The sequence below is a fragment of the Phyllostomus discolor genome, chromosome 12, assembly GCF_004126475.2.
Source record: "Phyllostomus discolor isolate MPI-MPIP mPhyDis1 chromosome 12, mPhyDis1.pri.v3, whole genome shotgun sequence".
Taxonomy (NCBI): domain Eukaryota; kingdom Metazoa; phylum Chordata; class Mammalia; order Chiroptera; family Phyllostomidae; genus Phyllostomus; species Phyllostomus discolor.
The window spans coordinates 26,227,436-26,294,115 of NC_040914.2; the positions used below are offsets into that span (position 1 = coordinate 26,227,436).

At 48.3% G+C, this 66,680-nt stretch overlaps 2 protein-coding genes, 1 long non-coding RNA gene and 2 pseudogenes across 4 annotated transcripts; all 5 read left to right on the forward strand.

Annotated features, from left to right (window-relative positions):
- The first annotated feature begins 8,214 nt into the window (after positions 1-8,214).
- Positions 8,215-13,040, forward strand: LOC114510727 (annotated as a pseudogene).
- Positions 13,041-23,031: 9,991 nt separating this feature from the next.
- On the forward strand, positions 23,032-26,720 carry LOC114510728 (annotated as a pseudogene).
- A 7,165-nt stretch (positions 26,721-33,885) lies between these two features.
- LOC114510729 (HLA class I histocompatibility antigen, alpha chain F-like) lies at positions 33,886-42,857 on the forward strand. 2 transcript variants are annotated; one of them, XM_036013347.1, is made up of 6 exons: positions 33,886-33,995; positions 34,239-34,523; positions 34,680-34,955; positions 35,484-35,759; positions 35,857-35,985; positions 42,638-42,857. In XM_036013347.1, the coding sequence occupies exons 1-6, from the start codon at positions 33,932-33,934 to the stop codon at positions 42,754-42,756; spliced, it is 1,149 nt and encodes a 382-aa protein (XP_035869240.1). In that variant the 5' UTR covers positions 33,886-33,931; the 3' UTR covers positions 42,757-42,857. The 2 variants fall into 2 exon arrangements, with proteins under 2 accessions (XP_035869240.1, XP_028385041.2); XM_028529240.2 differs by lacking the exon at positions 42,638-42,857 and having other exon boundaries at positions 33,888-33,995; positions 35,881-36,408.
- Positions 36,440-36,973, forward strand: LOC118497784. The gene is made up of 2 exons (XR_004900317.1): positions 36,440-36,604; positions 36,769-36,973. It is a non-coding gene; the product is annotated as an uncharacterized LOC118497784 (long non-coding RNA).
- A 13,078-nt stretch (positions 42,858-55,935) lies between the features above and the next one.
- On the forward strand, positions 55,936-58,667 carry LOC114510732 (ret finger protein-like 4A). The gene is made up of 2 exons (XM_028529241.2): positions 55,936-56,221; positions 57,964-58,667. The coding sequence occupies exons 1-2, from the start codon at positions 55,936-55,938 to the stop codon at positions 58,617-58,619; spliced, it is 942 nt and encodes a 313-aa protein (XP_028385042.1). The 3' UTR covers positions 58,620-58,667.
- The last annotated feature ends 8,013 nt before the right edge of the window (positions 58,668-66,680 follow it).

A 66,680-nucleotide genomic window follows, 5' to 3' on the forward strand; every position in this document is an offset into this window, starting at 1 on the left:
TAATGATTTCTTTAAGGAAGTGGCACCAAACCCAGAGTCACAGGTGAGTTGTTCCTCTAAGACCTGGCTTCCTGATGGTTTCCTGATGGACCAGAGTCCACCTGACAGGCTGACTCTCCATTGATTGGTCAGCACTAGGGTAGGGGGTGGTTGATCACTGCTTCTGTTCCTATGTCAGTCATAGGGCCGTTCTGTCTGATTTCATATGTTCATGCCCCTACTTTCCCACAGTCTAAATCTTCATGAGCATGTTTTTCAACACATCAGATATTCAACCACTTTCACCTCTGCAGACACCTGTCCAGAGCCCTAGCTCTGGCCACAGGTGTATTGGGTCTTTGCAGACTAGGAGCTGGGTGTCCTTCACTTCAGCTCGGGCAGCCCTGGCCTCTCTTGTTCTGGCTCCCCTGTCACCTGGATCCCACGTGTTCCCCTAGTTTGGTTTACTTCCTGATTTTCCCCACTTTTCCTGGTAGTATTTTCCAAAAGAGAACGTGCAAACTTAACTATGAAAACTCTAAACACATGAGGAAACTTTAGACTTTCTTAGCCCTTATTCACACATTGACTTGATATAGAAATCTGGTTTGGAAGTATTTTTCTCTCCAGAAACTGGCAAACATTGTTTCCATGTCTTCTCATCTCTAGTCTGCTGCCTCTTGAGGTTTTCAAGGTCTCTTCCATCCCCTTTCTGCAGTTCCATCATGATGTGTCCGGGTGTGGGTCTGTTTTTGCCTGCTGTAGTGAGAATATGGTTAAACCACTGAAAATGTAAATTGTTATCTGTACACTTCAAGAACTATTCTTGGAAAATTCTAAAATCGTTTACTACTCAGCATGTTTTATTTTTATTTTTCCCATACATTTTTTAAACTACCATTTTTGACATGTTGGAATCTCTTGACTGACAGATTAATAGGTCGTTTCTCCAGCTTGCCCACAACTTTTCATTTATACCACTCAGTAGGAGTACGCCTTCAATCTTCCAGTTCACCTATTGAATTATTAATTTCTATGATGATATTTTTGATTTCCAAGTGATCTTTCCTGTTCTGTGATTGTGTATAATGGTTCTGCTTCAGACGCCAGTATCTTTTACATCTTTCACTTAATACTAAGACCACAGGAATGGGACCCATAGGTCTCCAGGTTATCTCCTTCCATGATATCAGGACACTTTCCCTCAGAGCATTGGATCATGATTACACTTCTCTGTGTCATTTCTGCTAATGGCCCATCTCCCCCATGACAGTGTCAGAGTCATAGAGCCAGGGTCCTACTCTGGCTGTGAACTGTCTCTAGACTCTAACTAATCCTGACACAGTGGAGGCCTTTAAACACATGCTGGGTGATAAACTTGAGTGTGGTCTGGATGGCTAAGGTACACAGCCCCTTGATGTCCTCCAGAGCTCTGAGCCGAGCAGCCTCCTGTCACAGAACATTCTGGAAAATTGCAACAGTTCACTTGCATAGAGTGCAGAGTCACAGAGAGGCAGGATAGTAAGAAGTAAGGAAAATGCCTGGGCAAAAGGAATGAGGAAATGGAAGCAAGAAAATTAAGGCAGGTCAAACAGTGTGAAGAACTTACAGCCAAGTCGTGAATTGCAAGACCTCATCTCCCCTAACCAAGGACACTCCAGAACAAAAGGTTTGTACCTCTCCTCCCTCACCAGAGAATAGGTAGTTTAAATCACCGTGGTCGGGAGGGAAATATACAACAGAGACCCAAATGAGTCTGTTTGTGCCAGATGAACCCTAGGACAGAGGAAGTTAGGAGGACAAATAGAGAAAAGAAAACATTAGAGCCAGACAGACCTAAGATAGAAGTAAAACAGTGGAGCTGACCAAAGCATAATCCCAGATCCCCCTTAGTGCTCATGTTGATGCATCAGCATATTAAAAACACCCCTGGAAACCTGGTGAAGGTTCTGCTGAAACCCTCCCCTTAGATTCTCACAGACACAAGAGATAGAAACCCTCCAGACAGAGACCTGGGGCAGCTCCCTCTAGTGCACACCCACAGCCTGCTTTCAGACATGAATTGCTTTCTCTCCTTCTGAGCTCTAAGGGTCCACCTGAGATTTCAACCAGGGGAACAGTGGGCTGCAGCAGCTTATTTTGGGCTTTTTCCCCATCCTGCCACCAAGGCCCCCTTTTCCCCTGACTCTCCAGTGAGCTGACAGGAACCCCACCTTGGCTCACTTCTGTCTCTGGGAGTTTGACTTCCCAGTGAGCTGACTGCAGCCTGACCTTGACTCACTCCTTCCCTGTAACATTCCCAGGAACCAGAGCAGCCCCACCTAGGCTCTCTCCAGTTACTTCTATCCTAAGTCCTTCCTTAGTGCCACTGTCCCCAGCTTTAATGAACATACTTTCAATATCGCCTGACTCGGGCTGTGGAATCTTATCCTGAGAAATCAAGCACCCACACACCCCACACACCACTCAGCACAGAGAGGCCTGAGGCAGAAACGCTCAGGCCTGGGTCCTTCTGGGGACAACAGCTGCCAAGGGACCCAGTGAAAGCGAGTCATCGAGGCCCCCAGAGAAAACACCCTGTGTTCATTGCAGCTCTACCACCCTCATCGTCTCTGAATCTTCTGTCCCCCACAAGGATCCCAATCAAGTACCTCGTGGGTTGGCTCTGAAGGTTACACTTGACCCTCTCTGTAGATACCAGGGTGTCGGTGCCTGAGACACGTTAAGCGATGCTCTGTCCATCGTTACCATCATTCCAATGATTAGAGCATTTAGGTGCATCCAGTCCTTCTGCTTTTATAAAACCAGAATAGAAGAAACATCCATATATTCACACACATGTGATTATCTTCTTAGGATACATTCCTAAGAGAGGAATTTCTGTGTCAAAATGTAAGCACATTTAAATTCCTGAGACCTTTTACAAAAGCGTCCTTCAGGAGTTTGGTCCCATTTTTCAATCCCTTCAACGTCTACAGAATGTGTTCCCCACCCTTAGGCTGATATGCTCTTCATTTTCTTTCATCTTTGCCAAACTGATAGATTTTTAAATTTTAATTCCTATTTTTCATATTCTACATTCTCATTTTTGTTTACAAGTATTTATTACAAATATAATTAACACTGGCATTTCTTCCTTGGCAAACTGTTTCTTAATATTCTTTACACTTGACTGAGTTGTAAATATTTTTATATATTCAATTTAAGAAGGAAGGAAAAGCAGCCCCAACATGAGAAGGGGTCTGGCGCTTAGAGGGAGGCTTAGTGTTGCCGGGAGCCGGCCTGGTGCTCACTGCTAGGCCGAGTTACCCTCCGTTTGGACATTCATGCTCTCACGGAAGATCAGAATCAGACAGGAGCATCCCGAGACCACGGCGACATGAGACGTGAGACAAACCCACACCACACTGCGTGTTGTCTCAGCACAGACAGAAAGGAGACACGGTGCGGCTTGCACACTACCAAGCAGCTCGGGGGGGCCAGTGAACAGAAAAAAAGGCAACGTCTTTCCTATCACCCGTCACCCTCGCTCCAGTCTGCAGCTTCCCGAGGTATTTCCTGAGATGCCCAGTCACAGACTTGCCCCACGTCCTGACCACGCCAATCTAGAGGGGCCCCTGCACCCACAGACCCTCCCGAGATCGCCGTCCAGATCCAATGTCTTGGGCACGTCCTGTCTCACCCTGTCCCTCCCAGCTGCCCACACCCCCAGGGGTGCGCTCCCCCTCGCCGGACCCAGGTCCCCGGCGCTCCTCAGGGTCTTTAGCGGAAGGACACTGGCACCCATTACATTTCCTGCCAACACTTTTATGTGTCTTTGAGTTTGGTTATGGGCATGAGTTTGTATCTCTGGAGTGTGTGGTTGACACAGAAAAGTTTTATGTTTTCCTTCATGGTTTTTCATCTTTCGGTCTTGCTTAGAAAAACTTTCATTGCACAATTGTAAAAATTCCAGATATATTTTCATCTAGAGGAGAGAGGGCCAAGGGTGAAGGGAAACAGAATTGTTTGAATTCTGGAGGAAATATTGGGAGGAGGAATAACATGTAAGGAATTCTGAGGTGGAATTCCAGTGTTTACATCATCTGCCTTACAATTTTATGAGTATGGAGGGGGCCTGCATGTATTTGATATATGTTGTGTTCAATAAATATTTTCTCTTGAAGTAAAGCCTCATGTGCCTGCTTATGCTCTCCAGGTTCACAAAAATGACACCAAGGGTCCCAAAGTGATGTGCACAAGGACCAACTCCAGTGAGGAGCGTTTTTGATCATTCACAACCTTAGGGTGTTACATCACATTTTAGTTGATGTCTGCACACTATAGTTGTTAACTACATAAGAAGTAAACTTTCTTGGACAAGCTCTATCCTGAGGGTGTATCTAAGACCCTCACAGACAAAGGAAGACCCATCATTCCATATGAAGATACTGTTAATGTACATCAATCTATGAGTCACACAGTGTCTTCGAGGGGTAGGCATATACTGCAAACTAAAATATTCCACATAGGCATTGTCTCATGTGGCAGCTACAGATGATTATGGCTTTTAAATTAAAAGTAAATACAAGTAAAAGTTCAACTGCTCTGCACACAGGTTTCACTTCATGCACTCAACAGCCACCTGCAGCCAGTGGCTGCTGTGTTGGACATGCAGACACAGAACAATCCCTTCTTCCAGAACATTCTATCACACAGAACCGAGCTTCATGTTGTCTGGGCCTCTAGTCACAGCACTAGACCCATGAAAAATGAAAGGGACAACATCATCTCTCTGACAGATGACACCAGATATTTGTCTGGCACATGAGTATATATTAAGCTCATGTATAACAAACAAAACTAGGTCCCTGTGGGACTGGTGCCTTCAAGCACACTCTGTTCCAAGTTTCAAAGGAGAAACACCTTTCCTCCCACCTGTCTTCCCAGACTGATGACACTCTCTGAAATCTCATTTCCAGGGGTGAGCTTTCTTCTATAAGAACCCAGGGCAATGCTTTCAGCCAAGGTGTGGGGAGGCAGGGATCCCACCTCAGGGAGAGGGGTTCTAGGAAGTGTGGAGGGTGCAAAGGATTGGGCCAGTGGGGAGCCTCCCCCTGGTTTATCCAGAACAACCATTCTCAAAGTGTGGCCTGTGGAACCTTTGAAGTTTATAAGAGCCTTTCACTGGATCTATGAGGTCAAAACTATTTTCTTAGGTTAAGGACATCCTTTGCCTTTTCACTGGGCCCGCATTTGCATGGAGGTAAACTCAGCAAGAACGGAGGCTGGGACACCCAACTGCTACAGCAGGCATTCTTCACTACGACTCCCTCACAGACTAGAAAACAAAACCAGTGCCACTTTAACAGCATGTTTAAAGGATTGAAAATTAGTGTTGTTACTAAATCAGCATATATAAATCAACATTTAAAAAATATCTTTGCTTCCAGTCAAGATGTTTGTGTAGGTAAATTCAGTAATATCTCCGCACCACAACCTCATCAAAATTACAACTACACTACAAACACGCATCATTCAGAACTGCTTAAAATCTAGCTAAGCGGAAGTCCTACAACTACAAAGTGAAAGAAGCCTCACTGAGACTGGTAGGAGGGGTGGAGATGCTGAACAGACTGGTCCCACGACCATGTGATAAAAATTTAGAGAGATATGTCAGCTGTGGGGGTTCTGCCCTAGGAGAAGGTGTCCCAGCCTGATACTAAGACCCCCAGACCATGCTTCCAGCACCAGGAAGACAGGTCTCCACAACTTGGGTTATAGAAACTAGCAGGGACTGAGGCTAGTGATGCAAAGTGCTTCCAGAGTCCCAGGCATTCCTTTTAAAGGGTCAGTGCATGGACTTACTCAGACACACTCTTCTGAGCTCCAGCCCTGGGACAGCAACTCAAAAGGCATGAGGAACATATAGAGAGAAATTGAATTGTCTGGCATCAGGGCAGGAGCTGGGCAGGGGCAGTTTCTCTATGACAGAAGTGCTGGCAGAGGCCATTGTTCCTTTGATGAGTTCTCCCCCAACAGAGCTGCCAGGTGTGCACCATGTCTCTATCTCCTATCCCCCTGGCTCACACTGTCCACCCTGCCCTTGTGATTCTCTGAAGCCCAGCCTCACCCACCTTGCAGGCCCACTCAAGCTCTTTCCAGCGACTTTCCATGCAAACAACCTCTCTTGACTCAAGCTGTGGACTTTCCTAAAATATCTGAAACAAGCCTCATCTGGCTGAGGCACACTCCATTTCTACTGCTAAGTGGCCCCAGGCCCAGGACTAGGGGAAGTTGGCCTTGGTTCACAGCTTGGCCCCTCCCAGGTACCTCCAAGCCCAGCACAAGAAGTGGCCATGTGTAGATTGATTTGTAGCTCATGCCAGGTGGTTCTGCATAGGACACAGGTGGTGGCTGAAATTGGCCTGCACCTCCCAAGAGGCCCCACAGCCAGCACACCTGTGAATAGCTTCTGACCACAACAAAGCACCACCCCACCACCTCCACAGCAGCACACTCACGAGGCAGACTCAGCAGGCACCAGAGCCTCCATAGTGGCTACAGACAGAACTCAGAACTGATCAGCCTGGGGATAAATCCCTTCCATTGCCAACAGCAATCCTGAGTCAACTACAACAGCAGAGTGCACATGGCCCACAAGGGGGCACACAGGAGTGCTCAGGTTGGGACATCAGGGAAACCACACCACTGGGCCCTGCATGACACCCACTACACAGGGACACTCTACCAGGACAGGAGACAGCAGCTCTACCTAACACATGGAAACAATCACAGGAAGACTGCCAAAATGAGGAGACACAAAAGTGAAAGGGCAGAACAAGACTTCAGAAAAAGAAGTAAACAAAATGTAAACCAGCAATCTAATAGATGCAGAGTTCAAAACACATTATAAAAATGCTCAATGAGCTAAGGAGACAAGTCGAAGAACTTAGTGTGAATGTCAACAAAGGTATAAGAAACATAAAAGTGGAGAAATAAGGCATAAAGAAAACAGTCATAAATGAAGGACACAATAACTCAAATGAAGATACATTACAGGGAATCCACAGTGGAGTAGATGAAGCACAGGATCAGATCAGAGATCAGAAAGATAAAAAGCAGAGAACAACTGATCAGAACAGCAGGGGGTAAAAGGAGTCCTAAAAAATGAGGAAAGTATAAGGAACATCGGGGACAACTTCTAGTGTACCAACATTTGCATCTTGGGGATGCCAGAAAAAGAAAAGAGAGAGCAAGGAATTGAAACTTTATTTTAAAAAAATAATTATGGAAGATGTCCCTAACCTGGTGCAGGTAGTAGATATACGAGTCCAGAAAGTGCAGAGTCCAAACCTGATGAGGCCCACACACAAGACACGTCATGATTAAAATACCAAAGATTAAAAAAAAGAGAGCACTTTAAAAGCATCAAGATAAAAGCAGTTAGTTACCCATAAGAGATCTCCCATAAGACTGTCAGCTGATTTCTCCAGATGAACTTTTCAGGCCAAAGGAGATTGGCAAGTCTCATTTTTTACATTTCTTTTGGCAAGTAAGATTCAAAGTGATGAAAAGCAAGGATCCATGCCAAGATTACTCCACCCAGCAAAACTAGCATTTAGAATCAGAACTCAGACAAAGAGCTTTCCATACAAGAAAAAGCTAAAGAAGTTTATCACCACGTAACTGGTATTACAGGAAATGTTAAAGGGTAAGAAAAAAGAAATAATATGAAAACTAAAAGGGCAATAAATGCATATCTATCAAAAATTACTTGAAATGAAAATTAGTTAATTGCTCCAATCAAAACACATGTGGTAGCTGAATAGATGAGAGAACGAGACCCTCACACATGCTGCCTACAAGAGACTCAGTTCAGATCCAAAGACACACTGACTGGATGTAAAGAGATGAAAAAGATATTTCATCAAAATGGAAAAAATAAACAAAAAGAGCTGTGGTAAAAATACTTATCCTAGACAAAATAGACTTTAGAACAGAGGCTATATGACAAGAGAGAAAGAAGGACCCAGCCATTGCACTTCTGGGTACTTATCTGAAGAAACCCAAAACACTACATAAAAGAGATAAGACACATTCATATGTTCACTGCAACATTATTTACAAAAGCCAGATAGGGAAGCAGCCTAAGTGTCCATCCACAGATGGTGAGATAAACAAGTGGTGCACATGCACAGCAAAATCTGACTCAGCCACACACACAATGAATGAAATCTCTCCATTGGCAACAACATGGTGGAGGGTATGGTGCTGAGTGAAATACATCAGACAGAGAAAGACAAATACCAGGTGACTGCACTTACATGCAGAATCTAAAGAACAAAGTATTCAAGCAGAACAGAAACAAACTCATACATTCAGAAAACAGACTGACAGTTGCAAGATAGAGTGGGAGTTTGGGGGCTGGGTGAGAAAGGAGAAGGGATTAAGAAGCACACATTGGTGGTTACAGGGTAGTCATGGGGATGTAAAGTGCAGCACAGGGAATACAGTCAATAATATTATAATAACTACATACGGTGTCAGCTGGGTACTGGATTTATGAGGGGATCAATTTGTAAGCATATACATGTCTAATCACAGAGTTACACACCAGAAACTAATATAATAATGTACATTAACTGTAATTGAAAAATAAAAAGTATTTTTTAAAAAGATAAATATATCTTGAATTCATTTACAAATGAATTAATTTAACTCTCCTTAATGAAAATGGAGAATAAAAATGTAAAATAACTCCTATGATGACCGGGAAAGTGCACAAACACACTTCTGCTCCATTCATTCCCAAGTGTCATGAGCCCAGGAAAGTGACCTGTGAGGGCTGAGTCAGCCTCTTCTTCACAGAACAGCAAGTTCACTTAAGAGAATGAGAGACACAGAAGCTGTGGTGACTGAGGTGTGCTGAACTGGCAAACACTCTCTCAGATGAACATGAGCTTCTCCCTCAAGGAGAGTCAGCAGGCAGTTGACCCCTGACAGCACTTGTTGTCTGGATGGAATGGAAGCTCTCAGGGGAAAACCAGGATTCTGGCAAATGTGTGTCTCCCCACGGCAGCCAGACAGCTTCCCAGAGCTGACAACTATTTCCACAGGGATCTGCGGTAATGTTAACAAATGTGATTTTTGATGATGGGTCATTAAATGCATCAACACTGGGAGATCTCTATCACTTAGTGAAATAATTGGTTAATTGTAAATAATCCTGCATCAGTACAAGAGCCTCTCAAGCAATGTAACAGAACAGGAAACACTCAATGGTGTAGTTTCAGGTTGCACTTTGCAAAGAGCTTTTCAGAAACTACCACTTATGTGGCTTTAGTGGACCATCCAAGATGAATATCCACACTTACCTAACACAGTTTTAAGAATGTTCCTCCTACATATTGGTGTGAGGCTGTGTATATTTTCATATACTGCAACAACAAAACTTAAATGCAGAAACTTAATGCAGAAGCAAATATGAAAATCCAGTGGACTTCTAATGATACAGACAAGAACTGAGACTTGCAAAAATGTAAAATGTGAGCAAATCTACTCTTCTCACTGCCTTGTTAATTTGGGAAAATATTATTTTTAATAAAAACTTTATTTCTCTTAACATGTCATAGATTATTAACATTAGTCTAACTGATTTTTTAAAAATTTCTGTTGTACTCCTTGTATGGTAAATATTGATAGCTATAACCCACACAAACAAAATTATTTGGGATTCTCCCTATTATTTGTGAGACTGGATAGATGTTCTGATACAAAATGTCTGAGAGTCGCTGAATAAAACAGCCCGTGGGCACGGACTCAGGGAGACCATGTGACAGAGTTCTCCCTGCAGGAGGAGGGCTGGGGGCAGAGTCACGTGTCCCCAGACCTGGCTCCCAGGTCCCAGCCTCGGGCCCTATTTGGAGAGAGGACTCTTTGTGAGGGGAAAGTCCCCTTCTCCCTGGGGATTTCCCTCTTCCCTCTCTCACGTCCTTCTGCCTGGATACTCACGACGCTGCCCGGGTTCTCACTCGCGTTGGGTGTAGAATTCCACTGAAGCCAATCAGCGTCACCGTGGTTCCGGGTATCAACCCACATTAGGAACGAGAACCCATTGTCCCCCAAATGCTCAGGGTCTAGATCATGGGGCTCCGAGCGCTGCTCCTGCTGCTCTCGGGGGCCCTGGCGCTGACCGAGACCTGGGCCTGGGCCGGTGAGTGTAGGGTCGGGAGGGAGGGGACCCGGCGGGGTCGCAGGACCCCGGGACAGCGCGTCTCCAGCACCCCCAGCCCTGAACCCAGACCCCGGAGTCCCTCCTGGCCCCGACTCTCCTGTGGACCACCGCCCCCTTATCCGTCCCCGGGGGCCCCTGCCCTTTCCGGCACCACCACAGACACCAGAACACGCATCCTCGCCGCCCCCAGGTACGCACACCCTGAAAATTTTAGGCACCGCGATGCAAGGACCCGGCCCTGCGAAGTACCGGTACATCAGCGCTGGCTACGTGGACGACACAGAGGTCGCACACTTCGACAGCCAGATCCCGAACGCGAGGGTGGAGCCGCGGGTGCCGTGGCTGGAGCAGCCCGTGGATGCTGGACGGTACCAGACTACTGGAACGAGGGGACACGTTTTTGCCAGAGCGAGGCACAGATTAACGAAGGGAACCTGAACAAGCTGCGCGCCCACTACAACCGGAGCAAGGACGGTGAGCCACGCCAGCCCGGGGCCCGGTCACGACCCCACCCCCACCCCCCACTGACAGGCTGCTGTCCCTCTGAGTCTCTGGGTCCAGTGAGTGAGCTCCAGGCTGCAGAATCCCGCCTGCCCCCATCCTGGGTGGAGGTCTCCAGGGATTTGATCCCGTTTGATTTTCACTTTCGGTTTAATCATGCGGGTCAGCTCCTGAAAACTGGAGGCGGGACTGGGCTAAGTGGGCAGGGCTGACCCTGGGGCGGGGTCAGTGTCCCACACTTGGCAGGAAATGAGCGGCTGCTTCGTGGGATCTGATGGACGCTTCCTCCGCGGGTACAGTCGGTTCGCCTACGACTGGCACCGACTACTTCGAGCCTGAACGAGGACCTGCGCTCCTGGACCGTGGTCAACACGGCGGCCCCGAAAACCTGGCGCAAGTTGGTGGATCTCCCTGATGCGGAAGAGAAGAGGTTATTTCTGGAGAGACTTTGCGTGCACTGGCTTACCCAGCTCCTGGAGAAGGGGAAGGAGTCGCTGCTCAAGAGCAGGTAGCAGGGCGCGGGCCTCCCCTAGGAGGGGATCTGTGGGCTGGGGCGGCTTCCTACAAGGAGAGGAGGAAATGGGGCAGTGTCAGAATCCCCCTCCTGCACGGGAGAGTAAAGAGTCCCCCAGGATTTCTTATTCTGTGACTCACCCATGGGCACAGTTTTCTCTAAAGCAATGTTCCCCAAACTTTTGGCACCTGAAACAGGCTTCGTGGAAGACAAGTTTTCCACGGACCAGAGGGAGGGGTACTACTGGTAGACAGGAGACAGAGCTCAGTTGCTGGCTTCCTCCTGTGCCGCCCAGTTCCTAACAGGCCACCCACTAGTACCGGTTTGTAGCTCGCTGGCTAGGGATCCACGCTCTAAAGAACCATAAGGGGCCCAGCCCCTCCCTGAAACAGCCCACAGCGGTTCCCTCACACCCTGCAGCACCTGGTGCACAAGGACACTCTCCTTGTTCTCTGGCTGAGACCTTCTCTGCAGGCCTGACTCCTGCTTTTCTGAGTCATCAGCCTCCACCCGAGTCTGTGTCTCCTCTTACAGACACTCCTACCCTACGTTCTCACCTTTTTTCTGGAACTTTCCAAGACATAGGAAATTATCTCTGCTGACTCTGCCCCTGCTGGTGTCTGAGCAGTGCTCTCCCTTCCCCCACCCCACTCTCCTGCCCACTCTCAGGGTGGTCACATGAGCACTGCTGGAGTGCCCCATGACCATGCACAGTTCCTGAATTTTCTCACTGTCCCCTCAGACCCTCCAAAGACACACGTGACCCACCACCCCACCTCTGACCTTGAGGTCACCCTGAGGTGCTGGGCCCTGGGCTTCTACCCTGCTGACATCACCCTGACCTGGCGCGTGAAGGGGAGGATCTGACCCAGGACGTGGAGCTGGTGGAGACCAGGCCTGCAGGGGACGGGACCTTCCAGAAGTGGGCAGCCATGGTCGTGACCCCTGGAGAGGAGCAGAGATACACGTGCCATGTGCAGCACCAGGGGCTGCCTGAGCCCCTGATCCTGAGATGGGGTGAGGAGGGGACAGAGCCTCTCCTCAGGGTGTCCCTGAGCAGGGTCAGGACTCAGGCCTGAGGTTGACTTCTCACCTTCCCCTCACAGAGCCCCCTCCTCAGACCACCATCGTCATCGTGGGCATCGCTGCTGCCCTGGGTCTCCTTGGAGCTGTGGTGGCTGGAGCTGTGCTGTGGAGGAGGAAGTGCTCAGGCGGGCAAGGGGTGGGGTTGAGTTCCCTGTCCCCCAGCAGTTCAAGCCCACTGGAAGTGTGCTCTGCCTCATTAATGGGCATGGTGTCCCCACACGGGTGCTTGTCCATCTGAGTCCTATTTCCTAACACTGACTCTTTAGTGAGCCCTGTGGGAAAGTGAGGGACACATTTATCACCTGATGGTTCTAGCAATGGGGACTGATTCCCAGCTGTCACAGGTCAGAAGGGGAGGTCCCTGCTAAGGACAGACATCCAGACTGGTGGTTGATCTACTCCCCACACATGTACATTCCCTGTATTTCCTGATCCTACCCTGGGTGTTCAGTCACACTTCTGGAACCTTCCCTGTGCTTCAGGAGTGTGGAGCTCCTTCAGAGTCATGGGTCCCAGCCTTCCACCTGACTTCTCACAGAACGTTTTCCTCCCACAGGCAGAGGCAGGAAGAGCTACACTCAGGCTGCCTGTAAGTCTGGGTGTTGGGGAGGTGACATCTGGGACCCTTGGGAGAGTATGGGCTGCAGTCAGTGGGGGGCTCTCCCACCTCATAACTCTGCTGTTGTGTCTTCCCCAGGCAGGGACAGTGCCCAGGGCTCTGATGTGTCTCTCACAGCTACCTAAGGGTGAGACCCTGAGGGCAGGAAGTGAGGGGCATTGGGACTGAGAGTTGGGACTCTCAGACGGGGACATGCTGAGGATGGGGTGGGCTGTGGGGGAATGTGACACTTCTGAGTCTGACCTGAACTTCCTCATAACAACTTTCTTTCCCAGTGTGACAGCTGCTTTCTACGGAACCTGCTGCTGAAACAGTCACTGCTGCCTCACTTTGAGATTATGAATCCCTGACTGCTGTTTCTTCAACTGGTATCTGAACTTGTTTATATCACATTAAAATTAACTATATATTTATATACAGACTCTAAACAGAAGAGACTGGGATTAAGAGCTCCAAGGTGTATTGTTTCTGATAGGTGTTATCCTATCTCCATCTTACGCCATTTTTTAAGCTGCTCTAAGTCACTTTACCTTCACAAACTTACCATGGGGTGTGCAGACAACCCAGGAGGGGCAGACTGTCTGCCACAGGACAAGGGGACCACACTGGCTCCCCAGTGATGTTCCCTGTGACCACTGTGTTCCAAGTGCAAGTAAGGGTGTCTTCCCACACATCCGAATGTGACCCTTTGGAGCCTCTGCCTCTGGCTGGTTGAGTCCCTTGATTCTAACTGAGTGCTGCTTTGGTGCCTAGGAACCACCCCAAGCTTTCTGGACTGCCTCTTGTAGACCTCAGGGGTATCTGTGTGGAGTCAGAGAGCTGACCAATCTGAAAATGAGAACAGCTGCTTAAAGCAGGAGCTGTTCCAGCATCCACTGTCCTTAATCCACTGCAGACACTGCCCTCCTTCTATGGATGCTGAGTCCTGGAAGGTCATGGCCAAGAAGCCAAATTCCTTAGTGGCTTCCTCTGAGAGTTCTTCCCCAACAGAGAGCCCTCAGGCCACAGGATCAGTCTGGCTGCTGAACTGAGAATAGAATCGGAAGACAAGGGACCAGTGAGGCAGGAGGGAAAGGTGTGGGGAAGCTCCCATGGTTCCAGGCTGCAGGTGCTGGGTGTTCTGACGGGGCTGTCAGTGGTGGAAAGAGTGGGAAGGGACTGGACACTGAATGCATTTGGAAGATGATTTCACAGCATTTCCTAGTGATTAAAACTAGGGTGTGGGAAAGGAGTCAAGGTGGACACGCCCACATGTGTACTGTGCCAGCAGAAAGATGGGGTTCTATCAGCAGAGAGAGGGAAGACTCTGGCAGGAGCATGTGTGGGGGAGGGGTGTGCATTTCAACCATTCAGCTGAAGAGAAGCTCAAAGTGAGATTTCTCTTAGAAACACCAGTGAGGTGTCAGGTTGGACAGATGAGTGTGGGGACCTTGAGGAGAAATGTCTGGGCTCGAGACATAGATGTGGAGGTGATGCTATGAGAATGACATTAAAGCCGTGAGCATGGATGAGGCCACCAAGGGAGCCAGGACTGTGGAAGAGGAAAGAACAAGGACCGGACACTGCACCCACCTGTCCTGACAGTGGGGACATTCATCCTGGCAACCCACCCAGGTTGGTGAAGGACAGGTCTCCCCATCACACAGTCACCATTTGTTGATTGTCATCCATTAGTAATTTACGGGGAGATATTCTGAGATTGTCCTGATTATGGTTGCAGGGCTCAGCCTGTTACTTCTAGGCTGCAAGCCTGCACAGCATATTACTGTATAAAACAGCAGGAAATTAAGTTAACACAGGAGAAAATGATGCCCTCAAGAGACCCAGTAAATACATGTACGAGGCTGCTGCAGCCATAACAAAGCTACTGTTCTACTGCAGCCTTAGAAAAATTGTCACCAAAGGCTATGTTAATTGGTTTAAGAGTGTGTGTGTGTGTGTGTGTGTGTGAGAGAGAGAGAGAGAGAGAGAGTCATTGATCAGTTACCTCCCATATACACTCTGACCAGGGATCAAACCCACAACATTTTGGTACTCAGGATCACCCTCTAACCACCTGAACCACCTGGACGAGGCAGGCATAAATCCTTTGGTGGGGTGTCTGATTAGAATTTTGATTAATTTTTGTTGAGTTGTTTTTTTTTATTGTTGAGTTGAGTCTTCTTATATATACTCTGAAAGAATTGGATTGCAAACATTTTCTCCCAGTCTGTGGCCTGAGCTCTTTTTACAGACATAACAGCAACACTAATGCACAGGTAGATTTTCCTGGGAGAAGGAATCAGAAGTGACTCCCTGTGAAGGATTCCTGGGAGAGGACTTAGGTGACTGAGGGGGAGGAGGACAATGTGACTCATTTATTTTGTGTATTCCTGAGTGTCTTTTGAAACCTCTTGTATGTGCATAAGTAATGTTTTTCAAAAAAAAACAAGTTACATAAAATCCCTACACTTATAAAACTCCTGACAGACCATCCTCACATCACAATTTAAGAGTCACACTCTGATCCTCTTCTCTAGGACCAACCACTTGCCTTAGAAATTCCATTCCTGACAAACTTGGCTGGACTCTACGGACAAATCCTCCCACTGAAATGAGCTCAAAATTCCATATATAGTACAAAAACCAACTTATTAAAAGCAACAGAGAGTTGAGGAGATACTAATGACCACACCCCAGAAGAAAGGAAAGACCCAGCTTGGCCTCCACAGAGGGCAGCGCCCTGAGTGAGGAGCGGGGGAAGGTGTGCAAGTTCATTGCCCAGAGCCCAGACATGGAGCCCAGCACTGTCTGCCCTGAGCTGAGCTCTTGATTTTCTTTCTCATCTGCCTTCCCTTCTATACTTGTAACAAAGCTTTTAAATTAATTATGTGTATATAGATAATATGCTATTTATATGATTAATGTATATTCATTATAATACATTAAAAAGCTATAAACTACAAATATTACAAAACTGAATAGGTCCATCCACCTGTGCACATTAAAACCCAATCAAATGCAAACAGGAGTCTGCAACAAGGAAAGTGTAGGTTTACCATGGCTGGTGTGGGTCAGTTGGTTGGAGGATCGTCCCGTAACTGAAAGGTTGCAAGTAGATTCCTGGTCAGGGCACAACCTCGATTGAGCATAAGATTCCCAGTCCTGGTGCCAATGGAAGGAAATCAATTGATATTTGTCTCTCACATCAATGATGTTCTCTCTTCTTTTCTCTCTCTCTGTAAGCAATGAAAAGATAATGTCCTTGGGTGAGTGTATAAAAGAAAAAGAAATAAAAAGCAAATAAAGGTTTATTTAAGGAAGTGGCACCAAACCCAAGTCCATAGGTGAGTTGTTGCTCTGAGACCTGGCTCCCTGATGGCATTCTAGGGGACGGGCTGCATAGGGGACTGAGGGACTTAGGGTCAAGGTCTCCACTGATTGGTCAGCACTAGGGTAGGGGGTGGTTGGTCATTGCATCTGCTCCTAATTCAGCCATGGGGCCGTTCTGTCAGGTTTCACCAGAGTCTCAATCTTCATGAGTGCGTATTTGAACACATCAGATCTCCAACCACTTTCCTCTCTGCAGACACCTGTCCACAGCCCTCAGTCCTGCAGCAGGTGGGCAGGGTCCCTGCAGACCTGGAACTGGGCAGACACCCTGGATGTCCTTCCCTTCACTTTGAGCAGCCCAGGCCTGTCTTGTTCTAGCTCCCCTGTCACCTGGACCCCACATGTTCCTCCCTTTTGGTTTACTTCCTCATTTTCACCAATATATCTGGTAGAATTTTCCAAAGAGAATGAGAAAAGGTAACTATTAAAGCCCTAAACACATGAGGAAACTGTAGGCTATCCTAGCCCTTATTCACATCTTCACTGGATATAGAACTCTGTGTTGGAAATAATTTTTATTCAGTAACTGGAAGGCATGGCAACAACATCTTCTAGTCTCCAGGCCCATAGTTGCTGCCTCTTAAGTTTTCATTGTACCTCTCCTCCCTAAGCAAAGAATACATAGCTAAAATCAACTTTATTCAGGGGGGAATAAACAAGAGAGACCCAATTACTGCCACTTTACCAGATGAACCCATGACAGATGAAGTCAGGGTATCAAATAAGAAACAACAACAACATTAGAACCAGACAGACCTAAGAAAAAAGAAACAATGGAGCTGACCAGAGGATAATCCCCAAACCCCCATGTGCCCGTTTTGATGCATCAGCTTATTAAAAACACCCTGAAAGCTGATGAATATTCTGCTGAAACCCTCCCCGAAATTTCTCGCCCTGAGAAGAGAGTTAAAAACCCTCCAGACCCAGATCTGGGGCAGCTCACTCTAGAGCGCACCCACACCCCCATGTCAGATAGGAACTTCTTTCTGTCCTTGAGATTATCAGCCAGGGGAGCGGGTGGGCAACAGCAGCTTATATTGAATTAAGAAAAAAGGAAAAGCAGCCCCAACATCGGAACCTATGTGGCACTTAGGGTGAGGCCCCATGTTGCCAGGAGCCGGCCTGGTGCTCACTGCTGGGCCAGGTTACTCTCCAGTTGGACACACGTGGTCTCACGGAACATCAGCATCAGACAAGGACATCCCGAGACCATGGCAAACTGAGAGAAAACAACACCAGACTGCATTTTGTCTAAACACAGACAAACACAATGACAGAGGCACTCACAAAAATACCAGCCACCTGCACACAGTGGCTGCCATTTTGGACGTGCAGACACAGAACAATCCCTTGTTCCAGAATGTTCTATTAGACAGAACTGCTCTTCATATTATTTGGGCCTCAAGTCACAGCACTAGACCCGTGAAAAATGAAGGGGCCGATATCATCTCTCTGACAGATGACATCACATTTGTCTGGGACATGAGTACATATCAAGCTGCTGTATAACAAACCAAACTAGGTTACCTGTGGGCCTGGTGCCTTCAAGCACAAACTGTATTCAGCTCAAACAGGAAACACCTGTCTCCCCATCTCCTTTCCCAGACTGAAGACACTCTCTGAAATCTCATTTCCAAGGGGTGACCTTTCTCTTAGTACAACTCATGGGCAATGCTTTCAGCAGAGTGTGGGGAGGCAGGGATCCCACCTCAGGGAGAGGGGTTCTAGGAAGTGAGGAGGGACACAAGGCCGGGGCCAGTGGGGAGACTCCCCCTGGTTTACCCAGAACAACCATTCTCACAGTGTGTTCTGTGGAACCCTTGAGTTTTCTAAGACCCTTCCATGGGATCTATGAGGTCCAATTGATTTTCATAGGATTAAGGACATCCTGGCTTTGTCACTGTGCCCACATGTGCATGGAGGTAAACTTAGCAGGAATGGAGGCCGGGACACCCAGCTGCTAAGCAGGCATTCTTCACCACCACTCCTCACAGACTAGAAAACAAAACCAGCGTCACTTTGGAATGACACAGTCAAGGGATTGAAAAGTATTATCGTTACTAAATCATCATCCTTAAGTAAACATTTACAAAATATCTCAGCTTCCCGTCAAGATGGCTGTGCAGGTAAATGTGGTATTTTCATCACCCCAGGACCACATCAAAATCACAACTACACTACAGACAGCCACCATTCAGAACCACCTGAAATCTAGCTGAACACAAGCCCTACAACCAGGGAATGAAAGAAGCCACATTGAGACTGATAGGAGGGGACAGATGCAGAGCAGGCTGGTCCCACACTTGCATGTGGTTGGTAAAAATCAAAAGGGGTATCTCAGCTGTGGAGGTGCCCCTGAGGAGTGAGGCATCCCAGCCCTAAATGAAGTTCCTCAGCCCAGAGTTTCTGTGCCAGGAGGTCAGGTCTCCACAACTTCTGGCTGGAAGAACTAGCAGTGATGGTGCCTGAGTGACACACAGTTCCCTCTATCTGAGTCCCAGGCAGTTCCTCTTAAAGGCCTGCACACCCACGGACTTGCTCTGAGCTCTGGTGCTGGTACAGCAGCTCAAAAGGAACCAGGAACACATGGAGAGCAACTGGATTCTCTGGCATTGGGGTGAGAGCTGAGGGCAGCTATCTCCCAGACACAAGTACTGGCAGAGGCCATTGTCCTTTTCTGAGCCCTCCCCCACTCAGAGCTGGCAGGTGGGCACCATATCCGAGTCTCCAACAACCTGGCTCACACTGCTTGCCACACCCTGATGATTCCCCAAACCCCACCCCACCCAACTAACGGGCCCCCCATCACTCTTTCTAGTGATATTTCCATGCAAACTGTGTGTCTTGGCTCATGCTACAGATTTTCCTAAAGTGTCTCAAACAAGCAGTATCTGGCCTAGGCATGCCCTGTATCTCCAGCTAAGTGGCCCCAGGCCTGGTGCTAGTGGCAGCTGGCCTTGGTTTGCAGCTTGGCCTCTCCCAGGCCCCTCCAAGCCCAGCACAAGGAGCAGCCATCTACAGATTTCTTGGTAGCTGATGCTGGGCAGCCCCAGGCCGGGCATAGGTGGTAGCTGACTGTGGCCTGCAGCTCCCAAGAGGACCCTGAGCCAGCACCACTGATGGAGTGCTTCAGACCATGAAAAAGCATCACTCAACCGCCTCCACAGAAACACACTCAAGGGACAGGCTCAGCAGGCACCAGAGCCTCCACGGTGATTGCAGCCAGTCCCCCCAGCTGATCAGCCTGGGGATAAATCCTTTCCATTGCCAACAGCAGTACTGACTCAACTATAACAGCAGGGTACACACCGCCCACAAGGGGGTGCACCAAGAGTGCCCTGGTTGGGTCAGCAGGGAGGCTGCAGCACTGGGTCCTCTGGGACACCTACTGCATGGGGACACTCTACAAAGACCAGGAGATGCTGCAGCTCTGTCTAACACACAGAAAGAAACACAGGAAAGCTGCCTAAATAGGAAGCAAAGCATCACGTCCCAAATGAAAGAACAGAACAAAACTCTAGGAGAACTAAACACAATGGGGACAAGCATTCTGCCAGATGCAGAGTTCAAAGCACTGCTTATAAGGGTGCTCAGTGAACTCAGGGGAAGAGTAGATGGCATCAGTGTGGAGCTCAGCAAACAGATAGGGCACATAAAAATGGAGATAGAAAACATTACAAAACTTTATAAGTGAAAAGTTCAATTACTGACATGAACAACTCATTGTAGGGAATCAACAATAGAGTTAATGAAACACAGGATGAAATAAGAGTTTGAGAAGATAAGAAGCAAAAACACCCAATGAGAACAGCAAAATGAAAAAGAATACCAAAAAATTGGGGATAGTAATAAGGAGCCTCTGGAATAACTTCAAGCATACCCATATTTGCATTATGCTGGTGCCCAAAAAAGAGGAGAGAAAGCAAAGAATCAAAACCCTATGTTTTAAACAATGATTTGGAAAATTTCTCTAACCTGATAAAGGAAGTAGCCATAGAAGTCCAGAAACTGCAGAGTCCCAAACAAGATGAACCCAAAAAGGCCCACACCAAGAAACATCATTAATATGCTAAAAGTTAAAGACAAGGAGATCATTTTAATAGCACCAAGATAAAATCAGTTAGTTACCTACAAGGGAGCTGTGGTAAGACTGCCAACTGATATCGCAACAGAAATTTTTCAGGTCAAAACAGATTAGCAAAGCTTTCATTTTTCATTGAAGGACAGATAAAGAGCTTCACAGAGAAGAAAAAGCTACAGCAGTTTAACCGCCCAACCAGTATTACAAGAAATGCTCAAGGGTCCTCTTTAAAATGAAGAAGAAAACTAAGCACAAACATGAATAATGAAATAGCTATAAGTACATATCCATCAAAAATTACTTTAAATGAAAGTAAATTAATTGCTGTAATATAAAGACACATGGTGGTTGAATGAATAACAGAACAACCCTCAGATATGCTGTCTACAAGAGACTCAATTCTCATCAAAAGACAGAGACAGAAAGTAAAATGATGCGAAAAGATATTTTATGGACAAGGAAACAAACAAACAGCTGGGGATAGCAGTCCTTCCACCAGACAACACAGACTTCAACAAAGGCAATGTAACAAGAGGGAAAGAAAGACCTGTCATTTCCATTTCTTGGTATTTATCTGAAGAAACCCAAAACACTAACCAAAAAGACATACATCCACATGTTCATTGCAGTGTTATTTACAAAAGCCAACATATGGAAGTTACCTAAGTGTCCATCAAGAGATGATATGATTTTAAAAAGTGGTACATATGCACAACAAAGTCTGACTCAGCCACACACACACACACACACACACACACAAAGAATGACATCTCTCCATGGGCAACAACATGAAGGAGGGTACGGTGCAGAGTGAAAGAAGTCAGACAGAGAAGGACAAACACCAGGTGACTGAGCCTGCACAGGGAATCTAACACATAGGGTAATCAAGCGGAACAGAAACAGACTCATAGACACAGAGAACAGACTGATGGTTGCGGGATGGGAGGGGCTTAGTGGGTTGGGTGGAAAGGTGAAGGGATTAAAAGGACACATTGTTACAGAACAGTCATGGGGATGTAAAGTGCAGCACAGGGAATACAGTCATTAATATTGTAATAACTACATATGGTGTCAGGTGGGTACCGGATTTATCAGAGTGATTGGTTTGTAATTTATATAAATGTCTATTCACAGAGTCGTACACCTGAAACTAATATAATATTATACATCAACTGTCATTGAAAATTTTAAAAAAATTAAAATAATTATATCTTGAATTCAGTATATAAATGGATTAATTCTTAACTGTCCTTAATGAAAATGGAGAATTAAAAAAATACCATATCTCCTATAATGACCAGGAAAGTACACAAACACTCTGCTACATCCCCAAGTGTCATGAACCCAGGAGAGTGACCTGTGAGGGCTGAGCCAGCCTCTTCTTCATGGAACAGCAAGGTCACTTAAGAGAATGAGAGACACAAAAGCTGTGATCACTGAGGTGTGGTGAATGGGCGAACACTCTCTCAAATGAATGTGAGCTTCTCCCTCAAAGAGAGTCAACGGGCAGTTGACACCTGACAGCACTTGTTGTCTGGATGGAATGGAAGCTCTCAGGGGAAAACCAGGATTCTGGCAAATGTGTGTCTTCCCACAGCAGCCAGACAGCTTCCCAGAGCTGACAGCCGTTTCCACAGGGGTCTGTGGTAATGTTAACAAATGTGATTTTTCATGGTGTGTCATTAAATGCATCAACACTGGGAGATCTCTATCACTTAGTGAAACAAGGCATTACTTTCAAATAACCCTGCATCAGTACAAGAGCCACTCAAGTAATGTAACAGAATAGGAGATACTCAATGGATTTGTTTCAGGTCCATTTTGCAAAGAGCTTTTGAGGAACTACCACTTGTGAGGCTTTAGGGTATGATGAAAGCTGGATATCCACACTTATCTGAAAAGGTTTTAAAAATGTTCCTCCTCCGTATTTGTGTGAGGCTGAGTATATTATATACTGCAACAAAAAAAGAGATTTAATGCAGAAACAAATACGAAAATCCAGCAGACTTCCAAGGATACAGACAAGAAGTGAGCCTTGCAAACTATAAAATATAAGCAGATCCACTCTTCTCACTACATTGTTTTGTTTTGTTTTGTTTTGTTTTGTTTGTTGTGAAATGGCTACTTTTCACAAGAATATTATTTCTGTTAACATAGTTTATTAATACTATTCTAAATGAATTAAAAACTTTGTCAAACTGTTTTATTCCTTGTATGGTAAATATTGATAGCTATAGCCCATACAAACAAAATCATTTTGGGGATTCTCCCTAATTTGTAAGACTCTATAGATATTCTGACACCAAAATGTTTTGACAGTCGCTGAATAAAACAGCATGTGGGCCAGGACTCTGGGAGACAGCGGGAGAGTCCTCCGTGCACCGGGAGGGCACAGCGCAAAGTCCCGGGTCCTCAAACCTGGCTCCCAGGGTCTCATCCCAAGGACTGAGCCTGGATGCTCAATGCTCTGGGGTCTTCTCCCCAGGGATTTTCCTTCTTCCTCTCGCGGCTACTTCTGCCTGGATACTCATAATGCTGAAGCAGTTCTCACTCCAATTGGGTGGTGGGCTCTAGAGAGGCCAATCAGCATCAACGTGGTTCCGGATATACTGACCACTCCGAGAAGTAGAACTCATTCTCTCCAAACTATCGGGGTCTGGGTCATGGGACCCCGAGCTCACCTTCTGCTGCTCTCGGGGACCCTGGCGCTGACCGAAACCTGGGCCGGTGAGTGCGGGGTCGGGAGGGAACCGCCTCTGCGGGGCAGAAGGGAGGGGACCCGGAGGGGCGCAGGACTCGGGGACAGCACGTCTCCAGCACCCGCAGCCCAGACCCCAGACCCCCGAGTCCCTCCTCCGCCCTGACTGTACCCTCCCCCCTCCTGTCAACCACCTTCCCCTTTTCCGTCCCCACGGCCCCTGCCCACACCGGCATGACCGTGTACACCAGGACACGCGTCCTCCATGCCCTCAGGTCCCCACACCATGAGTATTCTCAGCACCGCGGTGTACGGACCGGGCCGCGGGAAGTCCCGGTTCCTCAGAGTCAGCTAGGTGGACGACACGGAGATCCTGCGGTTCGACAGCGACGCCCGGAACCCGAAGCTGGAGCCGCGGGTGCTGTGGATGTAGCAGCCGTGGATGGAGAAGGAGAGGCCGGACTGTTGGAACCAGGAGACAGGGGTTTGCCAGCGGGAGACATAGACTAACGAAGGGAACCTGAACAAGCTGCGCTCCCACTACAACCAGAGCGAGGACAGTGAGCCACGCGCGCCCGGGGCCCGGTCACGACCCCCCCCCCCACCCCACCCCCACTGACCGGCTGCTGTCGCCCTGAGTCTCCGGGTCCGAGCGTCACCTCCAGGCTGCAGAACCCGCCTGCCCCCATCCTGGCTGGAGCTCCCGGGGATTTGATCCCGTTTGATTTTGACAGTCGGTTTAATCAGGCGGGTCAGCTCCGGAAAACTGGAGGCGGGACTGGGCTAAGTGGGCAGGGCTGACCCCGGAGGGGCGGGGGGGGCGGGGTCGCACACTTTCCAGGAAAAGAGGGGCTGCGTCCTGGGACCCAATGGACGCTTCCTCCGAGAGTTCAGTAGGTTCGCCCACGACGGCACCGACTACTCGCACTGAACGAGGACCTGCGCTCCTGGACCGCAACCGACACGGCGGCCCGGATCACCTGGCGCAAGTTGGTGGAGCTCCCCGTAGCAAAGCAACGGCGAGAACTCCTAGGGAAACTGTACGTGCACTGGCTCCACCTGTTCCTAGAAAGGGGAAGGAGACGCTGCTCCGAGCAGGTAGCTGGGTGCGGGCCTCCCCAGGAGGGCATCTGTGGGCTGGTGCGGCTTCCTACAAGGAGAGGAGGAAAATGGGGCAGTGTCAGAATCCCCCTCCTGCTCGGGAGAGGGAAGAGGCCCCCGGGTTTCCTTATTCTGTGACTCACCCGCAGGCTTAGTTTTCTCTAAAGCAACGGTCCCCAAACTTTTGGCACCAGACACCGGTTTCGTGGAAGACAAGTTTTCCACGGACCAGAGGGAGGGGACTGCTGGTAGACTGGAGACAGCGCTTAGGTGCTCGCTTCCTCCTGTGCCGCCCAGTTCCTAAGAGGCCACCCACTAGTACTGGTTTGTAGCTCCCTTGGTTGGGGATCTCTGCTCTAAAGAACCATAAGGGGCCCAGCCCATCCCTAAAACACCCCACAGCGGTTCCCTCACACCCTGCAGCACCTGGTGCACCAGGACGCTCTCCCTGGTTCTGGGGCTGAGACCTTCTCTGCAGGCCTGACTCTGGCTTTTCTGAGTCATCAACTAGCACCTGAGTCTGTGTCTCCCCTTAGAGACCTAGGTCCTCCTACCCTATGTTCTCACCTTTTTCCTGGAACTTTCCAAGACATAGGAGATTATCCCCAATGCCTCTGTCCTTGCTAGTGTCTGAATGGTGCACTCCTTTCCCCCACCCCCTCTTACCTGTCCACTCTCAGGGTGGTCACATGAGCACTGCTGGAGTGTCCCATGACCATGCAAAGTTCCTGAATTTTCTCACCCTCCCCTCAGATCCTCCAAAGACACACATGACCCACCACCCCATCTCTGACCATGAGGTCACCCTGAGGTGCTGGGCCCTGGGCTTCTACCATGCAGACATCTCCCTGACCTGGCAGTGTGATGGGGAAGACCTGACCCAGGACATGGAGATTGTGAACACCAGACCTGTGGGGGACGGGACCTTCCAGAAGTGGGCACCTGTGGCTGTGCCCCCTGGAGAGGAGCAGAGATACACGTGCCATGTGCAGCATCAGGGGCTGCCTGAGCCCCTGACCCTGAGATGGGAGGAGGAGAGGGTGTGGGCACAGAGCCTCTCCTCAGGGTGTTCCTGAGCAGGGTCAGGACTCACATCTGAGGGTAACCTCTCACCTTCCCCTCACAGACACCCCTCCTCAGACCTCCATCACCATCGTGGGCATCCCTGCTGCCCTGGGTGCTGTTGCTGCAGCTGTGGCTGCTGGAGCTGTGCTGTGGAGGAGGAAGGACTCAGGTGGGCAAGGGGTGGGGCTGAGTTTCCTGTCCCCTGGGGGTCAAGACCAGATGGAAGTGTGCTCTGCCTCCTTTATGGGCATTGTATCCCCATATGGGTGCTTGTCCATCTGGGGCCTATTCCCTAACACTGACTCTTTAGTGAGGTCTGTGGGAAAAGGAAGGACAAATTTATCACCTGATGATTCTAGTGATGGGGAGATTCCCAGATGTCACACATCAGTGGGGAAGGTCCCTTCTGAGGACAGACATCCAGATGGGCAGTTGATCTACTCCCCACACATGTACTTTCCCTGTACTTCCTGATCCTATCCTAGTGTTCAGTCACAGTTCTGGAACCTTCCCTGGGCTTCAGGAATGTGGGGCTCCTTTAGGATCATAGGACCCAGCCTCCCCCCTGACTTCTCACAGAACATTTTCTTCCCACAGGCAGAGGCAAGGAGAGCTATGATCAGGCTGCTTGTAAGTCTGGGTGTCAGAGAAGTGACATCTGGGACCCTTGGGAGAGTGTGGGCTGGAGTCTGTGAGGGGGGCTCCCCCACCCTGTAACTCTGCTGTTGTGTCTTCCCCAAGCAGCGACAGTGCCCAGGGCTCTGATGTGTCTCTCACAGCTCCTAAAGGTAAGACCCTGAGGCCAGGAAGTGGGGGTCTTGGGACCGAGGGGCACAATTGGGTTTTGGGGACTCTCAGAGTCAGACATTCTGAGGATGGGGTGGGCTGTGGTGAAATGTGACACTTCTGAGACTGACCTGAACTTCTTCATGACAACTTTCTTCCCAGCGTGACAGAGCTGCTTTCTACAGGACTTGGTGCCAAATAGTCAGTCCAGCTTCCCTTTGGGATTATGAATCCCTGACTGCTGATTGTACATTAGTGTGTGTGTGTACATATATATATATGTATATGTAAACATAATAGATGGACATTAAACACTCCAAGGTATATTGTTTCTGGTAGGCGTTATTCTGTCTATACCTTCACCCTGTTTGTTAACCTGTTCTAAGTCACTTTACATTCATAAACTTACCATGAGGTGTGAAGATAACCCAGGAGGGACAGACTGTGTGACACAGGAAAGGGGACCTCACATCTCCCCACTGATGTTCCCTGTGACCTCCTGTGCTCCATGGGCAATTAAGGGTTTCTTCTCCCACATCCGAATGTGACCTTTTGTGCCTCTAGCCATAGCTGGTTGAGTACCCTGATTCTAAATGAGTGCCATTTTGTAGACTAGGAGTCTCCCCCAAGCTTTCAGGGCCTCCTATTGTAGACTTGAGGGGTATCTGTGTAGGGTGCAGAGAGCTGACCAAACAGAGGGTGAGAACAGCAGGAAGTGTTCCAGCATCCATTGCAGACACTGCTCTCATTCTGCAAATGCTGAGTCCTGGAAGGTCATGGCCAAGGAGCCCACGTCCTTAGTGGCTTCCTCTGAGAGTTCTTCCCCAACAGAGAGCCCTCAGGCCACAGGGTCAGTCTGGCTGCTGGACCGAGAACAGAATCAGGAGACAAGAGACCAGCGAGGCAGGAGGGAAAGTTGTGAGGAGGTTCCCAGGGTTCCAGGCTGCAGTTGCTGGGTGTTCTGATGAGGCTGTGAGCGGTGGACACAGTGAGAAGGGACTGGACCCTGAAGGCATTTGGAAGATGGAGTTCACAGCATTTCCTAGTGATTAAAACTGGGGTGTGGGAAAGGAGTCAAGGTGGACACCCCATGTTTGTACTGTGCCAGCAGAAAGATAGGGTTATATCAGCAGAGATGGGGAGGACTCCGACAGAAAATTGGGGGGGGGGGGAGAGTGGGCATTTCAAGCTTTCAGCTGAAGAGAAGGTCAAGGTGAGATAGCCAATAGACACACCAGTGAGGTATCAGGTTGGACAGATGAGTGTGGGTACCTTGAGGAGAAATGTATGGGCTGCAGACATAGGTGTGGAGGTGATGATGACATTAAAGCCATGAATGTGGATGAGGCCACCAAGGGAGCCAGGGCTATGGAAGAGAAAGAGTAAAGAACAAGGACTGGACACTGCACCTCCCTGTCCCAACAGTGGGGACGTTCATCCTGGTAACCCACCCAGGTTGGTGACAGTCAGGTCTTCCCATCATACAGTCACCATTTGGTGTGTGTTATTCAATAGTAATTTATAGGGAGATGTTCTGAGATTGTCCTGCAGTGCTCTTCACCACTTCTACACTCACCCTCCTTAGCCCCTCTCATACCTTCCACCCAAGTCAGCGAAAATATGATGTTTGTCCTGTACCAGCCCTGAGTATTTTTCACTCAGATGTACAGCACCAGGAATACAGTCAATAATACTGTTGTGAATATTTATGGTATCAGATGGGCCCTAGATTTATCACGCAGATTATTCAATAAGCTATGTAAATGTTTAACCTTTCTGCTTTCCAACTGAAACTAGTATAATATTGTATGTCAACAGTAATTGAAAAGTAAAAAAATATTCAAAGTTAAAAAAATTATAACTTGGACTTCATGCCCAATATTCTGAGAGAGGTTTTCGGGAGAAATGTGAGTATTTTGTGACAAGCCCATGAGCCACCCTGGTTTCGAGTAGACTTGGATGCACACAATCCTGTGATGCGGTGAGACCCGGGTTGGGGAGAGACCTTGAATCCACATTTCAATGTTCTTCCTACCCTCGGGAAGGAAAGGCAGCTCATAATTTGTCATACGAGGGTGGAAGGTATGTGCTGTTTTCTCTACCATGGAGTAAAATCAAGCAGAGGATTTAGAAAGTGGCTCTCAGTTCAACATAATGAAAATCTCCAAATGCTTGCCCTCTGTGATTAACCCTCTGACTGATTTTTTGGAAGAAATAATGGAATCCAAAAATGTCTACATTAAACATAAAAGGATTTCTATGTGGGATATTGGGAGCTCATTTTATTTCAGAAAAAGCCACAGACAGACCTGGGCAGCCAGAGCTGTGGGACTAGAACCCACAGAAAGACCAGTCTGAGTCACATGGATGATGGTGTGAGGGACTTGGAGACAAGCTCTGACAAGAGAAGGAGCTGAAGGAAAGGGCCCAGCAGGAAACACCATGATGGGAGCTGCAGGCACAGATGTCCCTGCACCCCAATGACATGTGATCTAAGCTTAAGCTCCACCCAGGGGACAGGGGATACTTTCTGTGTCTCCTGCCCACTGCTCCTGAGGGCATCTCAGTCATTGCCATCTCTATCCCTGGTCACCAGACCTGCCTGAGGGTGCCATCCTATGGTCATGTCCTGTGTCACATGCACTGTCCTCAAGGTCTTGCTCAGCATCTCCATGGTGCTTCACCTGCACAGACACCACCAGAGGCTATAGCACATTCACACTCCACAGCAGCCACCAATGCCTTCCAGAGACCAGAGCCACCCACACCATCCTGATGCTGGTGGTCACCTCTGTCACATCCTACATACTGGAACCCATTTTCACTTTTTACATCCCTGTGTGAGTGGGTCCCCATCTCTGGTGGGTGCAGACCTCCCTTAGTTGGCTTCCTGTTCTCCTGCTCTTCGCCCCTCACTGCGACTGCTCAGGGATCCTACAGCTCCTGGGGTCATGAACTGTTGAAAGGGACTGTTGACAATCTAATCTGTGGGTGTCTGTTTATAATATTCTTTTTTTTATCATTTTGCAGTACTTCATTTCACTATTTTTTCTGTCTTATTTTTGTTTTAATTGTTGTTCAAGAAATAATATTCTTAATTACACTATTTAATGATCCTTCATTGAATGCCAATGTTGCGCATAAAATCCATGGTGAAGTTTATTTGTAATTTAAAATATAACTGACACACAACCTAGTGTAAGTGTAAGGTGCCCAGTGTGTTTATGTGATGCACTTACATTCACTCATGTGCCACCTAATGGTGGTGATCCACCCTGAGAAGCATGTGGTTGTGTGATGTTATGGTTGTGCTTGTGCGAACAGCACAGAGGCTCTCACACCTGGATGGTCTCCCTACTGCCCACCTGGACTGCAGGGCTCAGCCTATTGCTCCTGGGCTGCAAGACTGCACAGCACTTTACTGCACAAAACAACACAAGATTAAATCAACATGGGAAAATGACACCCTCAGGAGACTCAGTAAACACATGCATGAGACTGTGGCAGCCATAAAAAGCACACTGTTTACTGCAAAACGTTTTTTAAATCTTCAACCAAGGAGCTGTTTATTGATGAGAGACAGAGACAGAGAGAGAGAGAGAGAGAGAAACATAGATCAGTTGCCTTTACTTCCTTTGCGGCCAACTCCTGTTTGCATGTGAGTCGGCTTTAACATACACAGATGAACGAATCCCTTTAGTAACAATTTCTCATTTATAAGGTTAACATTTTAAATTTTTACAGTGAATATACATTTATCACATGAATTGTATATTATCTATGCCCACATAATTAATTTAAAAAGCATTGTTGATATGCACAAAAGGGAAGGCAGATGGGGAGGAAAGTCAAGAGCTCAACCCAGGGCTGACAGTGCTGGGCTCTATGTCTGGGTTCTGGGCAATGAACCTACACACCTTCCCCCACTGCTCACTCAGAGCACCGCCCTCTGTGGAGGACAGCTGGGTCTTTCCCTTCTTTTGAGGCATGGTCATTAGTATCTCATCAACTCTTTGTTGCTTTTAGGAAGTTGGTCTTACACGTGGCATTTTTAGCTAGTTTCAGGAGGAGGATTTGCCCATGCCATCTAGTTCCCTTGTTCAGGAATGGGATTTCTAAGGCAAATAGTTGGTCCTAGTGGACACGGTCAGAATCTGATCTGAAATTGCAATCTGAGGATGATCTCTCAGGAAATTTATAAGTGCAGGAATTTGATGTAATTTGTTCTTTAAAACATTATTCATGTGCATACAAGAGTTTTCAAAAGACACTCAGGAATATAAAAATTAAATAAGTCACATGTCCCCCTGCTCCCTCAGTCACTGAACTTTTCTACCTACAAATAATCACAGTGAATCACTTCTGATTTCTCCTCCCAGGAAAATACATCCATGAACTGATTTTGCTGTTATGCCTGTGAAAATAGCTCAGGCCACAGACTGGGAGAAAATGTTTACAAACCACTTGTTTTAGACTACACATAAGAATTCTCAAACTCAACAATAAGGTAACAATAACTCAATGAAAACTGATGAAAATTCTTAACAGACACTTCACCAAAAAATTACATCAGCCCTGGGTGGGTGGCTCGTTTGGTTGGAGTGTTGTCCCGTGTGGCAAAGGGTTGTGGCTTCACTGCCTGCTCAGGGCACATTCCTGGGTGTAGTGCCCGACCCCCATCCAGGTGCTCATGGGAAGCAACCTATCGATGTTTCTCTCTCACATCTATGTCTCTCCCTTTTCCTCTGAAGGCAATAGAAAAAAAGTCCATGCCGGTGGGGAAAAAAAATGTCCTTCAGTGAGAATAAAAAAGAGGACAAAAAAGAAAATAAGGAAGTAAAGTTTTATTCAAGGAAGTGGCACCAAACCCAGAGTCACAGGAGAGTTGTTGCTCTTAAGACCTGGCTCCCTAATGGCTTCTAGGGGACTGAGGGACTTAGGGCCGAGGTCTCCACTGATTGGTCAGAACTCCAGGGAGGGGTGGGTATCATTGCATCTGGTCCTATGTCACCAATGTGGCCATTCTGTCTGGTTTTACAAGTTCATTCTACTACTCTCCCCAGAGTCTAAATCTTCATGAGCACGTATTTGAACACATCGGTTATTCAACCACCTCCATCTCTGCAGACACCTGTCACAGCCCTCAGTGTTCCCACAGGTGCACTGGCTCCCACACACCTGGAGCCAGGAGACACCCTGGATGTCTTCACCACACCCGAGACAGCCCTGGCCTGTCCTGCTCTGGCTCCCTCATCACCTGGATGCCACGTGTTCTTTTTTTTGTTTTTTCTGGCTTTGCTTCCTCATTTTTTCCAGTTCACCTGATAGTATTTTCCAAAAGAGAACATGGAAACTTAACCATTAAAACTCTAAACACATGAGGAAACTTAAGTCACTTTAACCCTTATTCACATCTTCACTTGATACAGAACTCTGCGTTGGAAATATATTTTTCTTCAGAAACTGGAAGGAATTGCTTCAATGACTCCTAGTCTCCAAGCACACATTTGCTGCCTCTTGAAGTTTTCAAAATCTCTCCCACCCTGTTTCTGAAATTCTGTTGTGATGATCCCAACAGGTTTGCTCTGAAGATTACACTTGACCCTCTATGTAGATCTCATGGTAACACTGCCTGAGACACCTTGAGCATTCCTCTGTCCATAGTTACCATCATTCTAGCGATTAGAGCATTTAGATACATGCAATCCTTTCACTTTTATAAAACTGTAATACAAGAAACATTCTTCTATCTGTATATAGATGAGGAAAATGTTTGATTATCTTCTTAGGATAAATTCCCAAAAGAGGAATTTCTGTGTCAAATGCAAACACATTTAAATTGCTGAGACCTTTTGCAAAAGCATCTTTCAGGAATTTTGTCCCAGTTTCCAACCCCTTCAACCTTCACAACAGAATGTGTTCCCCACCCTCGGGCTGAAACACTCATCATTTGCTTTCATCTTTGCCAAAATGATAGATTTTTATTTTAGCTCCTACTTTTCTTAACACACATTCTCATGTTTATTTATATGTATTTATTACAAATATAGTTGTTTGACATTTGCATTTCTCCTTTTCCAAACTGTTTTCTCATATTCTTTATTTTTGAGTGGGTTGTAGATATATTTAAATGTTGAATTTAAGAAGAAAGGAAAAGCAGCCCCGATCATTAGAATTTGTCTGGCACTTAGAGGGAGGCCCAGTGTTGCCCAAAGCCAGCCTGGTGCTCACTGCTAGGCTGGGTTACTCTCTGGTTGGACATACATGGTCTCATGGAACATCAGCATCAGACAAGGACATCCCGAGACCACAGCAACAGGAGACAAAACAACACCACACTGCGTGTGGTCTCAGCACAGACAGAAAGGAGACAACGGTGCAGCTCACACATTGCCAAGCAGCTCCCGGGCTGGTGAACAGAAGGGAAGGCAGCGTCTTTCCTATCACCCCTCACCCTCGCTCCCATCTTCCTCATCCAGTCATCTTCTGTCTGAGACAGAAATACACATGAAGCTGCTGTACAACAAACAAAACTAGGTTTCTGTGGGTCTTGTGACTTCGAGCACAGGCTATAATCAGTTCCAAACAGGAAACACCTGTCCGCCCACCTGCCTTCCCAGACTGAGGACACTTTCTGAAATCTCATTTTCAGGGGGTGAGCTTTCTCCTAGAAGAACCCAGGGGCAATGTTTTCAGCAGAGTGTAGTGATGCAGGGATGCCACCTCCAGGAGAGGAGTTCTAGGAAGTGAGGAGGACAGTGGTGAGACTCCCCATGGTTTACCCAGAACAACCATTCTCAAAGTGTGCTCTGTGGAACCCTTGTAGTTTCTCAGACCCTTTCATGGGATCTATAAGGTCAAAACTATTTTCATAGGTTAAGGACATCCTTGCTTTGTCACTGTGCCCACATGTGCACGGAGGTAAACTTAGCAAGAACAGAGACTGGGACACCCAGCTGCATTAGCAGGCATTCCTCACCACCCCCCCTCACAGACTAGACAACAAAACCAGTGTCACTTTAGAATGACATGGTTGAAGGATTGAAAAATATTACCTTTACTAAATCATCTTCCTTGAATCAACAGTTTTAAAACTCTTGGTTTCCAGTCAAGATGGCTATGAAGATAAATGGAGTGCTTTCATGATCGTACAGCTACATCAGAATCACAACTACACTGCAAACAACCATCATTCAGAACCATGATCTTCGTCCAGGCGACAAGCCCGAGTTAGAGCAGTGAGTTCAGCATGCTGGGCAGATTTTACCTCCAGTTGATGAGAGCTCTCCATTATGTCCACCATGGAAGTTACTGGATGTCGTGCTTGCTAATGTGCCTGGTCATCTCTCAGATAACATCCCTCTGTAACCAAGTTAAAGCAGCAGCATCAATAGGAGTTTCCTGTAAATCATTCCTAGGAAGCAGTAGGTGGTCAGTCAGCACAACACAACTGTCTCCATGGTGTAAAGGGGGTAACAGGTGCAGGGTTAAGGTGATCACACCGAGTTAAAGTCACATCAGGTGCAGAGAGCAGGACACTTCCTGAGAAGCCAAAGGACAGGCGGAGATGTGGTGAGTGGGCTGAGAGGTCAGTGAAGAGTCAGCGTAATGAAGAGCACAAATATTTAAGAGAACACAACTGTCATTTGTGTCTGGTTATGCAGGTTAGAGGTAGCAGACCTGGGTCTCCCCCCACCCCCACATCCGCCCCCACTGGGAGGTGGAAAGAGTTCAGGAGAAGGGCTCAGGGCACAGTTCTGGGTTCCCCAGCCCCGGGGACTTCATGAGACTGACTCAGTTACCACCCCTGTGGGCAGCTGAATAATAGAGCAACCAATTCTCCTCACTGCGGTTTCAGTGTCAACTTCTCAAGATAACGGTTCTCTGTCTCCCAGACCCGAGTGATACGGGTCATGAGACCCAGACCCCTGCTCCTGCTGCTCCTGGGGGTCCTGGCGCTGACCGAGACCTGGGCTGGTGAGTGCGGGGTCGGGATCGGGAGGGAATGGCCAGGGTGCGGGGCAGGAGCGTGGGGACTCGGAGGAGACACAGCACCCCGCACCTAGACCCCAGAGCTCGGACTTCTGCCCCAGCCCTTTCCCCTTCCCCTGCCCCTCCTTTCAACCGCAGCCCCCCTTTCGTTCCACCCCCGACCCCCTGGGGCCCTTGCCCCTACCGGCCCCACTGAGAACCCAGGACAAACGCCCTACCCGCCCCCAGACCCCCACAGCCTAAGATACTTCCACACCGCCTTGTACGGACCCGGCCGCGGACAGCACCGGTACATGGTCGTCATCTACGTGGACGACTCGGAGATCCTGCGGTTCGACAGCGACGCCGCGAGTCCCAGGCTCCAGCCTCGGGTGCCGTGGATGGAGCAGCTGTGGATGGAGCAGGAGGACCCAGATTTTTGGAAGGACCAGAGGGTGAAAATCAAGCACAACCAACAGACCTCCCGGGAGAACCTGAACAAGCTGCGCACCCACTACAACCAGGGCGACGACGGTGAGCAGGCGCGCCCCGGTCCTGGTACCAGCCCCATCGCCCTGGACAGGCCGGGGTCTCCCCGGGTCTCCGCATCTGTGCAACACCCCCAGGCTGCGCCGTGGAAATGGTGGGGCTCAGTGGTGCAGTGATGACCACCGGGGCGGGCGGGGTCAGGGTCTCACACCCTCCAGGAAATGACCGGCTGCGTGGTGAGGTCGGATGGACGCTTCCTCCGCGGGGACAGCCAGTTTGCCTACGACGGCGCCGCCTACGTCTACCTGAACGGGGACCTGCGCTCCTGGACCACCGCCGCCAAAGTGGACCAGATCACCGGGCGCAACTTGTTGCAGGTCCCTGATGCGGATGAAACCAGGGCCTTCCTGAAGCACACGTGTGTGCGCCGCCTCCAGCTGCTCCTGGAGAAGGGGAAGGAGACGCTGCAAAGAGCAGGTACCAGGGCGAGGCCTCCCTGAGCGGGGAATCTGTGGGCTGGGGCGGCTTCCTACAAGGAGAGGAGGAAAATGGGGCAGTGTCAGAATGTCCTTCCTGCTCCAGAGAGGACCAGCGCCCCAGATTTTGTTCTTCTGTGACTCACCCGCGGGCCCAGCTTTCTCTAAAGGACCATAAGGAACCCAGCCTCTCCCTAAAACACCCCACAGCGGTTCCCTCACACCCTGCAGCACCTGGTGCACCAGGAGGCTCTCCCTGGTTGTCTGGTTGAGACCCTCTCTGGAGGCCTGATTCCTGCTCTTTTGAGTCATTTAGCCTCCACCTGAGTCTGTGTCTCCCCTTAGAGACCTGGACACTCCTACCCTAGGTTCTCTCCCATCCCAGGTGCCTCTGTCCAGGCTGGTGTCTTGGTGATGCTCTCAATTCCCCCACCCCCTTGTCCTGTCCACTCTCAGAGTGGTCACATGAACACTGCTGGAGTGTCCCATGACCATACAAAGTCCCTGAATTTTCTCACCATCCCCTCAGACCCTCCAAAGACACACGTGACCCACCACCTCATCTCTGACCATGAGGTCACCCTGAAGTGCTGGGCCCTGGACTTCTACCCTGTGGACATCACCCTGACCTGGCAGCATGTAGGGGAGGACTTGACCCAGGACATGGAGCTGGTGGAAACCAGGCCTGCAGGGGACGGAACCTTCCAGAAGTGGGCAGCTGTGGTTGTGCCTCCTGGAGAGGAGCAGAGATACACATGCCATGTGCAGCACCAGGGGCTGCCCAAGCCCCTGACCCTGAGATGGGGTGAGGAGGGGGCATGGGCACAGAGCCTCTCCTCAGGGTGTTCCTGAGCAGGGTCAGGACTCAGGCCTGAGGTTTACCCCTCACCTTTTCCTTGTAGACGCCCCTCCAGAGACCACCACAGACCCCGGTCCTCAGACCACCATCACCATCGTGGGTATTGCTGCTGCCCTGGGTCTCCTTGGAGCTGTGGTCACTGGAGCTGTGCTGTGGAGGAGGAAGTGCTCAGGTGGGCAAGGGGTGGGGCTGTGTTTCCTGTCTCCCTGGGGCTCAAGCCCAGGTGGAAGTGTGCTCTGCCTCCTTAATGGGCATCATGTCCCCACACTGGTGCTTGTCCATCTGGGGCCTATTTCCTAACACTGACTCTTTAGTGAGGCCCGTGGGAAAGTGAAGGACAAATTTATCACCTGATGGTTCTAGTGATGGGGACTGATCCTAGCTGTCACAGATCAGAGGGGAAGGTCCCTGCTGAGGACAGATGTCCAGACAGTGGTTGGTCCAGTTCCAGCACACATACTGTCCCTGTATTTCCTGATCCTACCCTAGTGTTCAGTCACAGTTCTGGAACCTTCCCTGTGCTTCAGGAGTGTGGGGCTCCTTTAGGGTCATGGGACCCAGCCCTCCCCATGACTTCTCACAGAACATTTTCTTCCCCCAGGCAGAGGCAGGGAGACCTAACTCAGGCTGCCTGTAAGTCTGGGTGTTGGGGAAGTGACGTCTGGGACCCTTGGGAGAGTGTGGGCTGAAGTCTGTGAGGAGGGCTCCCCTCAACCGTAACTTTGCTGTTGTGTCTTCCCCAGGCAGGGACAGTGCCCAGGGCTCTGATGTGTCTCTCACAGCTCCTAAAGGTAAGACCCTGAGGGCAGGAAGTGGGGGGGCATTGGGTCCGAGGGGCAAGATTGGGTTTGGGGGGGTTCTCAGAGTGGGACATTCGAAGCATGCTGTGGACTGTAGGGGGATGTGACACTTCTGAGACTGACCTGAATTTGCTCATGGCAACTTTCTCTCCCAGTGTGACAGAGCTGCTTTCTACAGGACTTTTGCTAAAACAGTCACTACAGCCTTCCCTGGGGACTTCAAGGGTCCCTGACTGCTGCTTCTGTACCCAGCAACTGAATGTTATTTAACCATCTCAGTGTGCCTGCATTAATTTAATATTACTCATAAATATATATAAGTAAATCAGAAGTGATTTAGATTAAAAGCTCCAAGGTGTATTGTTTCTAGTAGGTTTTATTCTGTCTACTCCTTCACCCTGTTTCTTAACCTGTTCTAAGTCATTTTATGTTCATACACTTACCATGAGGTGTGGAGACAACACAGGAGGGACAGACTGTGTGCCACGGGACAGGGGGACCTCACGACTCCCCAGTGATGTGCCCTGTGACCAACCTGTGATCACCCTGTGAACCTGGTTCTCAGTTCAACATCATGAAAATCTCCAAGTGCTCCCTCTCTGCAATTACTCCCCTGGTTGATTTCTGGAGCAAATAAGAGAACCCAAACATTTCTACTTTAAACTTAGAAGGATTTCTATGTGGGATACTGGGGGCTCACTTTATTTCAGGAGAAACCACAAAACAGACCTGAGGCCATGAGCAGTGAGAGCTGTGGGACCAGAACCCACAGGGAGACCAGCCCCGGGTCACAGGGATGACAGTGTGAGGGACTTGGGGACGGGGTTCTGAGAAGAGAAGTTGCTGAAGGAAAGGGCCCAGCAGGAAACACCGAGACTGGAGCTCCTGGTGCAGATGTCTCTGCACCCCTGTGACAACGTGACCCTAAGTCAGCTCCACCCAGGGAACAGGGGACATTTTCTCTGCCTCCTGCCTGCTGCTCCTGAAGGCATCTCAGTGATGCCCATCTCTGTCCCCAGTCTCTAGAGTGGCTGAGGGCGCCATCCTGTGGTCATGTCCTGATGTCACACCCATTGTCTTCAGGATCTGGCCCAGGGTCTCCCTGGCACTTCCCCTGCACAGACACCCCCAGAGGCTGCAGCACATTCACACCCTGCAGCAGCCACGAATGCCCTCCAGAGACTGATGCTGGAGGTCACCTGTGCCCCCTCCTACATGCTGAATTCCATTTTTACACTGATGTCACTGCCCTTTTACACTCTCATCTGTGGTTGTTGCAGCCAAGGTTTTGGTTTCCTGTTTCTTCAGTGTCAGCCCCTCCCTGAGGGTTCTCAGGGACCTAGAACTCCTGCTGTGCTCTTGTGGTGTGGAAACCACAGCTGAGAAGATAAATCGGAAGTCCGCTTCAATAATAACTTTAATTGTTTTATTAAGTAATTATTTACTCAGTACCATTTCTTAGATAAAATCCACAACGATCTTGGAAGCTCAGTTTGAAACTGGTGCTTCATGGGAAGATCTTCAGGTCAATCCAGAGTATGATGAGCTTGAAAAAGATCCATAAAATTATAGAAGAAATATGTTTCCCCACTGGCCAGGGCAGCTGTTTAAGGGAATCTCCTTTCTTTAAAGACACTGAAGTGTTTCCAGAAATTTCATTTTGACGTGAATGTGGGCAATACCTGTCCAAAAAACAATGCAGATTTTATCCCCTCGATGAAGACAATCAATCCTAGGGAATGGAGATGTGCTTTCTATGTGGGAGAAACTGCGTGCTATCTCTCCCATATGCTGACATGGTACACATAAAATAAGGGTTGTTCCATGGAGATGCTACTTTCCACAGGCGAAGATTTCTTTGAAAATCCTCACTTTTGGATATCTTTACTGATAAGAGAGGGGCGGGGGGGAGGAGCATTCAACAGTTGCCTCTCACCTGTATCTGGATGCAGGATCACACCCACAACCAAGGTAGGTGCCCTGACTGAGTCTCTGACCCACAACCTTTACTGTAATGAGGACGCTCCAGTGAACTGAGCCACAGGACCAGGGCTGAAGGGGGGTTTTTTTGTTTTTTCTTTTTCTTTTTGTTTTTTTTACAGTTGATTCTCTATGAAGTTTTTGATTGAATGGATGAAGTGCTATTAACCCTCCAAGCACCCCCTTTTATTTCTTTTAGATGGCCAGTGTGGTCGGATCCACCAGGAATATTGTTGCCATTGGGCAGCATGGCCAGGGAGCAGCTGGAGTGCACTGAATGCACCCACAACTGTTGAGTTTCCCACCCACAGTTAAATGGGCCATGGTAACCCCAAATGAGCTAGAGGCTGGCTATGCCATAGGGCCTCTCACAATCGTCCAGGATGCAATCAGGGTGAGGTACTTACAGACATCTCTGCCCGGTGGTGTTCAGGATGGTCCCTGTGCCAACAGTAATAACAACAGTTTTTGAAATCGGGACCCATTGATACTTCTCCTGTTGCACAGACATGCAGCCACAAGACAGTGGCTGCTGAGTCTCTTTTCTCCCTCCATAGTTGTCTGTTAAAACTGTAAATGATCATGTTCTGCTGATTAAATACAACATTCTTGGGTCTGGATAATGTATCTGTTCAATGTCGCCTGCCTAGCTTCAGTGTCGGTAAAATGACTTCCTTTCCCTTCCATGGTGGCAGCTTTAGAATGCCCCAGAATTTTGATAGTGGCCTATTGTTTGGGGTCCTGTGTGGCATCTAATAAATCTGGAACCAGTTTTGCATTTCTCTGTGGGCTGCCCTGAGGAAGTGAGGAGGCCACCCCACTTCCCCATCATCCCACAGTCACAGATACAGCAGGTGCACACGACTCTCAGGGTAAACATTGGCTACTGGATCTTCGTCCAGGTGACAAGCCGGAGTTAGAGCAGTGAGTCCAGCGTGCTGGGCAGATTTCATTTCCAGTCAGTGAGAGCTCTCGATTATGTCCACCAGGGAAGTTACTGCATGTCCCTCTCAGTAATGTCCCTGCTCATCTCTCAGATAAGATCCCTCTGTAACCAAATTAAAGCAGCGCCATCAATAAGAGTTTCCTGTAAATCACTCCTAGGAACCAGCAGGTGGTCCGTCAGCACAACACAACTGTCTTCATGGTGTAAAGGGGGTAACAGGTGCAGGGTTAAGGTGATCACACCGGGTTAAAGTAACATCGGGTGCAGAGAGCGGGACACCTCCTGAGAAGCAGAACAACTGTCAGGGACGTGTTGAGTGTGATGAGAGGACAGGAGTCAGCGGAATGAGGATCATAAATAGTTAAATGTGCGACCTGGACCCCTTCGTTTTGAATTAGCAAAGAGAAAGCAGAGCTGGCCCTCCCACAGGGAAGAGGCGGGAAGGTCTCTGTAGGAGGACAGGTTAAGAAACAGGTTAAGACCCCAGTAAGAAACTCCGGACTCTCCTCCGAATACTATTGGGCGAAACAACTCTGGAGCAGCCAATCACCATCACAGTGGTTTCGTGTATGTAAAACCGCACCAAGAACCGAACTCCTTCTCCATTGACTCTCCATTTCTGGTGTTGGCGCTGATAATTGTCCTGCTGCTCTTCAGATCCCTGGACCTGACCCAGACCTGGGCCAGTGAGTGCGGGGTCGGGAGGGAACGGCCTCTGCGGGGCGGGAGCGAGGGGATCCGGCGATAACCCAGCACCCTCCGCCTAGACCCCAAACCCCGACTCCCTCCTCGGCCCCGCCCCCTCCTCTCAATCACCGCCCCCTTTTCCTTGTTTCCTCCCACCTCGCCCACGGCACCCTGCCCCTACTGGACTGCAAGGTGAACCTGGGACCCGTGTCCTCCCCGCTCCCAGATCCCCACAGCCTGAGCAAATTCCCGCACCGCCGTGTACGAACCGAGCCGCGGGAAAAAGCGGTACATCGTCGTCGGCTACGTGGACACAACGGAGATCTTGCGCTTCGACAGCGACGCCGCGAACCCGAAGTTGGAGCCGCGGGTACCAGGGCTGGCGCAAGCGTGGGTGGAGCAGGAGGACCCAGATTTTTGGAAGGACCAGAGGGTGGAAATCAAGCAAGATCAGCGGATGAACACAGCGAACTTGAACAGCCTGCGGGCCCACTACAACCAGAGCGAGGGCGGTGAGCGGGCGCGCTGGGTCCTGGTACAAGCCCCATCCCCACGGACGGGCCACAGTCGCCCCGGGTCTTCGCATCTGTGCAACACCCCCAGGCTGCGCCGTGGAAATAGTGGGGCTCAGTGGTGCGGTGATGACCACAGGGGCGGGCGGGGTCAGGGTGTCACACACTGCAGGAAATGACCAGCAGCGACCTGAGGTCCAGCTCGCGCTTCCTCCGCCGGTTCAGTCAGTTCGCCTACGACGGCGCTTCCTCCGCCGGTTCAGTCAGTTCGCCTACGACGGTGCCGACTACGTCTTCCTGAACGAAGAGGACCTGCGCTCCTGGACAACGGCCGCCAAAGTGGACCCACTCGCTGTGAGCAACTTGGTGCAGGTCCCCGAGGCGGACATCAGGAGGTTGTTCCTGAAAGTCACATGTGTGCGCCGCCTCCAGCTGCTCCTGCAGAAGGGGAAGGAGACACTGCAAAGAGCAGGTGCCAGGGCGCGGGTCTTGCAGAGGAGGGGATCTGTGGGCTGGGGCGTCTCCCTATAAGGAGAGGAGGGGAATGAGGCAGTGACAGAATGTCCCTCAGTCTCCGAAGATGGAAGAGGCCAGGTTTCCTTATTCTGTGGCTGCCCCGAGGGCCCAGCTTTCTCTAAAGGACAATAAGGGACCCAGCCTCTCCCTGAAACACCCCACAGCGGTTCCTTCACACCCTGCAGCACCTGGTGCACCAGGACACTCTCCCTGGTTCTCTGGCTGAGTGGGTTTGTGGAGACCTGTGTCTCCCTTAAATACCTGGACACTCCTATACTAGGTTATGGATCTGAGTCTACACCATTCAAGGAAGTAGGAGATTATCCTAGATGCCTCTGCCAGGCGGGTGTCTGGGTGGTGCTCCCTCTTCCGCCGCCCCCGCTGTCCTGTCCACTCTCAGGGTGGTCACATGAGCACTGCTGGAGTGTCCCATGACAATGCAAAGTTCCTGATTTTTCTCACCCTCCCCTCAGACCCTCCAAACACACATGTGACCCACCACCCCATCTCTCACCATGAGTTCACCCTGAGGTGCTGGGCCCTGGGTTTCTACCCTGCGGACATCACCCTGACCTGGCAGCGTGATGGGGAGGACCTGACCCAGGACATGGAGGTTGTGGAGACCAGGCCTGCAGGGGATGGGACCTTCCAGAAGTGGGCACCTGTGGCTGTGCCCCCTGGAGAGGAACAGAGATACACATACCATGTGCAGCACCAGGGGCTGCCTGAGCCCCTGACCCTGAGATGGGGTGAGGAGGGGGTGTGGGCACAGACAGTCTCCTCAGGGCTTGCTGAACAGGTCAGTACTCAGGACTGAGGTTGGCCTCTCAACTTTCCCTCCCAGTGCCCGCTCCTCAGACCACCATCATCATCGTCAGCATCGCTGCTGCCCTGGGTCTCCTTGGAGCTGTGGCTACTGGAGCTGTGCTGTGGAGCAGGAAGTGCTCAGGTGGGCAAGGAGTGGGGGCTGAGTTTCCTGTCCCCCTGGGGGTCAAGCCAAAGTGGAAGTGTGCTCTGCCCCCTTAATGGGCATCGTGTCCCCACACAGATGCTTGTCCATCTGGGGCCTGTTTGCTAACACTGACTCTTTAGTAAGGCCCGTGGGAAAGTAAAGGGCACATTCATTACCTGATAATTCTAGTGATGGGGACTGATTCCCAGCTCCCACAGTCAGAGGGGAAGGTCCCTGCTGAAGACAGGGCAGCATACACTGGGCAGTTGGTCTAGTTCCTGCACACATACTTTCTCTGTATTTCCTGGTCCTACCCTGGGTGTTCAGTCACAGTTCTGGAAATTCCCTGTGCTTCAGGAGTGTGGAGTTCTATTAGGGTCACAGGACCCAGCTTTCCCCATGACCTATCACAGAACATTTTCTTCCCACAGGCAGAGGCAGGGAGAGCTACACTAAGGCTGCCTGTAAGTCTGGGTGTTGGGAGGTGATGTCTGGGACCCTTGCGAGAGTGTGGGCTGGAGTCTGTGAGGGGGGCTCCCCCACCCCATAACTCTGCTGTTGTGTCTTCCCCAGGCAGGGACAGTGCCCAGAGCTCTCAAATGTTTCTCACAGCTCCTAATAGTAAGACCCTGAGGGCATGAAGTGGTGGTCATTGGGATCGAGGGGCACAGCTGGGTTCTGGGGATTATCAGAGTAGGCTGTAGGAGAAAGTGACACTTCTGAGACTGGCCTGAGTTTGTTCATGACAATTCTCTTTCCCAGTGTGACAGTGCTTCGTTCCTCAGACTCGGTGCTAAAACAGTCAGTACAGCCTCCCCTTGGGACTTTGAGGATCCCTGACTGCTGTTTCTGCAGCTGGCATTGGAATGTGTCTATGTTTTTATCAGCATCATGTCAGGAGGTGGTCACCAGGCCACTCTCCCTACAGCGACCTGTGTCCTCTCTCCTGCGGACAGTTCTGTCCTAGTAGAGTTGGGGTGAGACCATCCCCATCTTGCTCATTCCTCGTCTAGGTTATCTATGTTCCTCTTTTGTCCTTGCCACTTCAGGAGAACCTTGTCCCACCAGGATCTGGGATCCCAGGGACTTGAGGGTCACCCATCTCTTGTGGTGGCTCCAGGGCTGTGCTCAGTGAGGGCTTCCTGTGGCCGTGTCAGCCTGGGCTCAGGCCTGGGTCTGTCCTGCAGCCCCCATCTTTTGAGTACTTGTGCTTTCTTTATTTTTGCAGATATTGTACCTTTTCAGACTATTTAAAAGTAAGTTATTGCAGTATTTATATTAAATGATAGGGGTGTGTCTTTTATTAAATGTATTGGGGTGCTCTTGTTCATAGGATGGTATAGGTTTGAGGTGCACATTTCTACAATACAGGATCTGTACATTGCACTGTGTGCCCACCCCCCAGAGTCAAACCATCCTCCCTCACCAGGTATGAGGTCCCTTCTCCCTCAACCCCCTTCCCTCTGGGAACCACCACACTGCTGTCTGTGTCCATGACTTTCAGGTTTATGTCCCACATGTGAGAGAAATCGTAGGGTTCTTAGCTTTTTCTGACCAACTCACTAAGTGTGATATTCTCCAGGCCCATCCATGTTGTTACAGAGGGCAGTATTCTGTATTTTCCTATAGCAGAATAGTTCTTCTCATCTCATCCTCCTCTGGGTGTCCCCATCTGACAGCAACAGGAGGCATTTTGCCTGTCATTGTCCCCAAGTGGCCAGGGTGGCCCCTGCACTCAGGAATCTGTGGTGTCGAGAGGGGAAGTTTCAGACTCATCCTGCTCTTACTTCCCTGGGTGTGATCGTTCTCCCACCTTTTCCCAGCCTCCTCCAGGGAACCGAATTCTGGAATCAGCAGAGAGCAGGGGGCCTGTAATGTCTCATCTCAGACATGTTCCTGCTGCATTTCTGCTCTGCTCAGCCACTGTCTCCCCTGACCCTTCGCTCTAGTGGGGGCCTCAGTGCAAACTGGGGGATTCACAGAGCAGAAGCCCCTGCAGGTTTAGGGGGCCAGCACTGTAGGGACATGTGGGGGCATCAGTGGCAGCGTGAGTGCAGGTTGTGCTGTGGCTGCCACAGCACAGGTGGGGGCTGGGCCACATCAATAAAGACACTGTCACTAGAACAGGGAGGCGTCCTACAGTGATGGGTCGGTCAGTCAAATAGTAGTTTTGAGTACAGGGTAGATGACACACCATTTTTACATCTGGAATATAGACATACTTTGGAGATGTTTCTGGTTCAAGTCCAAACCACCACAATAAAGCAAATATCCCACTGAAGTGAGTCACAAAATTTTTTTGGTTTCCTCATGAATATAAGTGTTAGGCTTATGCTGTACTGTAGTCTATTATGGGTTCAATACTGTTATGTCTAAAAGGTAATGAACACGCCTTTATTAAAATACATGTTCTTGTTAATAAAAGTGCTCAATCATTCGAGCCTCTAGTTATAATCATTTTGCTGGTGGAAAATCTTACCTTCAGTTGTAATACAAACACAGCCTGGCTGCGGGGCTTGGCTGGAGCATCGTCCACACACCAAAAGGTTACGGATTGGATCTCTGTTAAGAGCATGTGCCTGGCTTGCACTTCAATTTGTGTTTGGGGCAGGTACATGAGGCAACTGATCAATGTTTCTCTCACATCAATATTTCTCTCTCTCTTTCTCCCTTCCTCTCTCTGTAAAATCAGTAACAACAACTCTCAGGTGAGTGTTAAATTAAAAACTGCAGTATCAGTGAAGTGCAATAGCATGCCGCACCCCTGTATGTCAGTGAACTCAGCATAGTCGAAATTGCCAACCTCACAGAACACATATTGTACTGCTCGCCAACCCTTCACCCGTTTATTAAGCCATTTCCAGTCACCTTAAGGTCATAAGTGTACAATAAGGTGTGAGACAACCCAGGAGGGACAGACTGTGTGCCACAAGACAAGGGGACCACATGGCTCTCCATTGATGTTCCCTGTGACCATCAAAGCTCCACGGGAAATTAAGGGTTCCTTCCTGCACATCCAAATGTACCTGTTGGAGCTTCTGGCCATGGCTGGTTGAGTCCCCTGATTCTAACCATGTGCCTCTTTGTAGCCTAGGAGTCACCCCAAGCTTCCAGGGCCCTGTCTTGTAGACCTCAGGGGTGTCCATGTGGGGTCAGAGGGCTGACCAGTCAGAAGGTGAGAACAGCTGTTTAAAGCAGGAACTCTTCCAGCATCCACTGTCCTTAATCCACTGCAGACACTGCTCTCATTCTGCAGATGCTGAGTCCTGGAAGATCATGGGCAAGGAGCCAAATTCCTTAGTGGCTTGCTCTGAGAGTTCCTCCTCAAGGGAGAGACCTCAGACCATGGGGTCAGTCTGGCTGCTGGGCTGAGAACAGAATCAGGAGATAAGGGACCAGCAAGGCAGGAGGGAAAGGTGTGGGGAAGCTCCCATGTTTCCAGGCTGTGGGTGCTGGGTGTTCTGATGGGGCTGTAAGTGGTGGACACAGTGGGAAGGGACAGGACACTGAATGCGTTTAGAAGATGGGTTTCACAGCATTTCCTAAGGATTCAACCTGGGGTGTGGGAAAGGAGTCACGGGAAACACCCCACATTTGTACTGTGCCAGCAGAAAGATGAGGTTATATCAGCAGAGGGGGAAGACTGGCAGGAGCATGTTTGGGAGAGGGGTGGGTTTTTCAAAAGTTCAGCCAAAGAGAAGGTCAAAGTGAGATTTCTCTTAGAAACACCAGTGAGATGTCAGGTTGGACAGATGAGTGTGAGGACCTTGAGGAGAAATGTCTGGGCTCGAGACATAGATGTGGAGGTGATGCTATGAGAATGACATTAAAGCTGTGAGCATGGATGAGGCCACCAAGGGAGCCAGGACTGTGGAAGAGGAAAGAACAAGGACTGGACACTGCACCCACCTGTCCTGACAGTGGGGATGTTCACCTTGGTGACTCACCCAGGTTGGTGACAGTCACATCTGCCTGTCATACAGTCACCATTTAGTGATTGTCATTCACTTGTAATTTATGGGGAGATGTTCTGAGATTGTCCTGCTGTGCTCTTCACCACTTCTACACTCCCCCTTCCTATCTCCTCTCATAACTTACACCCAAGTCAAAGACAATGTGCTGGTTGTCCCATATCTGTCCTCAACATTTATTACTAGCGTGTAAGTACAGCTTAGGGAAAATAGTCAATAATATCATCATAAATATGTATGGTGTCAGATGGGAGCTAGAATTATCAGGGATAATACTGAATAAGCTATATGCATCTTTAATAGGTATATGTATTTTAACTCATGGACACAGACAACATATCATAATATGGAGGCTGGGGTTGGTGCAGGTGGGAGAGGGAATGCGGGGATAAATATTGATGGGAAAGTGAAAAGAAAATCATTTTAAGTTGAAAATTATGCTAACTTGCACATCACGCCCAACATTCGGACAGCAGTTTTTCAGGAGAAATTTGAGTAGATCTTGACAAGCCCACAAGCCATCCTGATCTCAGACAGATTTTGAACCATGCATTCTGTGATGTGGTAGGGCCCAGGGTGGGGAAAGGACTTAAATGCACGTTTAAGGGTTTTTTGGTTTTCGTTTTTTTCTGGGTGGGGAAAGGTCATTCACATGTTGTCACATGACATGAAAGGTACAGCATTTTCTCTACAGTGGAGTAAAGTCAAGCAGAAGATTGAGAAAGTGGCTCTCAGGTCAGCATAATGAAAATCTCAGAATGTGCTCTCTCTGGGATTACCGCCTGAGTGATTTCTGGAGCTTAATGGTCCCAAATGTTTTCTAATCAAAATAATAAAAGGATTTCCATGTGGGATATTGGGGGCACGCTCTGTTTCAGGAAAAGCCACAGAACAGAAGAGAGGTGTGAGCAGCAAGAGCTGTGGGACTAGAACCCACAGGAAGACCAGCCTGGGTCACAGGGATGACAGTGTGAGGGACTTGGGGATGGGGTTCTGAGAAAAGAAGGAGCTGAAGGAAAGGGGCCAGTGGGAAATACCATGACATGAGCTCCTGGCCCAGATGTCCCTGCATCCCAATGACACGTGACTCTAAGCTCAGCTCCTCCCCAGGAACAGGGGAGACTTTCTCTGCCTCCTCCCTGCTGCTCCTGAGGACGTCTCAATACTGACCATCACTGTCCCCAGTCACCAGATGTGCCTGAGGGGGATCTGCATGGGACAAGTTGCTGTAATTTAGAGACACCCCAGACTCCTCACCCAGATGGTGTCACTGACAGAACAAATGACATTGTAGTGGCATCTCTGTGGGGAGATCAGGACCACACACTCTGTCCCTGCAACTGGGGTCAGAAGCCACCCTCCCTGAGGAATCCCTGCACAGAGCTGTGGAGCTCAGACCTGCCAGGTAAGGACTCCCTTGAGTCCACTCTCAGGGCAAACCAGGAGGGGTCAGCCCAAAAGGGACTGGGACCTGTGGGAGGGCAGCACCCTGGGCGAGACTGTGCTGAGCCTGCCTGGTCCTGAGCTACCCCTCCTGCCTGGGATGGTCAGCTGGGAGATGGGGAAGTGCCGGGGGTGTTTCAAGTGGGGCCAGTTTCAGGAGGGTCCCTGCAGGTCCTTATGCCCCAGAGTCCTAGTTAGTGAGAGAAAGGACCCTTTGCAACCTGGGTGCAGCCTTGTATGGCAGGAGCCATGGGGCTCTTCCACCTTGTACAATATCCCACTTTTCTGAGACTTCCCAGGTTTAGAGTGTGAGGACAGGAGTGTGAATTGCCATGCAGTGTTTGCTTCTGACTTAAAAATCCTGGATCATGAATGAAATCCAATGGCAGACACACACGCAGCTACAGACAGAAGGACACAGAAAAGTGTCTGCCCTTCAGTGACCCCCCCCCCACACACACACACCTTTTCCTGTTTCAAATCCCCCTGCAGGAGGTGCCAGCTTCTCAGGAAGTTCTGCCAGGGCGTCGTCACCTCCTGTGTGATTACTGTGTGTGTGAGTGTCTCTCATGTTTCTGTCTCTCATTGAATGTGGACACCTCTCTGACCTCTCATAATCCGAGGCAGCAGAGAAGGAAAAAGAATTTAGAATGAGATGAAGTCCCATTATTTTCCAAGTCTGCCAGAATCGGTGCATGTTATGAAAATAACTAATATATGGGGAGGGGGGGGGTTATACAATCATGAATCAGACAATTCCTTCCTCAGTAATTTAACATATTGGAAATATGGTGGACCGAATGCACCTTGGGCCATGCTGTGGTCTGTGTGTTTGTGACAATCAGTCCATGTGCTGAATTTATAACCCCCAGTCCTGGCGAGTAGCTCAGTTGGATGCAGGTTGTATCCTGGATGCATGGATAAGTTCAACAACCAATCAGTGTCTCACTGTCTGTCTGTCTGTCTCTCTTGCTCTCTTCCCATCTCTGTCTCTTTCCCTCCCTCTCTTTTGTAAAATCAATTAATAAATTGACTTTTTAAAAATAGATGATAAATCCCAGACATGTTATAAGAGGTGGGGCACTGGCAGGAGCTCAGATCATGAGGGTGGAGCTGTTGGGAGTGGGATGCGTTTCTTAAAGAAGAGGCTCCAGAGAGACGTCTTGTCCCTTCCCCTCCTGTGAACTGATGACACAGGAAGGCCCCCACCTGTATGTGGCCATGCAGGAGCCTTGATCCAGGACTCACAGCGTCCAGAACTGTGAGCCACACACAGTGTTGCCTCCAAGTCACCTGGTCGGTGGTATTTTGTTACAGCGACCCAGAGGGACCAAGACAGGCCAATACTGAAAGGGGCTTGAGGCCCAAGTCCAGGGCTCCCTCAGAGGTCACCATGGGCAACAGAAGGGAAGGGTTGTGCAGGTCCACACTAAAGAAAAGTCCTTCCCCCATCTGCCGGCTCTGACGCTGCCCCTCTGTCCAGGGCCCACCTCCTGCGTCTGTTGTCCTGGGCACAGGATGGACTCTGTAGCTGGGCTTTTCTGTCCTCCCAAAGACCGGAACAGCGTTAGGTTCTTGGCTATAAATGTTATCATTTCCCCTCACCTTCTGGGCAAAGGTAATTAAAATAATCATAAAGAATACTTACAGCCCTGGTGGGGTGGCTCACTTGGTTGGAGCATTGTCCCTCAAAGCAAAAGTTGGGGTGTTGGATCCCTGGCCAGGGCACACAGCCAGGTTGCTGCTTTGACCCCCAGTCGGGCATGTGTGGGAAGCAAACGATCAAGGTTCCTCTCTCACATCCATGTTCTCTCCATGTCTCATTCTCTCTCTCCTCTTCCCTCTCTCTAAAGTCAACAAAACGTGTCCTCAGGTGAGGATTAAATGTAAAAACAATGAAAGGAAGCAATACAAAATATGAGGATATTTTGTATTATATTTAAAATAAAGAAACTTGGGGCTTCCCCTGCCCCATCTGTAAGGACCAATCACAATCTTCCAAATGAACCCCTTGGCCACAAATTAGAATTACAGAGTTGTTTTTTCTTTTTCCCCACCAGTTGAAGAAAAAACAAAAAGACAAGATCCTGTCAGGTATCATACACATTGCTGATCCCTGGATGGGAGGAGGTTTGTGGGGCTGGGTGGAAAAAGTGAAGGGATTCAAAAGTACAGATTGGTAGTTCAGAGCAGTCACAGGGATGTAAAGGACAACCTAGGGAATATAGTCAGTAACATTGTAATAGCTCTGCATGGTGCCAGGTGGCAATTAGACCTAATGGGGGGATCGCTTTGTAAATTATATAAATATCTAATCACTGCTACACACCTAACACTCCTATAATATTGTGACCATTGTAAAAAAAGGAAAGAAAAAGACACTAGGATCCCTTTATTAAAAAATGCTTTAGGCCCTGGCCAGGAAGTTCAATTGTTTAGAGTGTCGTCCCCATATGCCAAGGTTGTGGATTTCATCCCAGGTCAGGGCATGTACAAGAATCATCCAATGAATGTAAATGAGTGGAGCAACTAATCTCTCTTTCTCTCTCTTTCTCTCCCTCCCTCTGCCTTTCTCTGAAATCAGTTTTTTAAAAAGTCTAAAAAAAGAATCAGCTAATGCAGAAAAGAGTCATCTGGCCAAGATGAAGGCATAGGTAGGTATAGTTTGCCTCCTCCCACAACCAAAAGAAGAAAAACAACAAATTTAAAAACAAAAAATAACCAGAACTGTGAGAAAATCGAACTGTGTGGAATTCCAACAACCAAGGAGTTAAAGAGGAAATATCCATCCAGACCTTAGTGAGGGGCAGAGATGGGCAGCCTGGCAGAGAGGACTCACTGCAAGGCAGGGGCTGAAAGACTTGAGTGGGAGAGGAAGCTGCAAGCAGACCATGTGGGACGGGGACTGGCGGAGCAGGAGTCCCACATTTGCATGTAGATACAGCAGGAGGAATGACTGGGGAGCGAGACAAACCAAGCAACCCAGGAATCCAGTGTGGGGAAATAAATACTCAAAACCCTTGACTCTAAAAGCCTGTGAGAGTTGTGGTAACGGTGGGAGAAACTCCCAGCCTCACAGGAGAGTTTGCGGGGGAGACCTACGAGGTCCCAGAAAGTACATAAACCCCCTACCTGGGAATCAGCACCAGAAGGGTCCAATTTGCTTATGGGAAGTGGGGGAAGTGACTGAACGTGGGGTAAGAGCTGAGCAAACAGCACTGTTCCCTCTCGAACCCCTCCCCCACACACAGGGCCACAACACAGTGACGGGGTTCCCTGGCCTAGCAAGTACCCAAGGCTCCACCCTTTACTATGTAACAAGTGAGCCCAGATGAAAATATATGGCCCAAAGGAACGAAAAGAGAACTAAGCGATGAAGAGATAGCCAACCCATCAGATGCACAGTTCAAAGCACTGGTAATCAGGATGCTCACAGAAATGATTGAATATGGTTGCAAAATAGAGGAAGAACTGAAGCTTATGAAAAGTGAAATAAAGGAAGGTGTACAGGGAACCAATAATGAAGACAAGATAATAGGGAAAGAAATCAATCATTTGCAGCAGAGGGAAGACATAAACATTCAACCATGAAGCAGAAGAAAGAAACAAGAATTAAAAAAATAAGAACAGGCTTAGGAACCTCTGGGACAACTTTAAGCATCCCAACATCCAAAGAATAACGGTGCCAGAAGGAGAAAAGGAAGAGAAAGAAATTGAAAACTTATTTAAAAACATAATGAAGGATGACTTCCCTAATCTGGCAAAGGAGATGGACTTTCAGGAAGTCCAGGAAGCTCAGAGAGTCTCAAAGACACAGGACCCCAAGAAGCCCTGACCAAGGCACAGCATAATTACATCACCCAGATTAAAGATAAGGAGATCAGCTTAAATACCACTAGAGAAAGCAGACTGTTACCTACAAAAGACTTCCCATAAGACTATCAGCTGATCTCTCTGGAGAAAAACCTTGCAGACAAGAAGGGGCTGGAAAGAAGTATTAGAAGTCACAAAAGGCAAGGACCTAAATCCAAGACAACTCTATCCAGCAAAGCTATCATTTAGAAAGGAAGGGCAGATAAAGTGCTTCCCAGATAAGGTCAAGTTAAAGGAGTTCATCATCACCAAGCCCTTATTATACGAAATGTTAAAGGGACTAGTTGAAGAAAAAGAAGATGATCAAAAATATGAACAGTAAAATGATAAGAAATTCACAACTATCAATAATTGAACCTAAAACAAAAACAAACAAAGCAAACAACTAGACAGGAACAGAATGACAGAAATGGAGATCACATGGAGGGTTATCAGTGGGGAGGGGAGTGGGGGTGAATGGGGGAAAAGGCACAGGGAATAAGAAGCATAAATGGTAGGTAGAAAATAGACAGGGGGAGGTTAAGAATAGTACAGGAAGTGGAGAAGCCAAAGAATTGGTATGTATGACCCATGGACATGAACTAAGGTAGGGGAATGATGGTGGGGCAGATACAGGGTGGAGGGGAATAAAGGGGAGGAAAAATGGGAAAACTCTAATAGTGTTACAGGGTGCAGCCAAGAGGGGGGACCCCAAATAGGCATTTGAAATGCGGTCCAGAACTTAAGGTGTGCGGGAGATTTTAGGATGTCTCCATCCCCCACCCCAGGGTGTGGTTTGGGGGAAGGGACAAATGGAGCAGTGCCATTGAGAGCTGTTTAGCATAGCAACAGCCTTGCAGCTAAACTCTGGCGTGGTCATTTAACATATCTATAGCCTTTGGCTGGTTGCATAGATAGGTTAAGTAGCTGTGATCAGCTCTAAACCAGGGGAATGGAAGTAACTTCCCCACCCAGAAGTAACTTCCCCACCTAGATGTAACTGGGGGGGGCGGGTCCCCTGCGTTACAGCGCCTGCGTGGGAGCTCAGAGGGGATTGGCTCCAGGACATGGGGCCAGCCTGCCCAGACTCGTGATGGCAGCCCAGTAAAGCTGGAAGGATACAAGTTCTGGCATGTGAAGCCGAGTGTGGGAGGAGTCAGAAATGAGGCTGCAGAGGAAGATTGGCCTCGGGGATTTAAAACCCAGATTTGGCGGCCATTGGGGAGGAGAACCACGCGTCTTTAGTAGAGGAGGGAGAACCATGCTGCTTTAGGAGAAGAACCATGTGCAGCCATTGGGGGAGAACCATGCTGCTTTAGGAGGGAGAACCACGCGGACTTGACGGACTGGAGACTCCTGCAGCCCTGAGAGAGGGAGAACCACGCAGCAGCCCTGGAGGAGAGAACCATGCAGTTTTGGCAGAGTGGGGACTCTCCCTTCCTGCAGGCCTGAGAGAGAGGACCACGTGCCTAGCAGAGTGGGGACCCCCGCAGCTTTAGAAGGGGTAACCACCACCTGTTTTTAGCAGAGATCCCGGCAACTCAGCTGAGGGTGCCGGGAATCCAGGGAGGTCTCCCAGTCAAGATGGAGTTCTAACTGGGAAGAACCAGAGGACTGCTAAGGCCATGGACTTCTATTTCCATTCCTGAGATACCATACTCTGGACTGGGCAAAGGGGGAAGGAAGGAAGGACTGTGTCTGTTTGTGGGTGTTTTTAGGGATTTTGGGATTTTGATGAACACATTAGGTCACTACTTTAAGTTTGTATAGCATTAAATAAACGTTTCCTTTCCTTTTCACGAATCTCTGGCATTGAGAGACGTCTTTCCTCTGGCAGCGGACATAACGGACTCGGGGCCTTCTTTCAATAATAGTATATCATCCCAGGCCCCCGTTGTTGTGTTCTGTAACAATAGCATATTCAATAAAATATAATTTAAAAAATTAACAAAATAAAATAAACAACATTCTTAAAATACTACGTACATAACAAAAGAGGAGATGTATCTGTTTCTGTTTTTATTTTTCACAGAGAGGAGAAGGAAGAAAGAAAGGGACAGAAACATGAATGTGAGAGAGAGACACGTCCATCAGTTGCCTCTCTCTCTGTGACCAGGGATCCACCCGGCATCCTTTTGCTTTGCGGGATGACACGAACCAACACAGCCTCACCAGTCAGGGCACAAAAGAGGTTTAAAGGCCAGTTTGGGGCTACAAGCCCCATCTAATCTCACTTACCTGTTGAATCTAATAAACAAAATAGACCACGGGCGGCAAACACAAGGCTCTGGGGCCAAATCCGGCGCTTCACCTTCTTTTATGTGGCCCGGCACCTTGTTTCTACCTGGCAGTAGCGCTGAGGTCCTTGCCCCTAGTTAAGGAGTAGTTACATATGTACAGTCCTAAAAATGTTATTGGCTCTTTGTAGGAAACCACAATGCTGAGGTGGCCCCCGGTGAAATGAGTTTGACACACCTAAAATAGACAAAGGCACGGACACGTGGAACAGACTGACAGCTGGAAGAGGGGAGGAGATGGAACAAGGTAAAGAGATTAGCCCAGAGACTGGGATAACTGCCTGCTGATGCCCAGAGGGCAGGGAGGTGAGGCCAGGGGCAAAGTGAGCAAAAGGGAGAAATGGGACACTGGGAATAATGTCAACAATAAAAATAGTTAAAAAATGAAAAATTAAAAAAAAAACAACAAGGTAGTGTGAGGCCTGGTGTTTCTCAGATGATGCAACTACAATCCCCAATCCAGTGATTCCAAACATTTTTAGGCAGATCAGTCACCAACATTCCAAAGGATCAGATTTTAGGATTGAGTGAGAAAATGTTCTCATTTTTGATATTCATTTCCCAAGACGGGACCAGAAATGATATTCAGGATCTAATCTACAATGATTACATGGCAGTATTTTGTTCACATTCATTTAAAAATAACTTTCATACACAACTATGTCCTTTGTTCCTGGCAGCTCCTCTCTGTGGGGTGAGAAAATCTCATTAGCTGGGTGGAAATCTGATTGGAATGAGTGGGACAAACAGAAAGTGGGTGAGGTGGGAGGAGGGCCCAGCCTGATAAAAGGTGCTTGCTGGTCGACCTCACTCCAGAGCTGAGCCAGCAGAGGAAGCAGCTGGAAACCAGAAGAGGACCTAGTGCACCAGAGGTGAGTCCATGGTTTTGACTTTCCTGTTTCTACAAAAGGTTCAGCAAGTGCTGACTGAGGCCAGCTCAGTCCCAGGCATGGGGTGGACATCTAGGGATGAATGCCTTTGATGGGAGCAGTGGGCAGAACTTAGATGTTTAACACCAGGTGGCAGAAATAACATGGTCGTTTTTATGCTGAGTCAGATCTCAGATGGGCGGACCCTGCCAGGTGGTGAGTGGAGTGTCAGCCACTAACTTACTCTGCCTCTCAGGTTCTGCTGTGGGTCTCAGCCACACTCAGGTGGAGCAATTGTAGGATTTCTGGGTCTCAGCCAGCACCGTCCACTGGATATATAAAGTCACACAGAGACATCATTGTAAATGAGGGGTTTTTGTTTGGTTTTGTTTTGTTTGTTTAACTTACTGATGTGAGGGAGAAAGAAGCATGAATTTGTTACGATCTCATTGATGAATTCACTGCTTGTTTCTTGCCTGAGGCCTGATCTGAGATGGAACCTGAACCTTGGGGTATCAGGACAATGCTCTAACCAAGTGAGTTCCCCAGCCAGGGCTAACCTCATTTTCTACAAGACACATATACCAAGTAAAAAAGAAAACAAAAGAAAAAAAAAAAAACCCTTTCAATATAGCTGGCAGAAGGCAGTCATTTCAACATCTCATCAATGTCAGTTCTTTGGGAGGTGGCTTATGTTCTCCTGTCCTGTGATGTCTTCAAATTCGAGGGTATATCTTATGCTCAACACCTTTCAAGGTGGATAAGACCCATCCCACTGGCTCAATAGCCACTCCAGACTAGAGGATGTGACATAAGACATGCAGGTCGCACTGGTCAGGAGGCTCAGTTGGCTTGATCATCATCCCGTATAACTAAGAGTTGATGGTTGAGCTCCATTCAGAATGAGTACAAGAAGCAAGCATCTCTCTCTCTGTCTCTCTCTGTCTCTCCCTCTCTCCCTCCCTCCCTCCCTCCCTCCCTCCACTTCCTCTCTGTCTCTAAAACCAATAAAAATCTGCCCTTAGCTGGGGTTTGAAAAAAAAATTTCACGAGTAGAGACCATCTCAACCCCTAACTTACAGCCCCAGGATAAAGCTTGTCTTCATGCTAACTAGCATTTCAAAATCAGAACTTCCTGGCCATGAGCTATTGATGTTTGTACTTGGATTGCATCTTGATTGCCTGGGAGCAGGAAGTGCAGGTTGCTATTCACAGAAACAGGGTGAAGTCCCAGGACCCATCAGTCCTTGTCACTTACAATGTTCTAACGGCCTGTCCCTTCCCCCAGACAGCGATCATGGCCAAACATTTTAAAGACATAAGCAGTTGCTACATTTGCCTGTCCTACCTGGAAGACCCCGTCAGTCTGAAATGTGGGTTCATCTGCTGCTTCAAGTGTGTCAACTCACTGCCGAGGGGCCCCGGGGGACACGGGATTATGTGCTTCACCTGCCCTGAGGTTTCTCAGAAGAGTGACATCAGGCCCAAACACCAGCTGGCTAGGCTGGTGTCAGAGGTCAGGACGCTGGAGCCCCAGCTGAGAGCCATCCTGAGGATGAACCCGAGGATGCGCAGGTTCCAAGGTGAGGTCTGGGGCCACCAGCCCTCACCCCAAGGGAAACAGCCACTTGTCAAAGCCCTCCAGTCAAGGTGCTTTACCTTTGTTCTGGCACCTGAAATGCTCGTTCTTTCCCATTGTGCCAACCTGGAAGTCTGCATTAAAACCGTCTGTAGGTTTTCTTTGTTTTTTTTTTTAAAGATTTTATTTATTTATTTGAAGAGATGGGGGAAGGAAGTGAAAGATGGTGAGAAACACTGATACAAGAGAGAAACATGGATGGATTGCCTCTGGCCTGTATCCCTAAAATCCATTCTTCCTGATTCTTAACTGTTTTTAATGTGTTTGGAGACCATTTTCAGTTTTAAATATGTTTGAGGTTGATGTTTGAATTACAGTTGCCACACAATGTTACAGTAGTTTTAAAATACAGCATAGTAATTAAATATTCATATACCTCCAGAAGTGATTCGCCTTGATCAGCCTAGTCCCCACCTGTCACCATGCACATTACCCCAGTATTACTGACTGTATTCCCTGTGCTTCCCGCTACCACCCTGGGCCTGTTCTGTCACTGCCCATCTGTACTTCCCAATACCTTCCCCTGTTTTACCTTATGCCCCAAACCCCCTCCCATCTGGCAAGCATTAATAATTTTTTAATGTTTTCAACTCTAGTTGCATTCAATATTATTTTGTATTGTACATCAACTGTAACTGAAACTTAAAAAATTGTTTTACAAATTAAAGGGCCTTGGAGGTGGCTTAGTTGGTTGGAGAGATTCCTGTACACCACAAGGTTACAGGTTCGATTCCAGCCAGGGGCCTCATGAGTAAGGCACATGAGTGAGGCAAGCGATGAATGTCTCTCTCCTTCTCAACACCTCCTTTCCTTCCTGTGCAAAATCACGAAAAACATATCCTCAGGGAAGGATTAAAAAAATAAAAATTAAAATAAAAAAGGAAAAAGAAGAGATAAAAGAAACAGAAACTGGGGTCGAGGAATCATTATTCCAGAAGGTTTCTTTCTAAAGCGGGGCCAACCCCATCCAGGGGTCACCTTAGATGCAGAGCTCTGGGCCCCAATCAGAGTCGGAGGGAAGCTGGGCCACAGCTCACCGTCCGGTGCTCCGAGTTCGGGCCCCTCCAGGCACTGCCCCATTGAGCTGCGGTCCCAGTTCCTGCTAAGGTGTCCACGTGTCCTAAGGTCAGGACTCTTACAAAAAAATACATATACACATATATTTACAAATATATGTACAGGTTTATATACTTATATATTTACATATAAACATATTGTATGTGTGCATATATAATTTTAATATAATTTAGAGACAGAGAGAGAGGAAACAGAAAGCTTTCATGTCAGTTTTACTCTGCAATAAGTAGAATATCCTCCGTCCTTTAAAATGCCTAGTTCAGGTGTATGTGTGGAAAGAGTCTGTGATAATTTGTATGCTAATTTTGAAAACATGCAGCAGTCATGGTCTCTTTTTCCATGCGGAGTCCACACTAAAGGGAAGAAACCTCCTTAATCCACTAAGCAAAGAGAATAGTGTAGAGAGAACACCTGTAATGACCAAGGGCCAGTTCCAATGATGACCGTTCCTTGTGTCCATGAAATCTGATGAAATCAGGGACCCGGGAAGTTCCCCCAGGAAAACACAAGGTGTGGAGATAAAGATGAGATAGTGAATGAGTCACGTGGGCTCCTGAGGTGACCCCGAGGGGTGGGGACAGAGCTGACAAATTATTTCTCTTTCCACAGTGGACGTGACCTTGGATGTGGACACAGCCAACAACCACCTCTACATCTCTGAGGACCTGCGGCAAGTCCGCTGTGTGTACGAGGAGCAGAAGCGCAGGGTCTGTCCTGAGAGGTTCAGCACCTCCCTCTGTGTGTTGGGCTCCCCGAGGCTCACGTCCGGCCGGCACTACTGGGAGGTGGACGTGGGCACCAGCACAGAGTGGAACCTGGGCGTCTGCAAGGAGTCTGTTCCTCGGCAGGAGAAGGTTGTCCTCTCTTCAGAACGTGGCTTCTGGATCGTGAGCTGCAGGGAGAAGGACACCTTCCGGGCCAGCACCAGGCCGGTGACAGAGCTCATGGTCATTTCCTGCTTACACCACATTGGCATTTTCCTGGACTTTGAAATGGGGACCATTTCCTTTTATGACGTGAACGATGGCTCCCACATTTTTACATTCCCCCTGATATCTGTGGCAGAGCCCCTCCGTCCGTTTTTCGCTCCTGGAATTCCGGCGAAGGATGACGGGAGCTTCATGACGCTCTGTCCCGGGTTCAGTCCCAGCATGGCCAGTGCAGCTGGGCAAGGCCATGGGACTCTGAGCACAGCAGGTACAGATGCACCCTGGGTGTGCACAGCCATGGACACCAGCCCCTCTGCTGGTGACCCAGTGCCCTGAAAAACATGGGACAGCTGTGAATCACAAACACAAATTATGGGGAACTGTCACTTCCCATATTAAGTCCTATTATGGTTGGGTTTTTTTGGGGGGGGTGCTTCCTGTATAATTGTCCAATAAATACCTTTTGAGCATTCACATAATTGTCAGGTGTTTTCCTTTTCATTTTCTAAAATATCCACTTAATGTATCAGTTAGGTTATAGACAAAATAAAAATGTGAGCCAACAGACTGAGTGATTTCCTCTGCAATCAGAAACAGTTGAAACAGGGATGTGCCCTGGCCAAGGTGGCTGGGTTGATTGGGCTGTCCTCCCATGTACCAAAATACCACACGTTCGATTCCCAGTTAGGACTTGTGCCTAAGAAACATAAGGAAGGCAACCTGACTGATGTTTCTCTTTCTCAACAACAGGAGATGTGTGTGTGTGCCATTTCTCTCAGCAACAGAAAAACACATTTGTGTCAGGTGCACACAGAATGTTCCCAGACCCTAGAGGAAAGCAGGAGGACTTCAGGAACAGCTGGATACAGGAGGTTCACTGGCTCAAAAAGAATCTTTATGTTCATTTATAATGTTTGGAGATAGTGAGGCTTCATTAGCTTCCAGCTTCGAGTGATGAGAACTGAACAGTCAAGGAGAAAGTGTCTCAGATGCCACAGAGGTGACTCTGCCACAGTCCCCCCTGGGCCTTTGCCCCTGGTTCCTACCCCTTCATCACAGCAGGGTTGTGTTGCTTAGCTACCACCAGACAGGTTGTCCTTGGAGTAAAACTAGCAGATTCTTGTGGGGGAGGGTTGGACAGGGCTGCAGGTGCAGCGCATGGGCTGATGTGGCCAATGGTGGACACAGGGTGGGACATCAGCATCGATGTGGAGTGAGGACCACTCTTAAAGGGACAATCACACACTGGGACGCTCCCCACAGGACTGGATCTGGGAGACCCAAGGGGGAGGTCATCCTAGGGAAACTCCCCTTGGTCCCCAGCCCAATCTGGCTGTAATGCCCCCGCCAGCCAGCAGAGGGCGTAAGGGTAGAGGTGACCTTCAGGCCATGGAGTGGCTACAAACTTGAACAGGTGCAAGGACGCCCAGGTAGTACAGGGGGGCTGGTGGCCATGGGGACAGGAGGCACAGAGAACCGCCACAGTGAACTGACAGACGGGGAACTTGGGGAAAGTAAACACTGGAGACACAATGCGATGAGAAACCAAAAGTAAAATGTGTGGAAAGAGTCCTTATAGGTCAATAATCACCTGAATGGACATGGGCTGAACTCACCAACCAAAAGGCACAGAGAAGATGAATATATTAGAGCAGAACCCAATTACGCTGCCTGTAGGAGACCCAATTCACATCCAAAGAAACGCAGACGTGCACAGTGAGGGGCAGATGAAACAATCTCCCTTTAAACTGTGCAGCCCTGGCCCAGAGGCTGAGTGGGTTGGACCCTCCTCCAGTCCACCAAAGGGCTGAGGGTTCTATTCCTCCTGGGGACTTGGATGAGAGGCAACAGATTCATGTATTTCTCTCACGTCCATGTCTCCCTTTCTCTCTTTTTCTCACTTTCTCCCTTCTTCTATCTCTCTAGAATCATCAAACATGTCCTCAGGTGAGGATTGAAAAGCAATGGCAGAGGACCAGAACAGACACTTACAGATGGCTAATAGAGGACTTACAGATGGCTAATAGTCCTGAAAAAGTGCTCAATGTGTCTCTAAGAGATATGCAAACTAAAACCACAATGAGGTATCAGTTCCTGTCTGCTGGAAAATCTACCCTCAATAAAGCAACAGACCAGTGCTGGCCAGATGTGGGTAAAGGGAACCCTCTTGCACTGTTGGTGGGAATGCAGACTGGTGCAGCCCCTCTGGAAAACAGTGTGGAGTTCCCTCAAAATAATAAGTATGGAACTGCCTGTGGACCCAGCGATCCTACTTCTGGGTATTTACCTGAAGAAATCCAAACACTTAGTTGAAAGAATATGCTCACCCCTCTGTCCATCGCAGCGTGATTTACAGCAGCCAAGCTCTGGAAGCAGCCCAGGTGCCCATCAGTGGGTGAGTGGATAAACAAGCTGTGCTGCATTCACACCGTGGAACACTACGAGGCAGAAGAGAGAATGAAATTTTGCCATTTACTACGGCATGGATGGACCTAGAGGGTATCATGCTGAGGGGAATAAGTCAGACAGGAAAAAATAAAAATCATATGATTTCACTCATACGTGGAGCATAAAACAAAAAGCAACAAACAAATTGACAGAGCAAACAAAAAGGAACTCACAGTCACAGCCAGCGCCGTCATGGTCACCAGAGGAGAAGGAAGTGGCAGGGGAAGAAGAGAGGTGAGGGAGTCACATGTGTGGTGACAGAAGGAGACCAGAGGTCACGTGCAGAGCATTTTTATTTCCCCAAGAGGGGCTACAGCTGGATACTGCATTGAAGCCCTAGATGTCCCACCTGCCTGTCTCAGCTTGAACGACCCCTGTACCTAAAGTGACAGGTCCATGTGTCCAGTGCGCTGCCCATGGCAGAAGGACTGGAAGAAATAGTGGACTGTGCCCCTTGCCCCCCACCCCCGTGGTGTCTCAGAAGGAAGCCTTGGACCAGTGTGCTGGTGGGTGGAGCTGGATTCTAAGATGTGATTATCAACTGGCATTTCTTACTGTCAATCGAATATTGTAGTGGTCAATTTTTATGTTATCTCCCTGTATTTTCACATCATTGCTTTGTCCTAATCCCAGTGTGTATGACCAGGGACACTTCCCCCCACAATCATCATCCAGAACATGGGGACAGTCTGGTGCAATGGGAGACTCCAGTATGAGCTCTATGAGTGATAAAGAGGTATTACAGTGTCCTTTAGGTCACATGGTCAGAGGGAGACCCCAGACCCTGAGCAAGGACACGGTGGCTTCAAGTGCCGGTATTTTCCAGACTCAATGCACCTCAGGCTGGGAACAGCAAGCCCTGTGGAACTTGAATGCATAGGAAGACCAGCCAGGGGTCACACAGGATGACCACTGTGAGGGGCCTGGGGACAGAAGAAGAAGCTGAAGGCAAGGACCCAGTGGGAAATGCTGTGACTGGAGCTCCTGCTGCAGAGTCTCCCTGCACCCCAATGACAATGGGAGTTTCAGCTCAGATTCTCTCTAAGGGACATGGGACACTTTTTCTACCTCCTGCTGGCTGCTCCAGAGGGCCATCTCAGTATTGGCCATCACTGTCCCCAGTCTCTACACCTGCCTGAGGCTGCCACCTTGTCGTCAGGTTCTGATGTCAGGTTCTTTGTCCTCATGGTCTGGTGCAGCCTCTCCATGGTGCTTCTCCTGCACAGACACCACCAGAGGCTGCAGCACATTCACGCCCCACAGCCCCCACCAGTGCCCTCCAGAGACCAGAGCCACCCACACCATCCTGATGCTGTTGGACGCTTGTGTCACTTCCTATATGCTGATTTCTATGTTCAGTTTAAAGTCATTGTGCCCATCTCTCATGGGTGCAGACCACCCCTAGTTGGCTTCTTGTTCTCCTGCTCTTCACCCCTCACTGCAGATGCTCAGGGATTCTAGAGCTCCTGGGGTCATGAACTGTTGAAAGTGACTTGACAATCTAATCTGTGGATATCAGTCTTTATAATATTCCTAATTACACTGTTTACTAATCCTTCACTAATAGTCTTTATAATATTCCTAATTACACTGTTTACTAATCCTTCACCTTCACCTACGAATGCCAATGTTGTACATAATATCTACTGTGAACTTTATTGTATTTATTTTTAATTTTTAATTTTTTATTTTAGTCACTGTTCAAGTACACTTCTTTGCCTTTTACTGCCATTCCAGCTCACCCACCCATCCCTCCCCACCTGCCTCCCATTTTCACACACCCCCAAGTTTTGGTCCATGTGTCCTTTACATTTGTTCCTGTAAACCCTTCCCATTCTCCCCTGAAATTCCCTCTTCTCTCCCCTCTGGTCACTGTCAGCCTGTCCTCTATTTCAGTGCCTTTGACTATATTTTGCTTCTTTCTTTATTTTGTTGTTTAGGTTCCTGTTAAAGGTGAGATCATATGGTATTTGTCTTTCACCGCCTGGCTTATTTCGCTTAGCATAATGCTCTCCAGCTCCAACCATGCTATTGCAAAGGGTAAGAGCTCCTTCTTTCTTTCTGATGCATAGAATTCCATTGTGTAAATGGACCATAGTTTTTTGTATCCATTCATTTACTGATGGGCATCCAGGTTGCTTCCAGCACTTAGCTATTATAAATTGTGCTGCTATGAACACTGGGGTGCAAAGGTTCTCTTGGATTGGTGTTTCAGGGTTCTTAGGATATAGTCCCTGCAGTGGAATTGCTGGGTCAAAAAGCAGATCGATTTTTAGTTTTCTGAGGAAGTTCCATACTGTTTTCCATAGTGGTTGTACCAGTCTGCAGTCCCACCAACAGTGCACTAGGGTCCCCTTATCTCCACAACCTCTCCAACACTTACTGTTTGTTGCTTTGTTTATGATGACCATTCTGACCAGTGTGAAGTGGTATCTCATTGTGGTTTTAATTTGCATCTCTCTGATAGCTAGCAATGTTGAACATCTTTTCACGTGTCTCTGGATCCTCTGTATGTCCTCCTTGGAGAAGTGTCTGTTCAAGTCCTTTGCCCATTTTTTAATTGGGTTGCTTGTCTTCTTAGAGTGGAATCATGTAAGTTCTTTATATGTTTTGGAGATGAAACCCTTGTCTGAGGTGTCATTGGCAAATATGTTTTCCCATACAGTTGGTTCTGTTTTTATTTTAATACTGTTCTCTTAGGCATGCAGAAACTTTTTTTAATATATTTTATTGATTATGCTATTACAGTTGTCCCATTTCCCCCCTTCTCTCCCCTCCACCCTGTGCCCCTCTCCCACCCACCTTCCCCCCCTTTAGTCCATGTCCATATGTCATACTTATGAGTTCTTTAGCTTCTACATTTCCCGTACTATTCTTGCCCTCCCCCTATCTATTTTCAACCTACATTCTATGCTACTTATTCTCTATACCTTTTCCCCCTCTCTCCTCCTCCCACCCCTACTGCTAGCCCCCCCTTGTGCCCTCTATTTCTGTGGTTCCGTTCCTATTCTAGTTGTTTACTTAGTTTCTTTTGGTTTTGCTTTAGGTGTGGTTGTTAATAATTGTGAGTTTGCTGTCCTTTTACTATACATGTCTTTTCTTTATCTTCTTTTCTTAGATAAGTCCCTTTAGCATTTCATAAAGTAAGGGCTTGGTGATGATGAACTCCTTTAATTTGACCTTATCTGAAAAGCACTTTATCTTCTCTTCCATTCTAAATGAGAGCTTTGCTGGATAAAGCAATCTGGGATGTAGGTCCTTGTCTTTCATGACTTGGAATATTTCTTTCCAGCCCCTTCTTGCCTGTAAGGTCTCTTTGGAGAAATCAGCTGACAGTCTGATGGGAACTCCTTTGTAGGTGACTGTCCCCTTATCTCTTGCTGCTTCTAGGATTCTCTCCTTCGTTTTTACCTTGGCTAATGTAATTATGATGTGCCTTGGTGTGTTTCTTCTTGGGTCCAACTTCTTTGGGGCTCTCTGCGCTCCTTGGATTTCTTGGAAGACTGTTCCCTTTGCCAGTCTGGGGAAGTTCTCCTTTATTATTTGTTCAAATAACTTTTCCACTTGTTGGTCTTCCCCTTCTGGTACCCCTATAATTTGGATGTTGGAACGTTTAAAGGTGTCCTCGATGCTCTTAAGCTTTTCTTCGATTTTTTGAATTCTTATTTCATCATGCTCTCCTGCTTGGTTGATTCTATCTTCCTTCCACTGTGTTGTTTTGAGACTCAGATTCCTTCCTTTCACAATTGGCTCTTCTCCATGTGTCTTCCTGCATCCCTTTTATGGTAATCTGCATTTTTTCATGTAATTTGGATCCAAAATCCACCAGTTCCGTGAGCTTCCTGATGACCAGTGTTTTGAACTGTGCATCTGATAGATTGGCTATTTCTTGGTCACTCAAAAGGATGAGTCCTGGGGGTCCGATCTGTTCTGCTGGAAACATGTCTTACGTCTTTCCCTATCTCTCCTATTATTTTACTTATTTATTTATTTTTTCTCCAGTCTGGTCACTCTTGTTACGGTGGGGGGCGGAGCCTTAGGTGTTCACCAGTGCTGGGCGCCCCAGTCGCTAGCTTGTGACGTTATATGTGGGGGCAGGGGCGGGAGCGGGGACAGGAGGGATCAATGGCGACCCTTCCGTTCTCCTGGAGTCAGACACTTCCCTGGGCTTCTGGGCCGTGAGCTCTGCCCTGGTCCCCAGTCGCTGCCCCACTGATTCCCCCAGCAGCTGCTTGCGTACTCAGGGATCACCGCTACACTGCTGCGCTCTTGCGTCCCGGATTGCTGTCGCGCCGATTTTGCGCCAAATTTCCCCCGACCTACGCGCGCCTGCAACCCGCGCCAGCCCCGCACCCACTCGCTCGGCTCGTAGTCCCCTACCAGTCTGGATGTACGGGTCTACTTCAACTTCTAGGCTGTCTGACTTCCATTTAGATAAATCCTCTGATAGTTCTGATATTATGGCTGCAAATCATTGTTGTAAATTATCGTGGTTCTGTTCTTGGTTGTGCGAGGAGGTACGGTGCGCCCACCTATTCCTCCATCTTGCCGGAAGTCCCGAAACTTTTTATTTTGATGAGATCCCATTTGTTTATTCTTTCCTTTATGTCCTTTGCTCTAGAAAACATGTCAGTAAAAATGCTGCTGCGTGAAATATCTGAGATTTTCTTACCTATGTTCTCCTCTAGGACTTTAATGGTGTCATGGTTTATATTTAAGTCTTCTATCCACCTTGAGTTTATTTTTGTGTATGTTGTAAGTTGATGCTCGAGTTTCATTTTTTTTGCATGTAGCTGCCCAGTTCTCCCAACACCATTTGTTAAAGAGGCTATTTTTACTCCATTTTATGTTGCTGCCCCCTTTGTCAAATATTAAATGACCATAGAGACTTGGGTTTATTTCTGGACTCTCTGTTCTGTTCCATTGGTCCACATGCCTGTTTTTATGCCAGTACCAGGCTGTTTTCATTACAGTGGCCTTGTAATATAGTTTAGTATCAGGTGTTGTGATCCTTCCTACTTTACTCTTCTTTCTCAAAATTGCAGCAACTATTCGGGGTCATTTCTGGTTCCATATAAATTTTAGAAGTGTTTGTTCTATGTCTGTGAAATATGCCATTGGTACTTTAATAGGTATTGCATTGAATGTGTAAATTGCTTTGGGTAGTATGGACATTTTGATGATGGTAATTCTTCCAATCCATGAACACAGGATATGTTTCCATTTGTTTGTGTCTTACTTGATTTCTTTCCTCAGTGTTATGTAGCTTTCTGCATGCAGGTCTTTTACTTCTTTGGTTAGGTTTATTACTAGGTATTTCATTTTTCTTTTTGCTATATCAAATGGAATTTTTTTTTCTTGATTTCTGCTTCTGCTGTTTCGTTGATGGTGTACAGAAATGCCTTTGATTTCCGGATATTGACTTTGTATCCCGCTGTTTTGCCAAATTCATTTATTAGGTCAAGCAGTTTTTTTGGCCAAATCTATAGGACTTTCCATGTACACTATCATGTCATCTGCAAACAGTGACAGTTTTGTTTCCTCCTTTCCAATTTGGATTCCTTTTATTTATTTTTCTTGTCTGATCACTGTGGCTAAAACTTCCAGTACTATCTTGAATAGAAGTGGTGAAAGTGGACAGCCTTGTCTTGTTGCTGATCTTAGTGGAAAAGATTGTACTTTTTACCCATTGAGTATGATGTTGGCTGTAGGTCTCTCATATATGGCCTTTACTATCTTGAGGAATGCTCCCTCTATTCCCACTTTGCTTAGTGTTTTTATCATAAATGGGTGCTGTACCTTATCAAATGCTTTTTCTGCATCTATTGATATGATCATATGATTTTTGTTTTCACTTTTGTTTATGTGGTGTATTACATTTACTGATTTGCAAATATTGTACCATCCTTGCATCCCTGGAATGAATTCCCACCTGGTCATGGTGTATGA

Bases quoted from the DNA above. Each gene is read 5' to 3' on its own strand.
- LOC114510729 (XM_036013347.1), top strand. From the start codon at position 33,932: ATGAGACCCAGACCCCTGCTCCTGCTGCTCCTGGGGGTCCTGGCGCTG. The intron at 33,996-34,238 runs GTGAGTGCGGGG...ACCCGCCCCCAG, and splicing joins GCTGACCGAGACCTGGGCTG to ACCCCCACAGCCTAAGATAC. The intron at 35,986-42,637 runs GTGGGCAAGGGG...TTCTTCCCACAG, and splicing joins GTGGAGGAGGAAGTGCTCAG to GCAGAGGCAGGGAGAGCTAC.
- LOC114510732 (XM_028529241.2), top strand. From the start codon at position 55,936: ATGGCCAAACATTTTAAAGACATAAGCAGTTGCTACATTTGCCTGTCC. The intron at 56,222-57,963 runs GTGAGGTCTGGG...CTCTTTCCACAG, and splicing joins GAGGATGCGCAGGTTCCAAG to TGGACGTGACCTTGGATGTG.